Here is a 70753-nt window from a genome sequence, read left to right as displayed (position 1 = left end):
CTTGTACATACCGCTCACGTCTTCCACCCCTACGACCCTTATCCTAGCACAGGACACTGAACCTGTGCTTTGCAGTCCCCTCTTGATTAGCGAGGTGTATGTGTGCCTTCTTTGTGATCTTCTCCATGTACTCACATAGCATCCATCCATAAAGCATACGGTTATCTTTCATTGCTTTCGAAACAGCTGTGTACCGATCAATAAAATATCTGCAAGTCTAATGCATAATACCTTCTACAATTCCAATAAGTGGGACAGACCTTATACCCCGCATGACCCAATTATAGACCTCAGCAAGATTAGTTGTCATTACCCCATACCTTGCCCCACCATTGTCGTACAGCAAAGCCTATTTTTCATTTGGCTCATTACGTATTCACTGCGAAAAGTTCCTAATAGTTGACCCTGACCTCCTTACTATCTGAGGAGTATCTGTTGGGAGAGGTCCAAGAGCTATCAGTTCATCACTTGTGGCTGCTACCTCAGCTATTTGTTTCATAGTTAGTTCGTCTAGTCTTGTCCATAGGGTATTAAACTTTCTTTGCTGGTTCTGACTGCATAATTTTTTGAAAAGCTTTATCAAGTCTTTGTTTTTGAACTGTTTGTAAAAGTTCGCATCCATACGACGCATGCAACACCTGCTCTTCAAGTCAGGCCACTTTACTATAACACACCGTCGAACACTCCCATATTGCATATCCAGCAAAGCTTGCAACAACCCCGCATGTCTATCATGAATCAAATAAACATCTGGTCGGTACAGAACGGTAGCATGCTTCACCCGCTCAAGGAACCAATACCAGATATCCCCGTTCTCACTCTCCACGAAGGCAAATCCCAGTGGCAGGACTTGGTTGTTCCCGTCGACCCTAATTGCAGATAATATCTGTCATTTATACTTCCCAGTGAGGAACGTCCCGTCCAGGCAAATGATGGGTCGACATTGCCTAAATGCTTTGATGGTTGCCGCGAATGCAAAGAAAGTACGCTGCAATACTCGTTTCCCGCTGTACGCCACATCAATCGAGGGCTAATGCTTGATGTCATAATAACTTCCAGGGTTTCTTGCACATATTATGGCTAATTGACGCGGTAGATTGTGATATGAATCTTAATATGTCCCGAACCTCATCTCAATAGCCTTCTATTTCGCCCTCTATGCCTTTGCGTAGTTTATTGTATACTGAAACCTTTGCTCAATAGCACAGATTATTGATCGTATCTCATACTTCAGGTTATCCACAATCTCCCCATACATAACATTGGCAATAAAAGCAGATGACAGGTTCTGGTGGGAGAACTATATTTCCTCAATATGACAATTATGCTCCCTGACTATTGAGCACTGTCAGTAGTCAACCCACTTCCTCCTGAATACGTGCACCCGTTAAGAACATTCAGGCATCAAACACTTCACATCGTACTCTCTTTTACTCGACTTCACAACCTTGAGCTGCCTCCGAAGAGACAACGACCAGAATTTAACTGCATCAATAACAGACTCCTTAGTAAGGTACATAGCATCCTGAGACACCTCGTTCTCATGATACTCCCATGGTGTCCGATCAGCCTCAATAACCACCAGCTTCGAAAATTCCTGATTCCTCCACTCTGCAGGAACAAGAGCATTTCCCTCCTCGTTGAATGAATCCTCATCGGCAACGGTTTCCTCCAGCTCTTGATCCTTCAACTCCATCTATTCAATTATGCTAGGGATGTGCTCCCCCTCATCGGCTACACCCCTCGGTTGCATCTCAGACATATCCCCAACATCTTGCTTGGCCTCGAGATTTACCGAGTCTGATTCATCTACCACTGTCTGACTTATTCTCGCTACTGCTTCCACAGAGTTTATCTCTGTTGGATCCTCCTGGTACGCCTCAGCTAACAAAATCAGAGGGAGCCCACGGTCACATGATATATCTACATACTGCCTCCAAGTAGATGCCGCATTGATCGGGACGAGCTCGCCAAAGTAGCCTTGATTAGCACGGCTTATGACAACTCTCAGCTTAAGATCATGTTGCTGCGGATCCAGTTGAAAATGACGCATCAACCACTTGCACACACCCATAATAGTCCTCTCATTGGCTTTACTAAGACCCTTGATGACATGCCAAAACCCAGAGCGATCTACACCGTTAGGACCATAACTAATTTGATCTTCACCATAATATATCTGAAAATATAATTTATCTGTCATCCCTGGAAACATCCGAAAATATATCCAATGTTAAGACCAGCAATCTATATTTCTGATTATCGAAACTAAAAAAAAATTACCGACACCGATTATCGCCTAACAATAGGTTCTTCAATATTGCCCCTAAACAAACAAACCTACAATTATTACTTACATCATTATTCTGTACAATCTAGATATTCGAAACTATCATACTATAAATACTACTATACATCTAATGGCTATTCTACCATGTCGTAATTAATATTGACAATATACTACAAAATACAACATTTTCTAAACCCTAAACCTTAAGTCGTACCGCTAAACCCTAGATCTAGTGGTATTTTACTTACTAATAAAAACATGAGTATAAAAAATTTACGGGGAAATGCCCTTCAAAATCCGCCGATCAAAAATAGTAGGAGTTCGCCGCGCTGTCTCCCTTTCCTCTCCTCTTCTCTTCTCTTCTCTTCTCTCCCTTTCTCTTTTTTCGGAATAAAATGAGGATTTTACCTCAATTTATTGGCTTATATAGAGGAGGGAGGAGGGGAGGGAGCGGGGCTGGCCTCCTAACCACCCCTGAGAGGACGGCAAGAGACCTAACCGCCCTCTCAAAGGATGATAAGGGTGGCGAGCGCGGGGATTCCCTCCACCCGCCCTCTGAGAGGGCGGTTAGCCCCACCCGCCCTTTCAGAGGGCGGTAAGAGGTAGCCCTGTTACCGTGGCACTCCTTACTGCCCTCTGAAGGGTTGTAGCCCTTTCAGAGTGCGATAGATGCTTATTTTTGCAAATGTTGTCGTGAGGAATCTATTTATTTAAATTTTTGATTAAAAAATATAAAAATAAAAAAACTCATGAATTGAGCTGGGGTTAGAGAAAGGGGATGGACCGGTTGGTTTGCCTAGGTTATATCCAGGGTTTACAAATGTGTTTGACCTCCGAAAGCCAGCCCTCGATTATTATCTAAAAAACTGTAGTAAATGTACAGTAATTTGGTAGAAACCAATTGAATTATATCAAATTTTTTATTTTTTAAATTTTGAATTTGAACTTAATCAAAAGCCGATTGATTTATAAATGCAGCGCGGACCAAATCCATCAGTAACTATGATAACCGAGCGGTTACCAACAATTTTATGAACCTGATTATACCCGGACTACTTATTACTCAACAGTCAATACCCAATTTTGAACATAACAAGGGCCGTCAAAAAACCTGGAGGATCACAAGCTATTTAAGATCAGCTTTGTCAAAAGCTCCATTCGAGATCGGCTCAACTGGAAATCAAGCTGAGCTTGAGCCTGCTGTGATGTGAAGCTCGCGAGATTTGACTGATAATCAAACGTACGTGTACGGCCACCAAAAGCTGAGAGATCGAGGGTGGATAACCTCCCTAAGTCATCTGTCCTTTGCCTCGAAATTATTCATATGAGACATGTTCTTACGCATTTGAGGGATAGACCCTATTTGTGACGTGACATGGCATAATCAACCATAAAACTCATGGATGAGCTAATGAAATTATTTTTTAGGGCAAGCTAATGAAATTATTGATAAGACAATAAGTATAGTAATAAAATTTCACGTGTCACATCGTCAATATGGTGTAGCCCTATTTTTTCTCTTTTCATTTACAGATTACTATCACCCCCCCCCCCCCACCAAGTGAAAACGACATTGACTAATGGATTTTCCCAAATAAATATGCTGTTAAATATATATATATATATATATATATATATATATATATATATATATATATATATATATATATCTGCATGAAACTTATTGCACATCACATAACATCAGTAAAGATACAAGTGAGATTTACTCCTGACCAAAAAATCAATTTATTACCGTGAATTAGAACTAAATCTACTCACTGGTGAAGTATACTGAACATGGTACAGAGGGGTTCTGTAAGCTTCGGGAAAAAGCTACAGAACAGGCCCTCCTCCCATGTCTTTTCCCATATCAAAAAAGGTGAACCAAAATTTTTGAAGGAACCTTCAAGTATGTTGCTAGCTATACCCGTCATGTATAGGACCTGCTCCATTCTCGGTCTAGCCATTTCCGATATCATAATAAGGCAATATACAGAGATCAAACTTTCTTATGCCCCAAGCTTGCCAAGACCAAACAATCAATTCTGGAAAGCAGGCATAAAAGTATCAGCAAAGAAATGGCACATTGCAGATGTCAAAGAATATCCCCATCACTCCTCATCTTCGGAATCTGCATTATAACAAAATATAATAAGTTAATGATTAGAACTCATGCAAATGCCTTGGCCGCTAAAGTCTAGTCCAATGAAAGTTCACATGTCTACGCTATTATGACAGAAGGGGGACTCATAAAGTAAGTTCCAATCCATTTGCCAGAAGGCAAACAGAAATAGAGATGCAGGGCTTGTCATTAATAGACATGGCCCATAAGGGCATCCTCTATTTCTTTTCCCTAAAAAAATGCAAGGGTCTCTTATTTCCAGTAGGAAGTGTCAAAAAAGAAAAATCGTGTATCTCTTTAAGGAAAAGATATCCATGATTGATGGCTGAATGTGAATCAACCACTTAAGTCCACCAAAGAAATTTTTTGTTACCAGATCGAACATCATCTCCAACTTGTCCTTTATTATTCAATTGTCTCTTGATCATCAAACATATGAGTTTCCCCCAGTACACATGGAACACAAGCAATGTGAGAAGCATCGTGTTGAAAATGTAGTACAAAGTTGTTGGGAATTCATCCAGCCTCCTCAAGAACGTGATGGAATGATAGCTGGCATTGCAAGGGCAAAAACAGTAAGTCTGAAACTGAAAGGTAACAGAAACAAAATACATCATGAAGAGAAGTAGAAAACAAACCTAGAGGTTTTGATTATCCAAAATGGGAAGTAAATCAGACGCAATAGGAGCCAGGAGATTGCAAAGAGACCAAAAAACAAGCTAGCCCCTAGTTCCTTTTCTGTGTACTTGCACAATTTGGCAGTCTCAAGAAACACGTCACTTGCATCATGCAATGCGAGAATGATTGTCCCAATTCGGAAAAATCTGCAAGAGAGCATAACAAGTTGTCTTAAAATGGTAAAACAAAAATAAACTATTTCTATGGAACTGCAGAGTCAAAAGAAACGAGGTGGAAGGAATACTGGTAGTGCGTAGTGCCCTATGCCTAATAAAGCACAGTGATTTTCAGATTAATTATTGTGCTAGATGACATAAGCTATGCTGCAAGGGAGAAAGACCAAATTAAGGACTGGTTACTGGAATATTCAGATCACAGTGCCAATACTCACATTTATATCTGATTGTCATTGCACTCACTTTTCTAGCTATGTATAGTTTTAGATGGGGGCATTTGCAAATACCTCCCTGGTTTTTTATTTTTTGCAAGGATGCCACTCGAATGACAGTTTTAATGGCATTTTTACAATTTTCTAGTGGCAAGATTGCAATAACACCAGGAGTAGTGGTTTCTTTGCAATTATCCCTTTTAGATAACCCAACTGTTTACCGATACATTCCAAGGAATCAAACCACCACACAATTTTTCTCACACTAACTAGAAAGATTGGGTCCTCAATAGAAAGTAACTCAAAAGATCTGAACAATAATCAAAGTTCAGTAACAAAGCTCTTGTGTAAGTTGTGGATTAATCGATTACCCTTTTCTTACGCAAAAAGAGGGTAATCGATTACCCTTTTGCCTCATAAATTCACAATGTGACCAATTGACCCTAAATAAGTAACATCAGAGAAGAAGTTGTTGTGAAGTGCAAATACATCTAAGGGCTTGGAAAAAGATTTACCCGGTCAGATATGAAACTCCAATTAGAGTAGATGTTATTACATGATGAGACATCATTACAGCAAAATCTTTTCTACGGGTTTCCCAAGCAACAAGAGCACCAATGCTGTAGATATAAAATCCACACTGGCACATGTAGAAAAGCATCAATGAGGACCTGAGAGAAAAGGCAGAATATATATTAGAGGAAAGGAAAATTACCACTTCACTCCAGAGAACATGTTAAGTGGTCACAAAATAATATGCCAGGGTGTGTATCACATGTGAGAAGTTAAAATAGGAGAATGATAACTCTCAATCTGAGCCATTCAATCAGCATGGAAACAAATACAGGTAGTTGGTGCTTCTATCATTGAATGGCTCAGATCAAAAGTTCGTATCCCCATAAGGCCACACAAGACACACCACTGCATTCCTAGAAAAATAACGGCAAGCAGAGGTAAATTGGATGAGGGTACATTTATGGTTACAGCCTGTAGTGGTGAATTTAGCAGGATTTGACCACCAAGATGTGAAAGCTGTAATAAGAACCATGCTGAAGAAAAGGCAGTAGGACTTGTAGCGCATTTATATGATTGTTAGACAACAGATTTTTGTTGTAGATTGTATGCATGTCCCAGTGTCACCTTTGGCTAAATCATAACATGCACTTTAACCACATTTAGGGTACTCTATACAAATTGCCAACATGCCACAACCAACAAAATGATGTGAAAATTCATCCAGTTTTCATTCCTATTGAATTATCAACAAAAATGTAAATAATGACCGTGTCAAGAGAGTTAGATATGTTAGCTATTGTTCTTGCTTTCAAGTGCCACTATCAATATGTAATAGAGTAAGAACACCCTGCTGGTTGATAAAGCAGTGGCACATCGTAAATAGAATATGGTTGCATGAGAAATACTGATTTGCTTTCGGTACGTTCAACTTCCTCAATGTGTTGATAACAAGCAAGCGATGTTTTTCACAGCTACCAATTTTCGAAAAATAACTATTCTTCCTTCTGCAGAATCAAGCACTTAATCGCCCTGGAAAATTCCGAGAGCTATACTTCTGAGCACATTTGGAGGACAATTTATCCTAATCCTAACGATAGTAATACGCTTTCTCTTCAACTTCAAAGAGACTGGATAAGTTAAATATCAAACAATAACTCTACAATGAAACCTTGATGCTGAAAATAGGGGCAAATACTCGGGCAAGATCAGTAGATTTGAGTAGTTTATTGAGGAACAGTTTGCACTCACGTTATGGGTTGACTCGGCCAGCCATCGAAGTATTGCATCGTATCCAACGGCCATGGTTCCTGCTTTATTATCAAGAGGACCCATGCTTGAACAGAAGCATAGTATGTAAGTTTCCAAATGGACTCTGAGAACTTGACAGTCTTTGCTTGCCTTGCCTCATCATTCATCAATTTAAAAGCTTTGCTATTGAAAAGGTAAACTGCCAATGGCTGAAAAGAAACATTAAACAATGCCAAGTGTAAGATGGATGGTTAAACTGAAGCTATCTGGCATGTCAAAAGTACATTTCATACTGACATTTTGGATAACTTTGGACGGAAACAAAAACCATACACGGAGATAATTCAGAGGTTACATAGGTCCTAGCTACATGATTATCACTTCCCTTACAGAACAAACTTATATCTAAGTAACGCAATTAACGACCGGTGCCCAGTTTGGAGACAGGCGGGCGCATTGTGTCACGCGCGCACGGATGATCTCGCCGGCAGATTAGCGGGACTGATCGGATACGAAGCGGCGCCGAGCAACGGCTGGTACGATCCCGCGCACGCGTCGCAACGGGGAGCATTGGGGAGGGGGGACCGGGGATGCGAGAGATCTCGCGGAACCCGACGCGAATCTGGCGGGGCCGGACGGGCGCTGGTAAACAGTACCTTGTAGACGAGGCGGTCGAGCAGGAAGCGGGCGCAGAAGAAGGCGAAGGAGAAGAGGAGCGTGACGGACGCCGCCTCCATGCCGCGGATAGCCATCGCCGCCGCGGACCGAACCTCCTCCCAGCGGGCGGCACCACGCACCACCACGGCCGCACTGCGACGCCACGCGCGACGGCCGCCAAAGCGAAAGCGCCCGCGCGCACGCGGATAATGTGAAGGGCTGGGACGGGTCGGATTGGTTGGGGGCAGGCGCGGGCGGACCAGACTGCACGCGCTATTTCTACTAGCCGCGCACAGCGGGAGGAGGAGAAGACGGGCACGCACGCGCGAGGCCGAGGAGGGGAGCGGGGAGGAGGACGATGTGCGCGAGCGTGGCTGCTGTGCCTTGCGCCTGTGCTGTGCGCATGGGTGTGGGATGGGATCTCCGCTGTCGTCTCTCGCGAGTCCCCTCTTCCCTTGCGTTTCCTCCTTCACTATTGGATCAGGCTGGACAGAATCGATTTACTCCAGTTTATTTTATGGTTCAAACTGGGCGGGCGCCTCTGATCCGGTAATAATGGGGCTCTTCCTCCCTCAACCCCTATTTAGATAGGATTTTTTTTCAGTTTTTCTCTAAAAATCCAGAAGTTAATTAAACGATGGGCTTCTGGTTCCGATTTACAGTGGTTTTTAGCTAACCGAGTAGCGATTATGGTTAAAATAAATTAAAAACTAAAAAGTATATTTTGATTACTTTTTTAGCTTTTGAATATGCTGAGGAGCTAAAAAATTTATTATAAAAACTAACAACTAAAATTCAACAGCTATCATTACTTTCTTAATTAATAAGAACTCTGAAACCGTATTTAAATAGACCCTTAATTTAATAGGAGGTCGGCTGGCATCACACGTATGCCATTGTTCCATTCCATAGAAAGAGATAATATTATGCCGCGTGTTATAGGTATCTTAAAAGTGATTTTTTTCTAATATGTAATATTACGCCGCGTGTTATAGATATCTTAAAAGTGATTTATTTTTTCTTATATGCTGTTGAAGTTCCGCTTAGAGCACAAGTTCGAGAGGTCTAAAAGTTGATTCGTATTACCTAGACCAACACTAAAATAGAAAAAAGGAATAAAAATATGGCATCCTGTCCGTCCATTGTCTTCTCCATTGCTCCGTGTCTCTTCTCCGTCGACGGAAAACAATAGAGAAAGAAGATGCGTGGCCACCGAGGAGGATGGGCGGAGAGATTGTCCGAGGCAGGCTCTGGGTTGGGATGTAGGGTAGGAGGGGATTGGGTGGAGGAGATATGCGGAAGGGAGGCCGTGGACGGAGGATGGCCTCGTCGACTCCTGGCACGGGAGATCTCTAGCTGCAGAAGCACGCCTAAAGAACTCGACGTCGTCGCCGGCTCGCCGCTGCCGAGAAGGGCAGCGTTCACATCCATGTCCGTGCTCCATCGCTCGTGATTCTGGCGGTGGGGTGCTCGATTCAGGCTTTCCGTGGGAGTGTTTTAATTAAAATTCTACGTGAAAGAGTGATTTGTTTTAGAAGTAATTTTATGGTTGAAAGTAATTTTTTAAAATAAATTATTTAAGTTGAAGTAATTTTGTATGAAAAGTGAATCAAAGTAAACTGTTTTTTACTCTTAGCTTCTGATTTATTTCAAATAATCACTTTTATATATTCACTTAGAAAACTAAAAACTACTATTTGACAGAATTTCTTCGATTACAATTAGAAAACTGCCTAAATTCAAAATTGGAACATAGAAATCTTTTCTCAAGAGTCAGTTGCTCCAACGCGCAGAGCAAACCGAACTCCTCTCTTGGTTCAGCTTGGCACCTATCGCGATTAGAGCCCCTTCCAATTTGTACCCTTCAATTCCACCCCTGTCATCATGTTAGCGCCAATCTGATTAGAGCCGTGAAACCAATTAGATTTCTTCTCCTCTGCCTTAAAAGTTATTGGGTCATAGCGAATGAGATAATACATTTTAGAGTAAATTATATACCATACGGCACAACTTTATCTCTTTGGGCAAAGTATTAGATCAAGTGAAATATTTAACAGAGTAGAATTTTAAGGATGGATATCTACTGCACACGTCTTTAATCCTGTATTGTAGATTTCACAAACATCATGAGTAAATAAGGCATTTATCGATATTCCAAATAATTTATTATGTTCTATATAAAAATCATTCCTATTTTAAGAATGAGATTTTCAGATATCCAGAAATAATACAGCTTAGAAAGATTATACTTGGAGTTTTCAAATATTACATGACTTCTTTGCTCTGACCATATAAGGAGAGAGAGGGAGTACGTCAAGGGAAGACAGATCGCAAGCTAAAGATCAAGAGCCAGATGTAACCCTGTCAAAGCAATCGAATTCCTAGCAAGGAGCCAGATATACAATACAGAGTAAGTCTAGTTAGGTATAAGCAGAGATAACATATTGAGACTCACAACAAAGTTATATCACGTTGAGATTCGTCCGATAAAGGGTTTTAGGATTTAGAGCATGAGAGAACTCGTTAAGATATTTATGACTAAGATCTAGAAACAACTCAATAGTAGCTATCTTTCTCTATGATTAATCGAGATAAAATATAATGTAAGTCTATTATTGTAAGGAAGATCTAAATATGTATAAAATCTCATATCTCGTTCATCGATACGCGCAGTTAAAGAGTAGAAATAACAACTTTAAATAAATATTTACATGGATGGCTTTGGATGTTATTTGTTGTAACATTGAGCGTGCATGCAACTGAAACTTTTGATCAGTTCTCTTCTTGTACAAAATTTCTTATGTAATATCTTGATCAAAATAAAGGCAATAAAGTTCCAAATCACTAGTCATGGGACGCTGCCGTTGTAAAAGTATGTCAAATCATTTTGGTATGTTTGTTTTTTATGCGGTGTTCATACTCTCTTGCAGGGGCGGAGTTAGAGAAAAGTGACATGAGGTGTACTATTTTACTATACGTATGACAATATATATAAATAAGTTGTTTTAGGAGGCATAATTTTTTATTTAAAAGGGTGCACATAGGGTTAAAACGGGCTAGCTTCCAACCCTAATTTTATTTTAGGGGGTTCGTGTGGACCCTCTAGCCATACGTGGCTCCGCCCCTGCTCTCTTGCAAGGTGGTTTCAAATGGGGTGCTTCTTGTTATGGTTCCACTTACTCTCTTTACTCGTATATTATCGGATGATTTAGCAAAATTTCGCCTGTCATGCACCCTACCACTTACATGCGTCTCAACTAACGCAAAATCATGTGCTGAAGACCCGAAAATGTGCTTCCAACATTAACACGGTAAATTTCAGCTCAAACTTACATTGAGATGTATTTCAGACTTGGAAAATTTTCATACTTGCAATTCTAGGGTGAGAGGAGTAACCACACCACAAACTAGGTGCAGGGTTACCATAATCATCTGATGCAAGCAATTAATTAGCTTCATAACACATCCAATCCCTATAACTAACTCCATCCACCTCTACATAAACAATCAACCAAATATTTTACTTTTTAGTAAATACGATTATGTTTGATCTATTTTCGCTCAATCTAATTATACGAGATGTAGGCATAAAAAATTCATCCTAACAATCAATCAAATCCTAAGTGGCAGGTCTGGATCCAGGGTCTTTGCCCTGGTCTTTTTAAATATAGAAGTATTTGTTTTATTTGCATCTTAAAAGTAGTGTTTGTTTCTGTGCAAGAAGTAAGTATGTGGCTTACGTGCTTTAACGTGTTGGTAGTTTCGTCGGTGGGCGAATCACCGGTGTGAAGTTTGACTTTTTAGGCTATTTTTTTTTTCTGTTTCTGATCCTATTTTTTTATCGATAGAAGTCAGAAGTTAGAATAAATAGTGTTCTGAAGAAGTGTTTTTTGAGAAGCTAGAAGTCTGTTTACGAGAAAAATAAACTAAAGTTGAGAAGCTCGCTGAGATATGTTTTTCTGAGAAGCTATGTGCTGAAAAATCAAATATTTGTTATATAAATCAATAACTTATTTTTAAAAGCAGCTTTTCAGACAAGCTAAAAATATAATTTTTTTAAAAAAACTCAAAAACAAAAGTTCAAACAAACAAACTCTTAGTACACTGAGACTTGTCTCTGTAAATAGGTTCCTCTTGATAGTCTCAAGCACATGTGAACCACATTAAGAATGTGACATGTTTATTGTTTGCAGAGCTAAGGTTTTATAAATCTCTTCATTAGTTATGTGTATAGCTTATATATCTAGCATGTGTTTTAAGTATGTGAGAGCTATGTATATATAAGATGTGATGTATGTGAGATGTAGATTCAGATACTACAGTTTATATCTAATATTAAGACTAAAAAAGTAGTATGTAGCAACAAGGTTACCATCTGCATTAAATCGATGTGAGTGAATTGGACGATACATATTTTGATCCGCGAAACAATACTATTAGACTTTAACTATGATATTATTTGTTTGTCGTCATGCATTGGCGGGCACAAGAGACATGAGTGTGTGTATATATACACACAAAATTTGTGTAATTTTTTTATATGTCAACTATATAAACACACGAGTTGATTTACGCGTCATTTTTCACTTTATTCTCCTCATATCTAATAAAAACCTTTAAAACTCAAATAATTTTCCAATTTTTTCAATACACTCTAGTACTCTAGCCTTCCCGTCTTATTTCAGAGTACATATATGGTGCTCATTTTACTAATAAAAATAACTGAAAAAATTAGATGATAATCTCATACTTATTTTTAGAATCTCATCTGAAATCAAACTACTGCATCGCTCCTAACATATTCATTCAGTGATATTGCCATGACGTATCCACATCTACATACCATGAGTGTATGTTTGATGTTATGATGTCCAATGTTTATGTTTTCATTGCAATATAAGGGTACTTAGCTAGTGTCATGTTCTGTAGGTGTGCTTGGTGACTGCAGTCCACAACAGCTCAAGCCCATATCATCACGATCTGACCAGTGTTAACATGACTACAGCTCACGCCCCACTGCCCATACGGCCACACATAGTGGCTCAAGCACCCTCGAGGCATGAGTGATGATCGCGTGGGTGAGTGTGTCGATTCTTGAGAGATTGATACTGTGTGTAACTGCGTGACGACTCGTGCTCCTGAGATGGAGAGCGGCGGCGGCGCGAGCGCGAGCGCGAGTGAGGTGGGGGTCGCGATGGAGGGGTGTGGCGTGAGCACGGGCTTAAGCCTGGAGCACAGTGATGACGGCAACGCGTGCATGAGCTAGGTAGGGCGTGGCGGCGGCGCAAGCATGAGTGTGATGGGACGCGCGTGGCTTCGCACACGATGGGTTTATACACCCAAGTAGAGTTGAGACTTAGGTCGTACCATGCCGACATGGCCCGACTCCATCGTGCCTCGTGTCACGACATACCATGCTCACTAGGTATGATCGACTCATCGTGCCATGTCGTGCCGACACGAGTCAACTCCAGAAAGGACCAAGCACGGCCCTCAACATGCTATATCGTCGTTGTGTCATGCTGGCTTAAGCACGGTCCTGCTCCATGCTGTCTGACAATGCTTACATATTTATCTCTTAACATCTCACACTTATGTCTCTTATGCTCCATATCGCATGACAATGATTATATATTTATGTCTTACCATTTCTCACCAAATAAATAGTATTTTAGTGTCTCATGTTTTGAAATAGAGAGATTAGAGGATAAACACGAAAAAATAATCATGCATATTATGTCGTACTCTTTTTTATCGTACCGGCACTAGCACGACCCAAGCTATTGTGCCGTACCGACACGCGTACTATGCAAATATCTTAGGCACGACACGGTCCTTGTGTTTGTACCGTGCCGACAAGACCTAAAATATTTTATGACATACCGTACTTTGATCGTGCCAAAACATTGTACCGAGGATAAAAAAATGGCACGATCCAAATTCGAGCTCTACACTCAAAATCGAAAATACTGGACCCACCACTACCGCCATGTTACCTTCAAACTACTGCCCTCCTAGAAAGTCTTTCCATCTTGCTGATTGTGATATGAGTAATTCTTTTAGATTTTCTTTCGGCAAGCGAAACATCGCAAAGAAGCGGGATCGATGCTAGAGAGAGGGAGAGAAACCCAAGCAAGTAAATCCCAGTCAAATGGTCCCATTCCCAAACCTTAAAATAATATAGCCCTTGTGCAAAAACAACACTTAAGCATGTTCGACGCGATTGCCGCTCATGCAAGTCTCGAGCATGCGTGAACCAAGTTATAGGTGTGACGTGAGGAACAATGGTACATCACACATGCGTTTAGCATTTCAGCTAAGAATGCGTAGACTCACGACTCGTGTCACTTGTTTCCTCTGAACTCTGATGAGTCGATCAACACTTAACTCGTGACACGTTCGTCGCACTCGAATTAAGCAGCTTGTTTTATGCTCTGATCCACCGCTTTGAGATCTTTGGAAACTGCTTGTTTTTTAAACAACTACTGCTCCAACAAATTAACCAAAACAAGCTCGCTAATCTAACTTAACTAGGTGAGTCCTTGTACGTTAAAAAAACAAATATTAAATATGTTAATATTAAATATAAACTCAAGACATATAGATGTGAATACACTAAGAGCGTTACTGAATGAATATGTCGAAAGCGGTGCCGTAGTTTAAATTCAGATGAGATCCAAAAAAGAGAAGGAGATTATCCGCTAATTTCTTCTCTAATTTTTTTATTTATTTTTATTAGTAAATAGATTTCATATCCGTAGCTAGTAACGAAGCGATGAGACTAGAGGACGAGAATAAATGGTAAAAATAAATAAATTATTTAAATTTTAAGAATTTTATTAGATAGGAGAAGAATAGAGAAAAGAATTGACACGAAAAATTACTCGTGTTTTATAGAAAAGAGATTTTAGAACACAAAGTTTGTGTCAAAGCCACCAATATTCCCACATCACTACCCAATTATCTTTGTGACTAAGATTGAAACTAAAGATGTTTAAATAGGTCATGTAATGTGGGTCAGCCCGATGCACGACACTGTTAGCACAGCACGGCACCATATCTAACGAGTCGGGCTGGCACGGCACGACAAATTGGGCCGTGCCTAGACCGGAGCGGCGGCACAACGGGCTGACACGCACGAACCGTTTAACTGTTCATATTTTTTAGTATTTTATATAATTTATTTAGACCTAATACCATATAGGATATATAGTGTAATGTTAGTGTGTTTGACTCTAAGTAGAAGGTCGGGTGTTTAATTCCGAGTGAAAGTAAGTTTTTGTGATTTTTTTTTTAATTCTCCGCGGGTTGATGGGCTGGCGAGCTAAAAAAAAGTCATCGGACCTACCGTGCCGTGGACCGACACGGTATAACCCAGTCTTAAATGGGCCGTACCTAGACTGGAGTTGCAGCACGTGGACCAACACGGCAGGATCCATTTAGCTAACAGACCTAAATGAGACATAAGGTCCATACCGGACCGAGCCACCCATTTAACTATCACTAGTTAAAAAAAAAATGTCCCGAGAAATTTTCATTACCAAACTGTTGCGCTGTACACTGGACGTGGACGGAGGACACGCACTAGAACTCGCAAGGATCAAGGTCGCGTCAGAAACGCACGCGACAGCCTCGTCGCAGGCCGGCACGAACCGAACAAGAGCAGCGTACGGGCCGGGCGGCGAGAGCGCATCCGAGCCACGCGCATGCAGACCGCACCTCCTCACGCGGCCCGCGCCCGACCGCCCGCCGCCCGGCGGCATTCAATTCCCACGCCGATTGGGAACGTGGTGTGTACAAGCAAATTTTATAGTACGAAAGATCTTACTAAGATTTTAATTTAATTATATATTTTCTGATTTAAAGATTCAACTAAAAAGGAGAGAAAAAAGTCATAGGTTATCACGTAGAAGTAGATCCTTTGATAGGATCCGGTTATATAGAATTTGGTTGTGTGATCCGTTCGGCGGTCGCCGCGCTGCGGTAGAGAACGTGGACTTTTCACGGGGTGGGGCTCTGGTGCGTGCGCGCGCCTAGCACTCTGAAATCTCAAGTCTGACCGCGGCGTCGCCACAGAAACGAGCAAACGCGACGGCGAGCGAGGGACACGAACCAGACGCGGGAGACCGAGTGAAAGCGCGGGGTTTTGCCCGCCACCCACCACCACTCCCACCCGGCGTCGGTGCGGCACCGCTGCCAACGCCAAAACGCTGGGGCGCCGCCGGGGTAAGAGACGAGGAGGCGATAACCGAGAGCTTCTGCTGCTTGCTGGAGCTACCCCGTCCTCGGTCGACCAGGTTCTTACCTGCCTCTTGCCTGCTTGGGGATCAGTATGGCATATCGATTTCAGCTATTTCCATTCGTTTCTGAAGAATCTTAGTGATTTTGCCCTCTATTTCGCCCCTTTCTGAGTTCCTGCAGCTTGTTGCGATCGAGTAGAGTAAGTTTATCTAGGTTAATTACGCAATCGACAGTTCGACGCGCTAAGCTGGCTACTCACTGCGCAGTTCCGAGCACGAATTAGAACTGGCTCAGCACAAACGTTTGTAGGAGGCCACGGAATTCGGGACATGGGGAGCTCCGTCAGTTGCTTGTGGGGCGGCTCCAGGTCGAGGCGAGATCAGAATGGTCAATTCGCGGTTTCCTCTCCCCGTTCAGGTACATTTCATTTGGTTCCGTACTTCCTTTCCGTGAGCTTACTATCGTTGTCTCTGAACTGAAGAACAGTTGTGTTGTTTTACATGAAAAGAGTGCACAAAATTATCACAAATTATGGTCTTTAGTCACACGTTGATGCAGGGTTACATGAAAAGAGTGAACAAATTTTTTACAAATTGTGGTCTTTGGCCAAACGTTGATGCAGGGTATAGTGCAAGTTTGATGCAACCATTTCTAGAGTCTGCTACAAGATTCGATCGATTGTTCAGTGCTCCAAAGAGATGCAGTGATTAGAAATTTTAGGATACCTTTATAGACTTACCTTTGGCAAATCATCTTCTGCTGTTATTTATTTGGCATTAGGAGGAACATCTAAATATTTGTCAATTTTTCATCAGTAGGGAAGTGTTATTTGCTCAATTTTGGTTTCATACAAAAGCATAGGCCCAACACACCCAAATATGCACAATATATGATTTATGAGTATTATGATGACCCCAGTAATATATCAGAATATCAGTTCTTATGCATTTCTTTCTTGTAAGCCGTGCATTGCTGTCCGCAAGTGATGTTTCATTGAGCTGTAATTCATAGCCAATAGCACTAGAGGCGCCATTATCATACTGAGCCTAAACATACTTTAGTAGCCATTTCCTGCATTAGGGATCCTATCGTCCTGACAGAAACTATACCATGACTTGGATATTAGGGAATATGATAACAAAAATAAATATTTTTAGACCTCTTGCACGAAGATAAACATTTTTTATCTCTATTTCATAAACTAACATACAGGGGTGTTTGTTATAATTATCATTCATGTGTGAGGATTTTGGTTATAACTGTAAAATCATCAACCGAAGTGACTATTTTTTTTTGTGAATTTGGCTGTAGGACACTATAAAAAAATTCTTGTCTGCAGGACACTCGTTTTTTGTCTGTAGGATACTAGATAGTGTCGTGCAGATAAGAAAAAAATTAACACTGTCCTACAGACAGGGCACATTTTATTAGTGCCTTGTAGAAAATCCCCCCCCCCCCTCCCCTGGAAAATTGGTCTGGCGGACACTATTTTTTCGTGAATTGGGCTCTAGGACACTATTAAACTTTTTCTTGTCTACAGGACACTCATTTTCTGTCTATAGGACACTAGATAGTGTCGTGCAGACAAGAAAAAAAAATAACAGTGTCCTACAGACAAGGCACATTTATTAGTGTTGTGTAGACAAATTGCCCTATCCTATTTCAGTGCACTTCTGTGCTGACATTTCTTTTCTTGTCTATGTTCTTTTGCTTAACAACAATTGATGATGTAACTCTGGTAAAAGTGCAGGTCGTGTATTATCAAGAGCTGGAAATAATGTACAAGTCTTCTCCCTAAACGAGTTGAAGTCTGCCACACGAAACTTTCACATGATGAACTGCATTGGCCGTGGGGGTTTTGGAACAGTGTATAAGGTGAGACCCGGGACTTGTTTATGCGTTTTTGCTTCTTGCTTTATGGCCTTTCTGTTACCAGTGTCTGTTACTTCTACTTTAAAGACCTCTTCCGAAAGAACTTAACAAATATTGTGGTCAATCAACCTGCAAATATGGAATGACTAACAAAGGTTCTACCTCGCTTAGGGAAATCTGAAAGATGGCACTCAAATTGCAATAAAAAAGCTTTCAGCTGAATCAAAGCAAGGAACTAACGAATTCTTGACAGAGATTAATGTCATATCAAACGTCAGGCACCCGAACCTTGTACAGCTGATTGGTTGCTGCGTAGACGGTAATAACAGACTATTGGTGTATGAATATGCGGAGAATAACAGTTTGGCAAATGCTTTGCTTGGTAAGTTCCCTATTGGAATTTTTCTTTCATAAATCTGCCCGATGTGTTAAGCTTATCTTTGTGAACTGTGACCAGGACCAAAGAATAAATGTATTCCATTGGACTGGCAGAAGAGAGCTGCTATCTGTATTGGAACTGCTTCTGGCCTTGCGTTTCTTCATGAGGAAGCACAACCACGCATTGTCCACCGTGATATCAAGGCTAGCAACATTTTACTTGACAAGAAACTACTGCCTAAAATTGGAGATTTTGGACTGGCCAAGCTTTTTCCTGATACTGTCACTCACATAAGCACGCGTGTTGCAGGAACAATGTTAGTGTCTCTCTCAATCTTTTGCTGTATTTACATGCTTTTACAGTGAAGTATGTGTATTTCATGTCAATTTTCAGCATTGTGCTATGCTGATTTTAGTTAAGAATTTTTAGCGATGGAAGGTAATGCATATTAGTCAGCTGCCTTTTGTTACTTTTGCAGCCAATTACCAATGCGGCCATTGACTAATTGTAGTTTGCTTAGTCTGTAAAAACATACTTGTATTGACCTTACAATATATATTTTTTCCTGCAGGGGTTATTTAGCGCCAGAGTATGCCTTGTTAGGACAGTTAACCAAGAAAGCTGACATATATAGTTTTGGGGCGCTTCTTCTTGAAGTAATAAGTGGTCAAAGCAGCAGCAAGTCGACTTGGGGGCGTGATATGCATGTCCTCGTGGAATGGGTAGCTCATTTTTCCCTCGTTTCCTATAAAGTGTGAAACTCTGAACCTTGTGGCAGTTGCCATGCTTGCATCTAATCTTGGTGAACTGTAGGATCACACATGCACACAATACAGTAGTACCAACTTTTCCCATGACAGACTCGCATTACATGCTGATGATGGTGTCCCCACTTTATTTAACATATAGAAGTTGCTGTCTTCTGAAAACTGATTGAATTTGTTGCATGGGTTAAACTGCAGGCATGGAAGCTGCGGGAAGAAGGACGGCTTTTGGAAATTGTTGATCCAGACCTGGAAAAGTACCCAGAGGAGCAAATGCTTCGTTTCATCAAGGTGGCACTTCTGTGTACGCAAGCCACATCCCAGCAGAGACCATCCATGAATCTGGTTGTGCATATGCTATCTAACCAAACAGAAATTGATCTGCAAAATGTAGTTCCACCAGGTGTGCTGAAAGAACCTCGCCATCATACTGGTGGTTTTGGGGGTTTGACAGCAGACACATCCTCGAGTCAAAGCACCAAATGCAATCCAGCTGAATCCTACAGTACACAGACCAACGTGAACAGCTATGAGTTGAGCACGATTGAGGTGTCACCAAGGTGATGCGATAGACTATTGGCTTGCAAGCTTGTTTGCCGTCTTCAGAGGGCTCTCGCACTCCCACGAGGTTTGACTGTGCTCGGCGCTGACAAATTATCTTGATATGAAACGCCCTGGTCCATTTTCATCCTGATTTAGGAACCACATAGAATGTGAGGGTGGTTGTTGTGAATTGCTGATGTACAGGAATTGTAGTTAACCTTTTTTTTTTGTTGGTGGAGGAGGAATTGTAGTGCACTTTGACAATTGACATCATATGTTCTTTTCTTTAAAGCCCGTTGTAAGGGATACATTGCAAGAGTACTACAGTCGTGACTGTAGTGTATGCGAGACAAACTGAGTTCGGGATATGAGCAAGAAAGTTGTGGTGAAGAACATCTACGATATATACAAACATACTAATGTTCCATACATGATTATCACATCTTAAAGTATGACCTTAATTTTATTTTCTTTCATCTTGGCTGAACAGCTGCTGTAAAAATGTGGACCATACATGATTGCTTTCTGGAAATCATTCTTATAGTATTGCTTTGAAGGTTATCGACTAGATTATGACTTCATTTTGTGATGTTGTCATTTAACAACTGTGTGGTGCTTCTTCATAAGTTATTGTAGCTTACTGCCTACAGTATTTTTTTTCCCTATAAAGCTTGGGGCACATAATGACGGGAATGACAGGTATTAACTTTTATATTCGACAGGTTTAATTATACATTTGGCAGGGAGCCATAGTATTCAACATTTAGTATGGCTTCCGCACGCATACATTGCAGCTGGGATTGTACGTAAACTAGTCCATTAACCCATGTGCCTGCATGGGCTAGCGATTTAGAAGGCAGATGAATTGTAGAATTTTGTGGTAAAAATGGTTATATGTTAAGATACACCAGGCTTTTTAAATTACATTTCATATGGTTTTCAAGCAAATACAATTTTATTCTTAATCTTTACTATTTAAAAAATGCGTAATGATTCCCGAAGCCTTCACACGGTGTGCCTGTTCCTTAGTCTGCCTCCTCTCCAAAACTCAACTCCAACGTGTGGCCCCATGTTCCGTTCCTTAAGCCTCCATGCTCGCTCGTGCTCGCCTTTCTTCTCCCCCGCTACTCCCATCTGCACCACCACCACCGCATCCTATCCCCTTTCCCTTCCCTCCCACCTCCACCACCGCTATCATGGCGTTGTGCGTGGCGATGCGGCCGTCTCCCGCTTGAGGTCCAGTGCGGCGGAGGCGTTGGCGAGTGGAGGGAAGGGTTTGAACGTGACTGGGGAGTTCTTCCGGCGGCGAGAAGAGTGGCGAAGGCACCCGTTGGTGGGGAACCAGCTGCGCCATGCCACCCTGAGGCTCGCCATCGCCATCATCGCCTTCGGGATCTACCTCGTCAGCGAGGCCACCTACAACCGCCCCTCCGGCAAGCACCACCACTAGATCTCCTGCCAGAATCTGCCTCCGAGGTAACGCCCACCGTTTCCCCCCTGTTTTTCTGAGTTGAAATGGGTTTGTTTGGCAATGTAGGTTTGAATTGGACGATCGATTTGGAGGATTTGGTGGTAGGATTAGTCACGTAGATCTGTCTATTTGGGATTGCGTTGTACTGTTTCTTTTGGATCAGATTATGAATTCGCACACACTGGAACTACATAACCATTTCATTAAACCGAAGTGATCACTAATTAGCCTGTGTAAATGATGTTCCCCAAAGCTTGGGACCAGAATGTGTCACTTACTTGCATATTTTTTTGTATGCAATAATCATCTGTCGAATGGCATTTATGGTCACTCTGATCACCAGTTGTCCACATAACGTGATAGCTATTTTAAGGTTTAAACTTTTCAGGCGATCTTGCGAGACCAGTTTACACCTTTTAGATTTGATACAATGCTAACTAAAATGTCAAACCACTCTTTTTGCTTGGAAACCTCTAAGCATTCTTCTCCAGTATTAGTGATGTGGTTTGCGAACTTTAATTCAGTGGAATTGAAGCCATCAATACTGGAGTAACTTACCTGAATGTGGACTAATCACTACAACATGTATTAAGAGTGATGAATGATTGTCCTTTGTATGCAGGCTAAATTTCAATCTATAACATGAACAATACATCATTGAGGAACTTGTTTTAAGGTTCAGTCTTTAAACTTCCTTACCCAGTATTATAAGTTCATGTCATTTAAATTGCCATTTGCATTAAGATGCATTTATTGAACTCCCAAAATGCCTTGTGAAATGGATGACCATAGGCATGGATTAATAATATATGTATATTGAACTTTTTTGGAAGGTGCATAACAATATTCATGGTATGACCTTAGAGGACATGTGGCCAATATTTTGTTTCTAGAGGTTTAGTTCTGTAGTTGTGAGTTGTGACATGAACCTATGGTCATATCGAGTCAGAGTATAGCTAGCACCCGAATGATCAATTGCCTTCACCTTTATCTGCATTCTGTGATACAATTTTCTAAACCCCATTAAACTGTGTGTGGTTCTTTGCTAGCATGTAAATTGAGAATAATTAGTTGCGGTACTTTCTAAATTACATGTTTTATTAAGATAAGTTTTAGTTGCTAATTAATTTCTAAATTAGTTGCTGATTAATTCGATGGACATAGAAGGCATACTAAATTGACAGACATGGTTGTGCAATATTTTGGGGTGGGTGTAAATATGCTTCAAAGTTTTCTAAATATAGTGTTTGCTATTCTTTTGGCACCAGTTAGATGAGTGGTATTGTGATGTATGGGTGTTACAATTGATAGAAGAACGTAATATAGATAGTTGTTGCTCTAACAAGTGCTTTAGTCTTCCAGTTATATGAATTTTGTTGCTGCAGGATGTAGAGTGATTAGTTAAAAATTATTTATCCAATGCTCATCACATTTGCCTTCCGCAGATTATGGAGGAGAAAAAGAGGATCCATAGAAAATCATTCAACTAAAGTTTTTACCCTTTGATGAAGGCAACTGAAGGTGGATCAATAGTTTCAATGTTGGATTTCTTACGCTGAGAAGGGGAGGAACCTATTTCATAGCCAATTGCCTAATGATAAATAAGAAAATACTGTTTTCCTATCTTATTCACTAAAGCTGTCACTCATAATGTGCATATCTTTTCTTTGGTTCCTTGACGTTTTGGGGGGCATAGTTACATTAGTTGTAAATTAATGTGCCAAATATTGATGCAGACATAATATAGATGTATTCTTATGTGCAAGAAATTTCCTGCATTCAATGAAGCTAAGAAGACATTGCCATTGCACATCAAGATCTTCAATAAGACTCTTCTCTCAGGTGCTTCCACCAAACCCTACTTCATGTGGTAAAAGAGGAGCAAACATTATAATTATAGAATAACTGCTCATATTTTGGCAAGTAGGTTAAAATGATAATAAATTGAAATGTGTTAGATGAGAGCGGAAAAATTGAAGTCTCCGGCTTGATGCGTTTAGGTAGTTAGATGACTTTTATTTTATCAAACATCTGCATTGTTTAAAGCCAAGTGCCATGTTTATAGATTATGGTTGCAAAAATTATTTTAATAGTCTATCCATAGCTTGTCAGTTGAAGTTCCATCAACTTGTCACATGCAATGCACATAAAAACGCTCATAGCATACTGGCTAGGGGCGCCGCTACCACCCCAGACAAGCTCCTCACGTGCCCCCGTCGCATGGCGTTAAATATTATCTCGTGATTTTTTTGGCTCCGTCGCAACACACGAGCATTTAACTAGTATAGGACATACTTATCTTCATGATATATTGATTTTTCATTTTCATTTTATATGGTCTGCTTATTCTTGAATATTAGAAATACCTCAGGTAATAACTATTCAGATAATTGTTTAACAATTGATATATGATATAAAATGGTAAAGTATCAGAGGGACTACTATCTCCGTTCTTTGTTTAATGTTGTTTCTGACATCGACATGATATCTCACGCATTTCTTGACTATTACTTTATCTAATCATTTGTTACTAAATTTTATTAAAAATAGAATTATTTGAAAGTGTTTTTCCATCATTAATCTATTGATAGTATTCTTACATGCGATAAATCTTAATATTTTTTTATATTAGTGATCAAAGTTTCTAAAATTTAATTAAAAATATTTTTAATCATCATCTATTTAAGAACTGAGCGAGTATTTGGCATAACAACTGCAAATTTAAAAATGTTTATGTGATTAAATTATAGTTTCACCAAACATCTTTTATATTTTACTGTATGGAGGGAGTGATACCCCTATAATTTTCCCAAAATTACCGAAATGAATAAAATATTGAAAAGCAGCATAACTGTTCATGTCTCCGTTCTCCATCAAATTCGAGGAAGCTTTATGAAATACTTCCTCCAGACCCAAAGTGATTGGGTTGCGTCCAATTAAACTATCTAGACCATCAACAGATGTTAAATGAAACTTTGGCCATTGATATATCTTTTTTAATCGAGATTTGAAATTCGAATCATGATATAGATATATTATTCTTGTAAAGTAGATTTATAATACTATAATTTTTTATGCTATGTTTAGTAAAGATTGTTAACATTGGTCTTAGAGGATCATATTGGTAGTCAAAATGACACCTTTTGTGACGGGAGGTAGTAACAATATGCATGCGAGAATGTACTAAAGTTTGCATGTTACTTGAATATTTTTCAATGGGCTATGTAGTTGATAAACCAGTTTCTACATAATTAATTCTCAAGATTTCTGTTTTAGTTCGATTTTGTAAGTTAGTGAAGTATTGGCAAGACATTACAGTACACGGTGCAATCGAGTGAGTAATGAGTCCCGGCCTTTCGGATTAGCAATTCTTCTGCCTTTCGGATTGGGGTCGTAAGATATTTCGGTGCAAGAGTCTTCTATCTAATGGACTCATCACATGTACCTGGAGAAGACTCCATACTTTCTAGTCCTTGTTTTATGTGTACGTAAATTGCAAATTTGATCCACGTACATCATGCTTATTACGGAGAGAGAAATAATCGCGATTTGATGTGAGACACCCAGCCTGGGCAGATTGATGTCTTAATATCCTTGTTGGGTTCGTCACGACCACACGCAATATCAACTATAGATCTTTCATGTATAATAAGAGCGTACCAAATCAAGGGTCGGATGATTTACTTTTTTGTGAGATTTTCTTAGAATTCTCTTGTTCCTTAGCATATTTCATATAAGAACCACCGTACGTAAAGCTCTGAAAGAGCCTCCAATTAGTAAATATATGATATGATATGATATAAATACAATGCATATGTTTACGGCATGCATGCTAGTAATATAACGAATGAACAATTCATTTAAAGATATGGAGAAATATAATAGCATATAACTATGCAGTATGCACCATAGAGAACCACAAGAGTGGTTTTAGGAGTCTGTTGGGCCTAGCTTACCTTATCCAATCAGGGAGGAGAGGACTCCATCTAACAATACAATTACATACTTCTAAGAAACAAAAAAGAAAAAGAAAAACATCTAGATGTCTCTCTCCTCCAACGTCGTCGGCCCAATTCCTGGTCGGATCTGCCTCTTCCCCGCCAGCTCAACCCGTCAGTCGGCTCCCCACGTGCCGCCGTCTGGCACGCGCACCGTGCGGCGACTCTCTGTCACCCGTCCACGTGCCCGTGCGTGCATGTCGTCGACGGCCTCCAGTTGACCGCCTGCACGCGCTCCACCGACCACTCTAGTTATGTCTTGTTGTCGTCCTGATCGGATCTAATCGTGATTTCTAAGTCTAATATGGTTTCGTTTCGTTAAAAAAGCAGCACATGCCGCTTTTCCTTGCGCTCTCATTGTCGCTCGTTGCTCCTTGTTTGCGCTCTCATTGTTGCTCACCGCTATTTTCGTGTCCTCGTCGTCGCCCGCCGCTACTCCTTTGTGCTCTCGTCGTTGCCACTTCTTCATGATGTCTTTGAACACCATTTCATTTCGTTAAAAAAGCAGCACCTGCCAACTAGCGAGACTTTGCTTAGCATATGCGCATTCACATGCATGAGCTTCGTCTGTGGGGAGTTCTCTATGGTGACATTCCTTGTCTGCCTTCCTCTGTTCTTTCGATAGAGCCTGTGCAACCTTCCACCAACAAAGCAACTACATAAGCTGCCACCCTTGCATATGATAAGATAGTATCTGCCTAACAGGATTCCTTTGTTGTTCGGGGCACTCTTTGCATTTCTTCTTTTAGTGTTATTTTTGTTGCTTATGTTCTTCAACTCCCAATACAGCTCATATTCGTTGGTCAGCTTATTGAACATGGTTGTGTATTATTTTAGATTATGACTCTTGTTATGTTTAGGATCATCACCTCCTTAGTCAACATCCAATCCTCTTCTGCTCTCAAGGGCGGGGTTCATTTTGAGCATCTATGTGGGCGCCTTCCTGGCTATTCTTATCTTCGCCTTTTTTATTGTGTTTGTTACATTCTTCTCTCCCCTCGTGAATGTACCAAACTATCTGCTCAATCTGTTGAGTGTCTTTCTTGGCTACAGTGCTTAGCATAATTGTTATCGGTGTTGAGACCGTATTGCTCGTCAGATGAGTATTTCTCAGGATGTTACTTTTGATGAGTCTCATCCCTTCTATCCTCATAGCTCCCCTTCCACTTCTTCATCTTCCTTGATCAAACCATTGTTTTTTCTCACTTTTCCTACATCACACATCACTGTTTCGTCTTCTTTTCCCTGGTCACATGTGGCGCCTCCTCCTGTTAAGCCTTCTTCAGTGCCTCCCACGCCCTTGGCTCCCACCTCACCAGACCCTCCTTTGCCATTTGGAATTGTTGTGTCTTTTTCTTTCCATTACACTCATCGTTCACATGTTGTCTCACATCCTGCCGAGTCACTTTCTAATTAGCCATCTTCTTCTAGCAATTCAGTTCCTCCATCTTCTCACTATTCTCTTCATGATCGTCATTCGATTCGACCTTCTAATCGTTTTGGCTTTGTTGGTGCTGTTCTTTCCAAGCCATCTTCTTATCGTGATGATGATGTTCATCAGGAATGGCAACATGCGATGGCAGAGAAAATTGCTGCTCTTGAGCGTACCGCGTGTGGGATCTTGTCTCTCTTCCCTAACATGTTTGTTCTATCACGCGCAAGTGGGTCTATAAGATTAAAACTTGATCTGATAGTTCTTTTGAGCGCTACAAGGCTCGTCTGTGTTGCCCTTGGTTCCCAGCAGGAGTATCATTGTGACTACGAGGAGACTTTTGCACTGGTGGCCCACATGACCACAATTCACACTCTTCTTGTTGATTCCTATGTGCGTCAATGGTCTATCTCACATCTTGATGTCAAGAATGCCTTTCAATGGTGAGTTGCGTGAAAAGGTCTACATGCACCCACCGTCAAGGTATTCTTTTCCTTTGTGAAGGCTTGTCTCAATGAACAATTTCTTATGTCTGATCTTGATCTTCTTCGTTACTTTCTTAGGATTTAGATTTTTTCTACATCTGAGGGTTTCTTTCTGTCCTAAGAGAAGTATATTCAGAATCTTCTTGATCGTGCTTCTCTCACTGATGAGTGTACTGTTGAGACTCCCATGAAGCTTAACCTTCACCTTCACCTTTGGTCCAATGATGGTGAGCCTCTTGCAGATCCTACCTGTTACCGTCATCTTGTTGAGAGTCTTGTTTACCTTGGTGTCACTTGCCATAACATTTCTCACGCAGTGCACATTCTCAGTCAGTTTGTTTCTGCTCCCACTCAGCTCCACTATAGTCATCTTCTATGTGTTTTGCGCTATCTTCGTAGGACTATCTCTCGTCATATCTTCTTTTCACGTTCTAGCTCTTTACAGCTCTGTGCTTATTATAATACTACTTGAGCTAGTGATCCTTCTGATCGTCGATCTCTTTCTGCCTACTTTGTTTTTCTTGGTAATTCTCTCATTGCTTGGAAGGCTAAAAGGCATACTGCAACTTCTTGTAACAATGCAGAAGCTGAGTTGTGAACCATGGTGTTGATGACAATGGAACTCGATTGGTTACAGTGGTTACTTAAGGATTTTTGTGTTTCATCTCATACACCTACTCCTCTTTACTCCAACAATACAAATGTTATCATTATTGCCCGAGATTCAATGAAGCATGAGCTCACCAAACATATTGGTGTTGATACTTCTTACACATGGATGCAAGTACAGGATGAGGTTATTGCCCTTCAGTATGTTCCTTCAAAGCTTCAGTTGGCTGATTTCTTCACAAAGACACAGAGTACAACTCAACACAAATTCTATCTCTCCAAACTTATTGTGGTTGATCCCTCATGAGTTCGAGGGGGTGTTAGATTTATGTCAAGGCCTGTCCAAATTAAATTCAAATTAATCACCAAGACGATCATTTGACAAGATGAGAGCTAGCCCACACATGTCTTTCGATGCGCCACGTGCTAACTCACATCTAATCACAAAGATCAAACAATCGATGATTAAAGCGAATTCAATTCCGGCAGCCCCGGTATGCATGCGTTGGTAACTCACAGGAAAAGCTATTACCCACACATACCTTCAACAACATGAATATCACAACAACAAAGGATTTACAAGATTACAAGCTTTCAAGTTGAGACATGAAACAAGTGACAAGGTTTCAACTAGCGAAACAAAAATACATCGCAGTGGAAAACAACCTAAGAAACAAAATTAGTGGTGTCATTTGCCCACAAGGCAACCGATCGGGGGCTAGAGTAGCTGACACCTATCTCCACCTGAAAAGAAAATAAGCAGCGTGAGTACAAAGATATTCGCAAGACTTAATCCATAGTGGGTACATATAAATAATCCGACTCCAAGGATTATGCCTTTGGTTGTTAGCAAGGAAACGACCACAAGGTTAAGTAAATTCATTATGTGAAAGCAAACTTGATACAACAGTGTGAGTATCTACACTAGAACACATATATCAATCTATCCTGTAGACATCCACTTGAAACATAAATGTAACTGGAACCAAAATAAACATAACTGTAAATGAAACCATCGTATCTCACCATAACCAACATACATTCCCAACATACCATCCATCCTAAACATCCCACATTTGTGACTCTACGACTGATGCAAATGGATATAAGCATGCTCAATAACCAAGAGTGCGGCAATTTGAATTGATTTTACACCCTGCAGGGGTACTCCTGGATCCACATGACTTGAGGACCATTCGGCTTGCGTGACCCGCTAAAGTCCATACAAGGGGTACTCGTGTCAGCCTTTCCCAGTAAGCCCCAACCGTTTGATCATACGCCGATAAGTGCGGGGTCATCCAGAACTATTGTCGGAGCAAACTGGATACCCCAACCGGCCTCTCATTCCCGACATCATTGACTCGCACGCCAAAAAGCCACAGGTACAAAGGTATTTGGCTCACCCGTTCTATATCCGGGTATGTGGCAAGTACGAAAAAATGTTAAAGCCAACTACACCGAAACGAGCAACAAGAGCCCACTAAACATAATAGTTGTAGGCTACTTGCTTGTTTGTAGGCAGAAGTCTTCTTCCATGGATTTTCTAATGATTGTTGCGAACGGTGTTTAAACGATGCAAATGTTCTATGGCATCCGGGCTCATCTCCCGAACTACCAAAAAACTCCTACAGGACAGATGATACCCCTAACACCGTCCACATCTCATCTCATTCTCACAACTTATCCAACCAACATCATCAATCTAATATTGTGATCATTGTGAAAGTGATTAACGTCTATGCTCGTGAATGATGAAACATTTCACCGCTCGGCTTTTACCAGTGACCTGTGCATTGCTAAGCATCACAAGCAACTTTTAAGTTAGACAATATCATATTAAACTCAGGTTACAAGAATACCCATAATCAATAATTCAAGACTGGGAAATAATGCATCAAAATAGGCTCTACCCAAGGAACCCGATATCGACTCACTAATATGCAAACATACATAAAACATAATTTATCAATTGAGACGACATATGATCCAAAATAATAGGTGCAATATGCTTAGATACTTGTCTTGCTGCTTTTCTTCAATTCAGGATCAACGACAAACCTCCTTATGATAACTCGTTACTCTCCGGTTCAATGATTGCTAAAGAAAATAATGCATCGCAATAAGCATGATGAAATGCTACAAAATATGCATTATACTGCATGAAAACATCTTTTCTAGTTAGAACGAGTCATAAGAAAACTAGCAAAATTGGTTTCACCAATTTTGGACTCATAAAGGATTAATGGTGAATTAATGAAGCTTAACCTAATCAATTTATCTCAGAATTTTAATTACTTATTTTATGGCTTGGGGCATTTTTAATAGGTATAGTAAGTTATTATGAAACCAACAAAATTGGTTTCATAATTTTTGAAGCTACAAAGCATTTATTAAGAATTTTACAAATTTTAGCAAACAGTGAACTGTATTGTAACGGTTCTCTTTGAGTTGACCGCGGTCAGACCGCCGGGAGTGGCGGTCAGACCGGGGAAAACATGATCAGACCACCGACATGCATAGGGATTTGGGGTCTGGCGATCAGACCGGCCCGGAGGGCGATCTGACTCTTGGAATGGTGGTTAGGCCGCTAGAAAACGCCAGTCTAAAGATGCAGTTCAGAACACAACAAGATTACTCACTTTTAGTACAAGCCATAAATGTGGATCCATAAGGCCCTAGCTTTTGGCTCCATAAATATCACTCAAATTATTTAAAATAGGTTCTCTTCATCGCATAGAGTGTTTAGATGCCGAAGGCATTTTCAGAACACAACAAATATTACTCATTTTTAGTACAAGCTTATTTGACTTATGCATTCTTATGTTTGTTGAATAATGCCACATTGGGAAATAAACACAAGGGTGCCATGCCTAAAGTGCATATTCCGTAGGCAAACTGAAAATGTATTTTGGACAATAATTTTCATATACTGAGCTAACTTACCCCTGAATGCAAAAGTAGAGAAAAGAAGCTCAATTAGTTTGTCTAGATTAAGTTCACTGGAGGTGATTGCTGAGATTAACCAGAGGAGTAACTATAAATTGCCAAATTACAAAATGGATATATCATGAGAAACATTGCTCACACGACATAAGAAGAGCCTAACCGTGGAGCTGATGTGCATAACATGAGAGTACCGCTCAATGTTCATTAACTTCTCCACCTTTACTGATCGATGTTTGGAGACCTGTCAGGTAGAACCACTCATCAGAAAACTTGCAGTAGCAGGACAAACATATTCCCTTTAAAAAGTTCTGGAGAATAGCCACAGTTGCAGCCTAATAGAGATGTCAACTTTGTGCCTCCACGACTCAATAAAAAGGTAATGATATTGCCTTCATGTCAGAATGCAATGCAGTAGATCTTACAGACTTCTTACAAGACAAATGCATAGTTTAAACCAATGGAATACAAACCTTGCCAACAATTGCTGCTCTTGCATCTCATCTTCCTTCTCTGTCTTCCCCCTGCAAACAGTCCCAGCAAGTGGTCAGTTAATAATCTTCCCCTAAAAAAGATTAAGACAATGTGGCCATTTGATGAATAGCAAAAAAAAGGTACATACCTTCCTGACTCGTGTAAGAATTTCCGGGCTAGATGCAACCAGGACACAACCTCTTGCCTAAAAAGACAATAAATGGGTGTTACTTAGAATTTCAAAGGCAAATCCGTGCACATAACAGTGTTCAAATTTGAGAATCCTTCTGTCCCTACCTGTACATACGCCATGTATGGGCTAGGGTTCACTATTCGTAAAGCTCGATAAACCTCAAATGGATTGGCATATGTTCGCCTCTCGAACCTCTGGCTTAAAACAATCTTAAAGATATCACTAGCCACAATATGCTCCTTCGCCTTCCTAACAGCGTTCTTGTAGTCATCACTCGTCATGGTTGACTTGTTTAAAGGTGCACCAAACTGGCTTGTATGCAGCTTCACAAATCCTGGAGAGAGTGTGGGGCTAGAGTCAAAACCAAATAGATCTAGGGAGTGTGAGCACCAAACTAAAGTAAGCAGCACGATTGAATGAATAGGTGCAGCATAGCTTACACATTAGAATTTGTGCACTTCAGATAGCAACAGGTTCAGCCGGGACCGGACCTGCCATCTTGGTATGCTTCCTCAGTGGATGCATGCTGGTCTAGATTTACCCAATGGATGATATATACTTTCTGAAACAAGCATAGGGCCACAGAATTTGAAATGAATACAATTTTTCTAGAAACTATTGTCCAGCCCTATACTACAACTATCTAGAAAGGCAAATAGGGTAGTGTTATGCTGCAAAAAGGTAGAAATCCGGCACCAAGTTAAATGCAGGTATGGCAAGGATAAGTTATTTTGCCTCATAAGTTGCACATAATAACTTATGTGAGTGATGCAGTTTCTGTCTTGTCAACTATTTCAACCAAATACAAGATGCAGCAATAACAAACTACCACTTCTAAGGTTAAGTAACAGTATAGCTAGCTTTCTAGTTTGTGCTACTATCTATCTTCACCCTGCCCTTGAAAAGATGTGCTTCAGCAGATAGTGATGATTGATGAACTAAATGGCAACTAATGCAAAAGAGCTACAATTGTAAGCCAATATCCACCACTGACAAGGAAAGAGAATCAGAACTTTGTTCAGAAATGGGACTTCAAGAATAAGCACCTTCTTGAGTCTTGACATTGTCAAACACAAGAACATCATCGTAGAGCCCCAAGTGAACGTCAGGAAGGTTCCAATCATCCTGGGGAGCACCAGAGAATGGTAGGTTCTTCTTCTCAACAAATCGAACTATATCATAGGAAAAGAACCCCACCCATCCAACTATAACAAACAAGAGATCAAATGCGATTATTCACATTTCATCATTGGCGACATCAAATCTTCCCCCCTTCTCGACTTTGGTTGCTCACCGCAGAATGAGTCAGGGAGCTGGTCGATCTGCTACGGGTGCCACCCCTCCATCAGGCTCCTGGGGATCTGCATAGGATCAGCGATGACCTGCTCCGTCACCTCGCCCTTCTCTTGGTCCATGAACGTGACCTTGGGCTCCTTGGCCACGATCTCCATCATCGGGTGGGCTCCCACCATGCTATAGCGGCCTTGAAATCCAATCCAGTCAGTTCAACGGAGTTAATGCTGAGGATAAGAAGCGATAAGGGAGCATCAGAGTGGAGAGGGAGACGTACGACGCTTGTGGTGCCCTGGGGCTCCTGCTCAACGGACTCAAAGAGGAAGCTAGGGGCGTCGACGTTGTCCTCGGGGATGAGGCATTATCGGTAGGTGAGCACGGGGTGAGGTGGTCCGACACGATGCACTCCCACATGGGCACCAGGTTTCCCTTCCCGCTCCCCTGCCCCGCCGCCTCGAAGAACAGCCGTCTGTCCTCCTCCTCCGCCTTCGCCGCCACGGCACTCCTGCTAATCACCGTGCTCGCTTGAGGCATCCCCGCGTAGCACCTCACGCCGCCGGCGCCGCTCCTGCTCCTAATCCTCCTCCCTCCCGCTGCCATCACCGCTGCCACCGGGGCGAAGCGGGGGCTAGGGCGGGCGGCGAGGCGGGAGGGCGAGAACGCGGAGGTGACGGCTAGGGATTCCATTGCGCTGGCTTCCTCTCCCCACTGTGCAGTGTGCAATCGGTCCGCTTTCGCGCTCGGGGTTGGAGAAAGCGAATGGGGCGAGTGCGCTTATATAAGAACTTGCAATTTGGTTCGAAAATTCAAATGGAGCGAGAGGACGACGGGGAAAGGTTGTCATGTGAAACTTGTGTTGAAATGAGGCTCGGTCGCCAGGGCTGGACAAAAAGCTCGTGAGAAAGTTCAGTTTGTGTCTGATTTAGTTCGGCCCGTTTAGATAATAAGTAGAGTCGTGTTAAAGTTTTAGCTCATTTAGATAATAATATAAGAGATAGTCCATATAATATTGTGCAGCTCAGATCTAGTAGCACATTTGTATAACCAAATATATACCTCACTCTTAGGAACTCTAATGCAACATCTCATTTCTTTTTTCCTGTAGCCAGTGACTCGGTGAGCAGTGAATTGGCAACACCATCCTCCGTCCACAGCAGTCCCTAGTCCCCCGTCAGCCGTCCACGACATCCGTGCCATTGGCTACCTAGATCCTCATCCACCTCAGCTACTCATCGTCATCGCGGATATCTGTTCACGTCACTGATAGTCCTACGACAACCAAACAAGCTGGCTCGCGAGCATAACGAGTTGAGCTGAGCTAGCTTTTTTTCTCGTTTCGTTAACAAGTCGAGCCGAGCCAACTCGTTATCTAAACGAGCCATAACAAGCCGAGCTGGCTCGTTATCCAGCCCTAGTCCCCCTCCCGCCCCCAACAACTTTCGAGCGGGTCTATTCAAACCAGCACGGGTACAGCAAGATAAGTGAAATTTCCATGTGCATATGTATATATAATTTAAGTAAAAAGAATCAAGAGACTGATAAGTATTAGTTAAACAGAATAGACAACTAAGATAAGCTATATATGTACTTAGCCATATGGTTTTGCACAAGCGCATGCGATGTTGCCTTCACCGCTGAAATAGTCCACATGTGTACTAGTCGGATAGAGATCCTCTACAGTACTGTACTATCACTGACACGTAGGACCGAACCCACATGTCAGTGACTGTTACTGTACCGTACAGTACTGCAGAGGAACCGCGTCCGTACTAGTCGCGGGATGATGAAGGCACAGGGACGCATGCCAAGATGTCAAACCGAATGGTCTTTCTTTTCTATCGCCCTACGTGTGCTGGTTAGTTGGCCCACGCCCGTGGCACCAAGGCGCCCGTGAGCGTAGCACCACGGCGCCCATGAGCGTTGTAGGTAGGCCATAATTTTCATCGAATCGTGCTAGGTTTGCTGCTCTTTTCCCCGTGAAGCCATCTCCAATCGAATCCTTCATAGTTTTCGTTTTAGAATTTTCGTTCTATTCAACGCTTCAACGATTTCGTTTCGTAGTTTTAGTCACGAAGTAATTTTCACAACTATTCTTTTCATCCTGAGATTCTTTTTTCTTATTTTCACGAACTTCTTTGAAATAAATTATTGAAGATAGAGTGAATATCAGTAAGAAAATTATTGAAGATAGAGTGAGAATATAGGTAACGTGAATGAAAAGAGGGATTAGAAAGAATTAGGAATATTGTTGTGATGGACTGAGAGAAATGAGATTGCGACAGACAGGGATGGGCGCGTTCTGCAGGCTGGATCAAGGCTAAGGACGAGCGCAGAGATGGTTAAATGAGTGGTTTGGTCCGGTACGATATGGATTTACTGAGGTACGATTTGTTTAGGCTCGTTAGCTAAATAGGTTGTGTCGTGTTGGTTTACGTGTCGCGACTCTAGTTTAAGCACAGCCCATTTAATATTGGGTCGTGCCGTGCCGGTCCACGGTACGGTAGGTCCGATGATTTTTTCCCGTCAGCTCGTAGAAAATTAAAATTAGAAAAAATCACAAAAACTTGCTTTCATTCGGAATCTAACACCTGACTTTCTACTTAGTAGTCAAACACACTATCATTACACCACATATCCTATATGATATTAGATCTAAATAAATTATATAAATATTAAAAAATATAAACAGTTAAACAGACTGTACCGTGCCGACCCGTCATGTCACAGCTTCGATCCAAACACGATCTAAATCATCGTATCGTACCGGTCCAACTCGTTAGCTATCTTACCGTGTCATATCTAAATCAGATCAAAATGATCATACCTCATGTCGACCTATTTGATTTGATCCACTTGGCCATCTTTAAATGAGCGTGTCGCGTCGCTCGTTTCCAACAATAAAGAGCATTAAGGAACGTGCTGCCCCGTCCGTACTCCGATGTCTTCGAGGCAGTGGTTAGCGCAACGTTTTCTGTTGGCCTGGACTCATCACAACGATCTTCACCGAGCGCCTGGATTACGACTCGCTCCACTCGTCTCGGCCCAGGACACGCCTCTCTCAACGACCGTGACCGAGTCTCCTGCCATGCATGCTTTGCATGCCTGTATTTTCTCTAGAGTTCATACAAACTTCCATGGTGTCAGAGCCATTGGCCCTCTAGACCACTCCCTGCGATCCAAGCTGCCATGAGCGACACCACTTCGGCCAACGACATCACGTCGATCCCGGCAGCCGTCGCCCCGACGCTTCCGGCCATGGGGACGCCCTCCTCTCCTGCATTGGCATTGTCTGGCATTCCCGCCACCGGCGGCCCGGTGCTCCCTGCGATGGCGATGCCCTCCTCTCATACACTGGCAACGTCGAGCACCACTGTCGCAGCACTCTCCTCCGCCGCGCAGGCCTTGAGCGCCGTCAACATCAAGGCTCTCGTTCCGTACACCCTCGACCTGCAGGCCAACAACTACAAGAAGTGGAGTGTGCTGTTCACCATCGTTCTCGGCAAGCATGGCCTCCACCATCATGTGGACCTCGGCGAAGGCGAAGAGCACGACCTCGACAATGAAGAATGGACCCTCGCGGACTTTACTGTCCTGATGTGGATCTACTCGACCATATCTGAGGAACTCTTGTATACGGTGATGGCGCCAGAAAGCACCGCCTACGGTGCTTGGTTGCGCCTCGAACAACTTTTTCTGGAGAACAAGCGTGCTCGTGCCATCCACCTCGAGGCGGACTTCAGATCCTTGGTGCAAGGTGACCTTTCGGTCACTGCATACTGCCACCGCCTTAAGGAGCTGTCCGACGCCTTGGCTGACGTCGACCAGCCCGTAACGAACGAGACACTCGTGCTGCAGATGATACGCGGCCTCAACCCCAAGTTCTCCACCATAGGTACAATCTTACCCACGCAGCAACCGTTTCCTACCTTCATCCAGGCAAGATCTCTACTACTCTTGGAGGAAACGGCTCAGGCCAACGCCGCCCGCAACGCTGCTGCTTCAACACTCGTGGCCGCCGCCCGCCGGTGAGCGTGGCGACCGCGGGGGCAGCGGCAACAACGACCGCGGTGAACGCTCCGGGGAGTGCAACTCCAACTCCAACTTCCCTTTTATTCTTCCACTACTACACTATAAAAAAAAGTCAATCATGGCTGGTAGGGATGATCATAGATTATCATGGATAGATTATCATTATCGATTCTAGTTTTAAATAAGTAGTGATACTACTTATACTATCAATTTAACAGCCACGTAAAAATACTCTGCTGCAAACTTTTCAGCATAGGTATCTGTCTAACTTAAGACAGAGACATCGTATTGAAATGTTTGAGGTAGAATATTTTAGATAGCGAAATATCCGTTTTACATTTTTCGGTATCCGAGTGACAATAATATATCTAAATGAATGACGAAAACATAATCATCTTGAAGAAAATGTATTCTCTACCACTCATTTAGATATATTTATTACCATAATCTAGCTTAACCAATAGTAATATCTAAATCTACCTTTGCAGTAACATTCACAATGACAATAGTAAGCCTAAACGAATGGTAAAAATATAATCATATTCAACACATTTGTGTTTTTTATAATTTCTCTAGATCTACCTATTGCCACAATCTTTAACGCTCACACAATCTACCTATTCACTTTGGAGATGGGGAGAGAAGATGAGGAAACGAGGATATGAGGAGACGGGGAGGTGAGCTCGTTTAGATGGGGAGATGACAGCGTCAGCGATAGGCTCAGAGGCGGTGAGAGCTCATGGGGGAAATGAGGGTAGCCGCGAGTTAGTTCAAGAGGCAGTGAGGTGGCTACATGCTTGAAGACGGCGAGGTGGCTATGTGGAAGCTGGACACATAGGATAGAGGCGGTTGCTGTGGTGACGGTAACCATCATACCACTTCGACCGCTACTACCCCTCGGGAATGGCTTCAGGAGATTAGAAGCGAAGTGAGATGGGGACGGCTAAGAGAGATGTGCTATATTTATAGAAAAATTATCACTGCCAGTTTAGAATACGAACCGACAATGATAATAATTAGCATCGCCGATTCGTATTTGTCAATTATTGCTCAATCAGTTTGGAATATGAACCGGCAGGGATAAACATTATCACTGTCGATTTGAAATACGAACCGACAATAATAAAAATTACCACTACCGATTATTAAAGACACGTCTTTTTATGAACCAGCAACGATAATTATTATCATTATCGGTTTTTGCTAGCTCGATTTTTATGTACATATTGACCTTACAAATCAACGGTGATATATTATCACCGTCGGTTATTACTGAACTGACAGTGAAAGAGGGACATGAATGATTCTTTCTGTAAGTAGTGCTATCATCTTTAGACCTTGCCTATCGTGAGTTTTATAGGTTATAAATATTATCTTGTTGTTGATGATGATCTCACTCACTTTATTTGGACATTTTCTTTGCGAAACAATTCCGTTGTGTCATCCATTCTACAACGATTCTATCGTTTTGTGCTAAACCACTTTCACCTGTCTATACAGTGTGTGCAATGTGCTAATGGCCGGGAGTTTGACAATTTCACTCTGCGCAATTTCTTTTCTGCACATGGGATTACTTTCCGCTTTTCTTGCTCTTACACGTCTCAGCAAAATAGAAAGACAGAACACACTATCAATGACATCTTTCGCACTCTTCTATTTGATGCACCCCTGTCTTCTTTGTATTGGGCAGAGGCACTACATAGTGCTACCTATCTTCTTAATCATAGGCCATCTAAAGCCATTAATCTCTTTACACCATACTATGCTTTGTATGGTCAGCACCCCTCTTATGCTTATCTGAGTATTGGGATGCTTGTGCTATCCAAATTTGTCTTTCACTGCGCCACAAAAAATCACAAATCACACCATTGTATATGTGAAAATACGTGAATTCGCATGCACGTGCATATGTGCATGTATAATCAGAGAGTGCACGTGCATGTATAACCAGAGCCCACTCTCTCAAGACTCAAGGAAGGAAGAGAGCTCCACTATTTATATTTGTGTATATCACCTTATACAGTTGTACTAGCAGGTTGTATTAAACCACAGGCACCTTTTGTTTTGGAATTTATAAATGGGCGTCATACTTATAGGCCACATTCCAACATCATCTAGTAATCTTGTAGCTTTTCCTGATGTCGATTGGGCCAGATGTCTGGACACATGCGAATTGACTTCTGTGTACTTTGTCTTTCTTGTTGAGGAGAAATGCAAACCCTCTAAAGTCACTTGTATTTTGACTTTCTCTCAAGAAGTTATTTGGTTGTAAAAAACCTCTTAAAAATTTGGCTTTGTTGCAAAAACTCCTCAAAAATTCAAAAAAAAAATAATAAAAAATTATTAAAAATTCTAAAAAAACTAGAGACAATTCTAAGAACTTCTATGAATTTTTTTCAAAATAATATCCTTTGCATCATATTTTATGGAGAGGAAGTTTGGAAAAAAAAAACGTGCAGCTCATTTATTAACTCATGTTATTTTAACTTTTTCATGTCTACCATTATTTTTCCTACACATATAATTTTTTAAGTAAACTAATAAAAGTGGTTTCACTAATTTTGAGGGTGTTATGGATTAGTTATGAATTAATCTATCTGCAACACATTTACTCAATCCCGCACGTTACAATAAATATTTCAAGATTTCATGTATTTTTAGAAGATAGAGGATCATGTAATAAGACTAAAAAATTGGTTTCATGATTTTTGGATTAGTAAACAATTAACTATGCATTTAACTCGAATTAATAAATGAGGTGCACATTTTTCTTTTTTTTTAACTTCCTCTCCATGAAATATGATGCAAAGGATATTATTTTTGAAAAAAAAAATCACTGAAGGTCTTAGAATAGTCTCTAGTTTTTTTAGAATTTTTTTGTGATTTTTTAAATTTTTTTTGAATTTTTGGGGGTGTTTTTGCAACAAAACAACTTCTAGGGAGGAAAGTCAAAATTCAAGTGACTTTTAGGGTTACATTTTTCCTAATTTTTTTATTTATATGTTTTATTTTTTGCAAAATTATATTATCATTTTAATAAATTGCAAGAATAAATTATCATCATCTGTCAATCGGGTGAGATCAAAATCTCGCCCGATAATCCAAATAGAGCATTAGAAAAATCTAAGGTTGGAAACATTTTTATAAATTAGTATATCACATGAGAAGAATATTAGTGATTTTTTCTAATTTTTAAGAATTTATTTGAGCATTAAAATTTGATAGAAGTTATAAAAGTAGGTTTTTTTAGAATTTTAATTAATTATTGGCTTTGACTTTTGGAATCAAACCAATTAAAATGGGTTTCTAGTGAGCTCTAATTTGCTCATAAAAATGTTTAGAATTTTTGAACCACTCATGTACTCTCAGATAAAATCGAGAGTTAAATAAAAAAAATACACACATAAAAAACAATACATTGTCGCCGCCCATTCAGTGGGCAAGACGTGCCCTGACTGTATTTTTCATATTTTTTAAAATCTTTTGACTGGCGAAACCCATAAGATCTCATCCGATAATCGGGCGAGGACTTGATTTCGTCCGATGAACGTGTGACGATAGTCTATTCTTGTAATTGGTTGAAACAGATGTGTAATTTTGTAAATATTAAAATATATATATATAAATAAAAAAATCCGGTAACAAGCCACTGGTGGCCCAATACAAATTCCTAAAACATGGGCTCAGACCTGAATGGAAACAATCAGCTGTAACCAGTCCGTGGTCCAAACGGTCTGCCGTCTTAACGGGAGATATAATGCTCCAGCGTTGAGGCTTGGCCCCAACACAAGCCTGGATGCAACCTTTTGATTAAAAAAAAGGGCACATCTTCCTTGCACCCCGAGTGTTTTCATGAGTGCCAGCACCCGAATTTTGTTGCCCTTGGATCAAGATACAACACCCCCCCCCCCCCCCTCTTTTCCTCAACCTCCCCAACCACCCCTCAACCCCGCTACCATCCTGTTAGGGTATCGTCGACGTGTGATGAGATTGTATCTGGCTACAACAACCTCTCAGCGTCGCCTTGTTTGACACCCCTATTCTGACCTTGCCCATCGGCTGCTTAGCTAGTGACGCCTCCCTCGCCCACCAACCACCACCACCACCGGACCGTCTGCTATCGTGGTATTCCCTTAAAACTCGTTCCAACGAACCGCCACACTGAACCCTAACCTCAAGCCCAAGTCATAACCTCGGAGGAGAAACTCATCGTCACCGGAGGAGGAAGGGATCGGCCGAAGTACAAAATTCAAAGCAAATCGGGAGGTCCAAAATTCGGGTGTTAGAGAGCTTGAAACACGGGAGTTAATTTATTATAGCAATTAAAAAACACAGTCCTGCATGCTAACCTTTTGAAAAACAGCTCGTCAGCAAACTACTAACATGCTTTTCTCACTCGACCAAGAGAGCAAGATCTTGCTGCTTGAATGCTGTTTCTCTTGCACTATTCTGATGACAAGGCACGGTACGTGCAGGAGATGCAAATCCAAAGACAGAAACAAATATTTTTATATTTATTTTAACTTTTTTATTCTAATATTATAATATTAACCTTGTTGAACTATATTTTTTAAAAAAACTAATCTTTTTTTGTCGCGCTAGTCATCGTGGTGTGAAATATATCATTGTGACACTCACGGTGGCGTGGCTAAAAGGTTAGTTACTAGAAATATAATTTAGAAAGAGTTAGTATTAAAATCTTAGAATAAAAAGGGTCAAAATAAAAAATGTCCATAAATAACAAATGAGAAGTGAGGATAATTAGATGAAAGACCATGTAGTAGAACAGTTGACAAGGACCAACAGCAGTAACAGCTACAAAAACATGCCAGCCACACTACATAAGTTATAGCTACGGTGCGTCGCATGGTAGGCTCAGCTCAATCTCATCACGTCACTTGGGTAGCCTATCAAGTGCCCGATGCCTCGATCCGATCCAGCGAAGTAGGCAATGGCCATTGGCCAGTGCCCCTGCCGACTGCTGATTGCACGATCCAACCAGAAATCCAGAGCTCTGGGAGGGACAGCCGCGCGAGCCACGACCGTACCCACGCCGCGCCGAGTAACCGCCGACCGGTGACCACAGCCACCACCAAACGGAGGAGGGGGCAAGAAAGGGTGAAAGGCTATAAACTGGTACGGGCGTACGGCGTGCTGGCTGGCCGCCTCGTGGCTACTGACCAGCGGCTGTACAGCTGTAGAGGATGACAAAGCACGGGAGCACAGCTCTGGGGTGGAACACAAGCATCTCGACGTCGTCGCCGCCGCCGCCGCTGACGCCTCCAACGCGCACGGGGACCATGGAATCGTAGGCCACCTTGTCGTCCGCGACGCCGCGGCCGACGCGCCCCGCCAAGACGCGGCACACCAGCATGGCGCGGCGCACCTGGAGGAACGCGAACTCGCGCTCCACGTCCTCGGGCAGCGACGAGTGCGCGGCCCACGCGGAGGCGTAGGTGGCGATGCCGTCCACGTTGGCCTGCTTCCCCGCGAACCCGTGCCGCAGGGTGCTGCAGACGCAGCAGTAGGGGCTCCCGCACACTCCGCCGGCGCCGCCCAGGGAGCAGAGCATGGTGGAGCAGTGGAAGCGCAGGCGCTCGTTGCCGTCCGCGATGCACCGCTCCTCGACGACGGCGCCGGCGCCGGCGCCACCCTCGCATCGCCGTGCGGCGCGGGCGCGGACGAGGTCGCGATACTCCTCGAAGCGGGCCAGCGCGCGGGGGCTGTGGTGGATCCTGAGAATGCGCCGGACCACAGGGGGTTCGCCGGCGCTAGAAGCGGCGGGCTTCCACCCGGCGAGGAAGATCATGCGGATGATGTTCATGCTGGAGTCCAAGTGGGAGAGCTCGGAGAGGGAGTGCTTCATCACCTGGTGGAGCTCCAACTGCTGCTGTCTGCTCAGCACCTCGCCGCACACCTTGCAGGGGAACACGTCGCCGCGGGCGGCGAACGACCTGGACGACTGCCTGCTCACCTGCAGCAGCTTCTGCGGCCAGGACGGCACGGGAGTGGTACTATTACTGAGGGAGCGCGTCGAGAGCGGCGACATGCACGGCGACGACGAGCAAGGCGACGACGGCGTGGACAGCACCACCGACGCCAAAGGCTGAGGCGCCAGTGACTGGGCGAGAGGCGAAGGCACGGTGGTGGTCACGGCCTCTTCCTCCTCCCTGACCGCAACGGTGCTAGCCTTGGCCCCCGAGGAGGAGAAGATGCGGTGGAGGTAGAACCGGAGGCTGGTGGCGAGGGACGACACGTGCCTGCGCCTGGCTCTGATCCGCTCATCGGCAACAGCAGAGGTTGACGCCGCCGGGGAGAAAGCTAGCGGCGATATCTTCCTCCTCTTGTTGCTCCCGCCGCCGACCTTCCCATCGGCATCCACGTCCGCAGCGTCGTCCTCCTCCCGCGGCCGCTCGGCAGGACCAGGGGAGAAGCAGCAGCCGGCGTGGCCAATGTGGAGGAAGAGGAGGAAGAAGAGAGACACGAAGCAGCGCAGCAGCGAGCAGCAGCTGCCACCACCCGCCATCCCCGATCTTTTCCAGAAGCTATCTTTACGTACTCAACTCAGATCATGACGGTGCAACGCAATGCAGCGAGGGTGGAAAGAGAGGGGGGTGGTCGAGAAAGGGAGGAATACTCTGATTGATGGGTGGAGGAAGCAAGCCCAAGCCGGGAAGTGATCGAAGGACGGAGGTGGAAACGGGAGGAGAAAAGGCCGGGTGCCTAAAGAGGAGATGGTAACGTTTGGAGGGAGCCATCATCATTGTTAATACGCCTTAACCGGCCCTTCCCTGTCCCTCCACATCACTAAGTTTGGTTGTCCATATTTATCCTAACATACTTGGATGGATATATATAATCTTGAAGGAAAATATATTTAATTATTTGTATTTACTGTTCAAATTTGCCTAAGTGAATGCAAATATATGCTTTCAGCTTAACCTAGGAGTGATCCAAATATTCGAGTTTCACTTCGCAATCTGACTCGATGAATGCATGAACCTATATCTGCAGATGAGCTTATTTTTTCATGTCACAAAATCATTTGCATACGAGCAAATCAATCATAATCTCAACTCTTATATTAACTTATGTGACCTAAGATTCGATAAAAAAATAAAAACTAAACTAAACTTGTCCAAACATATATAACTAACCAACACTTTTTTCGATAAATATAACTCCATCAAGAAAATACAAAACCATCCAAAAACCAAAGACACCCATCATCTCTCACCTCAGGGCTCCATTATTCACCTACAGGGGCCAGGGGCCTGGGGCCACGATAAAAATAGCGGAGATTACCCTGCCCAACGCACTCGTCGTTATTCTGTCAGGGAGCAAGCATGCGGATGCGGTCATGCCGCGCTGTCCCTGACAGCTAAACCCCAAAAAAATTAGACGAGGCAACGGACGGTAAGGGGGCAGACAACAGGCGAGACAAGATACGGCTGTTCCTGTCGCGCTCCGGAAAAGGCAAGACATGCAGCGGTAGTCTCAGAGCAGAGCAGAGATCCCTTCGCTGGCTCCGCCTGATCCGTGCTCTTCATCACGCTGCCACAGCAAAACGAGCTAGATTTTTGGCGTAAAATACGCTGCCACAGCAAAACGAGCTAGATTCTGTGGGTATAATGGCGGTTCTGTGTGCCTGGTAAACGCGGCTAAATCGATGGGAAGGAATAAATAGATGATTTGCCATTTAAATGTGGGACTACTTGGATAGAATGATGCGAAATCACTTGTTAACAGTGGCAAGGTAAACGCGGCTAAACCGATTTGAAGGAATAAAGATTTGCCATTTAAATGTGGGACTATTTGGATAGAATAATGCGCAATCACTTCTTAACAGTGGCAACAAAAATCGAGCCGTCAAGAAAATCAATTGGTTCGATGTGAAGGCACATCGGCGGCACTGCGTAATCATCTGTATCAGCGTACGTGTACTCGAGCATATGGGATCCGAGACGTTGCAAACCAACTGTTACATCCCAAATCTGAGTCATACACAAGAAACGAATGATGCTGGTGTGCCCGGCGCACAAAGACAAGAGACCAGGGTTCTTTGAGATTCGCTGTTATCGCTTTGTCACGCTGGATTATGTACCATTTCCTTTTCTAAATGAAATGTTCTCATGGTTTTATATGTTTTCAGTCCTTTTCTAAATGAAATGTTCTCATGGTTTTATATGTTTTCAGCGAATGCTTTATGGTACGACTCGCCCTGTTCTGGAACAAAAGGGAATAATCAAGCCCATGCACAAAACACTCCATGGAGACACTAGATACTGCGATTCCCAGACCTCATCATGAAACAACGAAAGTAGCAAGCCAACCAAGGATTACAGGTCTGTTTGACAAAGCTTCGCTTTTGAAAATTCTTGGAGCTTGGTGTTGGGTATTCGTAGCTAACAAATTTGTAAGCTAAAGCTAAAAGTACATCTAAGATATTTAGATAAGTTATTTTGATTCTATTTTAATCTAAAAATAAGGCTTAAATCATTTTATTTTAGTCAACAAACTCTAAATCTAATATGGAGCTTAAGAGTTAAAACTCTACCAAACCAAACCTACATCATCACACAAAGTGACAGGAACCTAATATGAAAAACACAGTTAACTCCAGCTCGTAGCATAGCACCTAGACGATAAAGATGTAACTTACGCACCATCTTTCAAGGACTCACTTGTAACACCAGAATTTTACCTGTTTCCTTCATGGGTCAAACTGTACCTGTGAAGTTCATGCAAAAATCTTGCATCCCAAACAGGACGACACGCTAACACATACGGTGGCCTGTAAGATCATATCGCAACTCTCCGTAAAACTAAACTATATGTCCAATGGTTCTTTCCATCTCAAAAAAAAAATGTCCAATTAGGAGTTGTATACACAAATTAGGAGTTGTATATCACAAATAAGTTCCGCATCTGAGCGACAACACTTGTGAGCCCCAATGGATCACATATTCTTTTTATAATGTGGCTACAGAAAATTTTTTTGAAGCGCCACATATGGGCATGACCAATTGACCATGCAAGATTAGTCAAAGATTCACAGCATCATATTCTGATGCTGATACAAAAAAAAGAAAGAAACCAATAAGATATTTTGCAGCGTCTCCTTTTTCTGCTTCGGAAGGTCTAAAGCTCAAAGAAGAAAATTGGGCGCTTACAAAATTGTTCACGCAGCGAAACCATACTAGTGCATAAAGGCTAGGTGCTCCTTGGTGTCTCTTTCTTTGCATCATATCTGATAAGTTCTCTTGACACCAGCACTCTACCAATTTAACTGTACTAGTGTTCCAAAAGACCTATAATGTTATGTGCTGTAATACTGTTTTCATGGCAACTTAATGAAGCTTTAAAAATGGACAAAAGCTGCGTTTTGGAATTAATGGTCCAGAGTTGTGATGGAGTATTTCGTAAAAGCCAGTCCTAGTTCAACAATTCATTTGAACTAATACATTAAGGTCAAAATATAAGATCCCAAATTTGCACACATATGAATCTCAGCAGGCCAATATCAAAACTTAAAAACATGATAGGTGCTCAAGCAAACCACAAAAATAGGAGACCAAACATTGGTTGAATTTAAACTTTCAGAGGACCAAAAATAGGACACACAAGATAAGGTTGAGGCCGAGTTTAAAGAGGAAGCCGACAATTTTGATTTTCAGTTGGTGTATTTCTTTCATGATGATTAGTACGGTCCAACCTAAAAAAGGTTTAAGTTCTCCGAAAACAAGGTTGACCCAGATGATGAGCAGGGAAGATTCAAGAGTTACCAACCCACTCATGGTAACTTTACTGAAAGCCGTTGCCATAGCATCTTGCTTTCAAGAAAATGACAGCAGTTTCTTCAAGCTATATTACCAACTGGAATAAAAATGAGTATGTTTTGTAAGAGATAAATCGTCTAGCAGGAGTTATATCTCTGTCCCATGACTTCCCAAATGTTCTAGTTTTATGAAGAATAACCAATTCAAAGCAGATTCTATAGGATGGCGATTCGACCCGTGACGTTGTACTGTGCCGAATGTTGGCCAACTAAAAGGTGATATGTCCAACAATTAAGTGTAGTAAAGATGTATATATTACGATGGATTTATGGTCATACAAGAAAGGATTGGATCCAAAATAATGATATACGTGATAGGGTAAGGGTAACGCCAATTGAAGAAAGATAAATATAGGTTTCAACATTACATAATATAGTTGCAGTTGTCCAGCATAGAGATAAAAAAATCTTATGCAATGAAATCTAGTCACGACTCATTAAAATGCTACAAAACTGAAACAATGGGATTTGGGAGGATGGTAACAGATATATCTGGCACTAATCAGATAGGACCTAAATCTTTAATAGTTATGCATCATCAAATTAAACAGTAAACACTCTGCTAGTATTTATGAACAGAATATATTGTATGATCATAATACAGACCTCCACAACATGGTAGCCACAAAGTCCAGCTGCAACATGAGCAAGTGTTGCCTTTCCAAGCCCAGGTGTACCACAAAGTAGCAACACCTGCAACATCAGGAGGGTATTCGGTTGCAGTAGTGAACCAGCATGATAAATCAGCAATATCGTCATACACGTCAACATACAACACAGTAGTGCTAATCCACCTTTTGTTCTGGTGTATTACCAACTGATGACGTTTTGCTGAAGGAGCTACTTGAACCTTCTGAGTTGCTACTACTTGCATTCAGGGGCATATCATCTTGACTCATAACATGGCCTCCCTTACCCTTGGAGAAGAAATTTTTGTTACATTTTTTTTGAAAGGCAGAAGAGTGCCGACGTAAGGCTGATAAAACATCATCACTTGTAGAACGAATATGGGACCCAAAAACACAGGAGTCCCATTGTTTTAGCCATAGAAGTACCTGAACAAGGCACATCCATACATGTCAGTTAAGAAAGTTCAAGTATAACATGGAATGATCGACTATGAAGTGGCAAGATGAAATGTGGAATAGCTATTTGCCTCCTTGTTTGTGTGCTCATCACTTAACAGCTCTGTGAAAGAATTTGGTTCGCGCTTCTCTACCCAAAGTTGTTCTGTGACTAGTGGAGTCACTGAACCAACCTCGCAATCTAGTGAGTCTGAGCTTTCCTGCAAGGCCTTCATTGACATTGTTGAAAATTGGGTTAGTTAGGTACTTTAACTAACTTATAATCACCATGCAGGATTAACAAATATAAAATACTTAGTCAATCCCAAAGCTAGTAGTCAGTACATGCTGTCGACATGGTTAGACACATGCAGTAACTTGTGAGACTCCCAATGGGCAGTGCATTACTGAGACTTAAAAATGAGCAATATCTTCTACATCACTCCATAGAACAAAAAACACGGAATTGTTATGTGCCAAACAAGCTCATAGTTAAAATTATATAATGTCGTGGTAGAACAATTATGAAGTGTCATCTATTGACTGTTCCTAACGATGTGCATTTACATATGTACCTTTGATAAAGCCTCCTCCTCGGCACGCCTTGTTAGTGAATGAAAGGATTCTGAGAGCAGGCCTAAAGAAGGACAAAGAAAAGGGAATGATAAAAAGGGCCGTGAACAAACTAATTAATCGCATCCTGATTCTCGAGAGAAATAATTAAGCACGAGATAAATTACTTAGTAACTAACCCTCGTGGTTGGGGTTTGGGTTGGAGAAGTAAGTACTTTGCGTTGGACCCCTAATTCCTCCACCGACCAACTCCTCCATAGCAAGCTTCGCGTAAACTCTCCCCATTGGGCACAGTGACGGGCACACAGTCCCCCTGGATCTCCGACGCGAACTGCGAGATTGTCTTCTCGGCGACCACGACTTCAGGGGCGGGAGGCGGCGAGTACCGCAGCCAGTCCTCATCCCCCGAATCCTCCCGCTCCACGTTCCTCCGCTTGCTCCTCTCCTCCTCCTCCTCCTGCTCCGGCAGAGGTGGAGGCCGCTTCAAACCGCCTTCCGACACTTCATCTTCGCACGCATTTGGCCAATTCCGTCAGCAATCGTGACAATCGAGGGGCTATGTTGTGATCTACAGCGAGGGAGGGTAATACAAACCTGCGGGGTTTTCGGGCGACGCGGTGGTCTCCTGCGGCTGCGGGGAATCGCGCGGCTGGTCCGAGTTGCCGGGGGCCGGGAGGGGGCCCTCGTCGGGTCGTCGAAGTAGGGGTCCTCCTCTTCTTCCGGGAGGAGGCCGTGGCTCTCCATCCACTCGAGCTCCTCCGGATCTGGCATCTCCATGTCCATGTCCGCTTCCATGGCCGTCGCGGCGTTGCCGATGCAGCGGTAGCCAAGCGGCGGCGGAAAATGGAGAGACGGTGGCGGGAAGCGGTGGCCTAGCGGGGAAATGAACCAGAGTGTTGCCGCCTTCCGCTTATTGGTTTTTCAGATAGGATCCGCCTAGTGGTTTTGTGGGCCATTGGTAAGGACGATACGGATCAGCCCAGCATAAACTTTTAGCCCACGATACAATCACCCTGGGCCCCAAAAGGGTAAAACTCTTGGGCCCATTGCTCATCAATTCAGTACTATAAAATCTAAGCCCGTGGACTTAGAGTACGTTTGGTATAGCTCTAGATTTAGAAATTTTTGGAGCCGTGTATTATGGATATATCGAAAATGTTTGGATAAGCTATTTTATTTTTTATTTTAGTATAAATATAGAGATTTAAATCAGCTTACCTTAGCATACAAACTCAAAATCTAATATAGAGATAGGAATTAAAACCTGTTAAACAGGGCCTTAGACAAATCTATTGAATTATTCTGTTCTAGGCCTGTATAATTCTTGCTTATTGCTTCCGATTTCCTCTAAAACTACTGTTCGGTACACTGTCAAGAGTATTTAAGATCACCCCGCACACTGAGATTGAGCATCAACTTGTGAACATTTTGGCATGCTATGGGTCGATTGATCTATTACAAGCAAAAAATGTCGTGCAGATGCGCACCCTGCCTACAAAAAGGAATTGGATACCATCTCTGCAAAAGAAAAAGGGGAAAAAAGAATTGGATATCAGGCATCACAGCAAAGAGGCAACACTGCGCTTATCAACTAGCTCAATCGAAACCGTTTTCTCAACCCGTGTGTCCTGAAAAATGTAGCACGAAAGCTATTGTAGCCCAGTAGACCTGCACCTTTCAAAAGTCTGGATCAAAATGTTACATCATGTAAAACGAATTTCCTTCACAACCCAGAATACCTCCGTGAAAGGATTTTCGTTCCCTTAAACGTTTCAACGATTTTCCTTCACGAATATATTTTCGAGGTCATTCTTTATAGTACGAGATTCTCTCTCATTTCTCTTTGCAAATCCCTTCAAAAGTAAGCTGTTAGAGATGAGAAAAAATAAAAGTAATGAAAGCGTGTAAATAAATCAGAAAGAGAACAAAATAAAAGGAAAATAGTTAGGGATTGTCTTAAGTTGTTATGGTGATGAGCAAATGTGATTAATTCATTTATAATTTAACATTTTTCCTCACGTAGAGACTGTCTCGAGCCTTTGACGTGGAAAGATAAGTCAATTACAATTTTTTTGATGCAATTGGTTCGGAGAAATGGCCTAATTCTCATCAGAATCAACCCGAGGCCAAATAAAGACCGCACGAGAATCATTATGGGAGAAACGTTTCGAAAACTCTGGCCGTTGTCATTCGAACCTCCCCTTGACTTCACATTTTATTACGTTGAAATGCCACTTGACCAACAAGATAAGCCCATTGCGAATTGGTTTGCTTGCCTCAGGGCAACTCCAGCGGAGCTCGTATCTGCTCCCCCAGCCGCATCCACGTCGGATGCGGGTCGGCTTGAGGGAGGAAGCATTCTCCAGCAGAGCCCGTATCATCCGCAACAGGGTTAAGGAGAGGGCCTGGGCGACGGCAATATTGCGGAGGGATGCGGCGGGCGCGTGCGAAGGTGAGGCGGGCGCGTGCGAAGGTGAGGCGGGCAGCCTCGGTGGCCGGCGGAAGCGAGAACAATCCGGCGACCGGGCGGAAGATGCATCATCCCCGGCGACTGAGGATTGGGTCACAGTAGCAGGTCCCTGGTCGTCGCCAAGCCTCTAATAAGTCCTACGTTGAGATATCGTCAGTTATCCAGGGGGGTTGGGCTCCCTGATGTGCCGCTAGTCATCGCCGTTGGGAGGATGGGGGAGATAGAGAGGGACAGAGGGAGAGGTCAGGGGAGGAGCGATTCATGTGGCTTGTTGTCGGTTAGTGAATCGGGGTGCTTGTTTGCCTTCTCCGGCTTGCCGAGCTCCCCTGGTGGTCGTTGTTGTGGTTGTGCAAAGGATAGCTTCAATGCATGGTGAAGAAGGAGATGGTCTCGTGCTGCCATAGTCGATGCAAGTGATGGCGTCCTGCGAGTTTGACAAATTGTAGGGTGAAACTAGAGGGGAGCTTTCGCAAGGTCATTTCCGGCGTAGATGAAAGGCTCGGATCTATAGCTTGAACTCATGTTCCAGTTTGAATCTTGCTAATTGTGAATACCTAGGTTCCTGCTGGTTGATTGTTGTATGCATAGTGATGTGCATGTTGTCATGGAAACATGCAATTGAGAAGTATTTAGATCAAACCTGGTACCTTGTGTTGACAAATTGAGGAAATTTGATCTCTTTGGTGTTTGAACGACTAGTTTGTTTGTAGGTTGTGCAATTGGAGTTGTCAAAGTTGGTAGCTCATACCTGGTAGTTCTTTGCAGTGGTTGAAATGTACAGACTATAGGTTATGTTTAGAAATTGAGGAAATTTGGTTTGTTTCATTGGTTGAACGATACAAACTATAGGATATGTGATCTGGAGAATTAAAGTACTATTAGCTTATTTGCAATTGGAGTTCTGGAAGTATTTAGATCATACTTGCTAGCTTGTGTTGACAAATTGAGGAAATTTGATCTCTCGATGTCCAAAGTTCACATTGTCTGCTAGTTATTTGGTCATGCTTGCTGTTGAGATTGTCTGTACATGTTGCCATATTGGTAAACTCCATTTGCCTCTGATTTTGGAAACTATGGTCGTTCATGCATGCCCTGGTTCTAGATGGACGCCACAGAGCTTTTCGCTCTTATGTTGATACTCCAGGACCATGTGCAGGAGGCAGCTCAAGCGTTGAAGAAGGTTGCCAACGACAATTTGAGTATGGACAGCTGCCCTGTGGCCATGGATTTGAACGGAGCACTTCTGGAGGTGGACAACATAGCGCAGGACTTGTAGCAGCTTGTCTTTCAGGTAGAAGATGCTTTGATCAGCGGTAGCATACCCAACCATTCTGGTAACGCTGACAACTTGAGCATAGCAGTCGATGAGGAAGCGTCGGGATCAAAGGACATTGATGGAGATGACGTCCTTCCCGCTGACTAGAGCTCCGAAACCATTTTGTGTCCTGATTCGGATGACGACATATCCATTGAATCGAATCGTTCATGGAGGCTGTAGTCGGGTAGGTTTAATAGTTGTAGTTGTTTGTGAATTAGCGAGACGACTAAGCCGTACCCTATATTTGTGTAATCTGTCAACTGGTTTTTCAATAATATTTGATAAGACATGTGGTGGAAGGCCTTTTATTTAACTGGAAGGAAACATGTTGAAGTTGTTCAATACATTGTGTATGTCAGTGCTTATTTGCTAGTGTGCAGGGACTCTGTCGGAGGATTAACTCCTGTCGCAGGAATCCCGAGAGACCCCTTTTTAAAGATTCGGCCGGGGGATGATCCTGAATAAGTTCGTCGGAGAAATAAATGGAAGTGGAAGTAAATGCAACGGTCGGTGGTGGGGGATGATCGACCTAGTGCAAAGGGAAGTAAATGCACTGGAGTTTAGACAGGTTCGGGCCGCACGGGGGCGTAATACCCTACTCCTGTATGGATGCAATAACTTACCCTGAGGGGGATCCCTCAGGGATATATCTGGTTACAAGAATATATTGTCTAACTAGGAGCTTGAGGCTCCTTGTTCTAGCTCTGCTCAGGCTTGCTTGCAATGTTTTCGTCTGAGTGTGGCACGGTCGACTGCTTGGGCTTGTCTTTTTTCCAATTGTTCTCTCCTCCAATGTTTCAATGTCTTCTTCTCTCTGTATGCCGATCCTTTTATGCACTCGCCGGCCGCGACATACCCCGAACGGGAAGGAAGGGGCACAAGTTCCAAGACGCCACGACTGAGAAAGGCGTCATCATTTTCTCTGGGCGAAGTGACAGGGGTGGTGGAAAAACGTGACGCGCGTCCGGTCACTCGTCACTGTGGACGCTCTAGCGACGGGCGCCGTTGAGAGGGCCTACCGGGCAGCCACAAAGGCACCCGGCGTGCCCGCCCTGTCTTGTTCCTCTGCCACGGCAGGGCGGCAGGCGAAACACCTTGATCCTGGCAACGTTATCCCGAGATACACCGGATGATACGGGACGGGACCCGTGCAATTAATGGCCCCACGCCTCTCTGCCAAAGCATGGCAGGGACTGACACTGCGGCGGGAGCAGTTGGGGATGTCAGGCCGTGCACGCCCATTAAATACGGCCTCGGACCTCTGACTGGTTGATACCTCATCGGCGGGCCCCTCGGGGGCCCTTCTGGGCCATCGGGGCACCGAGTGCTCGGGGGTACTGTTCACCTCCCCGAGCACTCTCGCACGAACCTTCGGGGAACCGAGTGCTCGGGGGATGCCACGTGCAACCCCGAGCACTCTCTCCCGAGCACTTTTACACTGACCCTCGGGGAACCGGGCGCTCAGGGGCTGCCGCACGCAGCCCCCCGAGCGCTCTCTCCCGGAACTTAGCTCTTCTGATCGTCGGGGGACTAGGGTGCTCAGGGGCGACCGGGCACCTCCCCGAGCACTTTCTTCCCGGTACTTGGACTCTGCGGGTCATCGGGGAACTGGGGTGCTCAGGGACCAGAGGCTGTGGCCCCGAGCACCTTCTCCCGGGACTTAGATTTTCCTCATCCCGCAGGAGGGACCTCGTGGGATGGTGACACGTGGCGGACGGCTGGCCTGGCCTCGGGACTCAGGGACCCCCAGTTCCTGATACACCGACAGACTCTGTGAAGTATGCAGACTTCCTTCGTGGTGACGACGATGCAAGCCCCTAGGACGACATTGTGCCGAACACCCAAGAAGGCATAATTGGCACACAGCCTCCTGTGGCTCAAGTCCAGTCTCAAGAAGCACCGGCATAGATGGCAACTGGGGGTGGCCATGGGCAAAGCTACTCCATGAAGGAAGATCTACTGCTTGTGGCTTCATGGCTGAACATGAGCATGGATCCCGTGGTGGGGTCGAACTAGAGTTTAGGAGCATTCTGGTAGAGGATCGAGTCGTACTTCCACGAGAACAAAGGCTTCCCTTCTACCCACAATAAGAAGTCGCTGCAGGGGCGGTGGACCTTCATCAACGGTATGGTGCAAAAGTTCCGCGGTCACTACGCTCGGGCCATGCGTTCTAGGGGGAGCGGGACCATCGAGGGCGAGATGGTATGATATTTTTTGGGTTGTGATTAATTGCAGATCTTGCTTTGTGATATTGTTATGACATTCGTGCCTAACTTATGGCAGATCGTGGAGGCATGCAAGATGTTCCAGGCCGTGGAGCACAAAGAGTTCATGTTGCTTCCATGTTGGCGGGAGTTGAGGCATCATCCGAAGTGGCAGTCAGAGTCCTCACGGAAGAAGCAGAAGACGTCCGGCGCTGCCAGCCCTGCCAGCCTCGCATCCACACAGAACGTGCAGTCATCGCCCAGAGTACAAGAAGCGAATGCCCCTGCGTCCAATGCCAGTCCCCGACAAAAATGGCCTCCTAGGAGGACTCGGTCCAAGGAGGTTGCCCATGGTTCAACGTCGTCCAACTCAGCTTCGGCCCCCATGTAGGAGATATTTGACCGACAGTTCTCCTTGAAAGAAAGGATCGAGAAGGATAGGGCGGAGAGGTTCACTGAGATGATGAATATCGAGCGCCAACAGCTACGGCTGGAGGAGGAGCGAATGCAACTGGAGAAGGTAAAGGAGGAGATGGTCATAATAAACATGGATCTTTCACAAATGGATGACGAGCAGAAAGAATACTACAAAAGCCTCCGGTAGAGTATTATTGTAGCAAGGCACGCCTCTTCTGGTCCTTCCTCTTGATGTATGATTGCATTATGAATTTGGTTCACAATTTGGATGCTATATTATGTGTTGATGTACGTTGGTTTGACAGTTTGGTATGGTAAGCTCCCACAGGGACTTTTTTTTTCCAGCGAACCGATCTCGGCTAATTCATATTATCTCCATTCGTTGACAACATTACATGAAATGCACATACAATGCAGCAACCTTACAATCCAGAACACACTCCACAAAACACGCAAGGCTAATGTTAACATAGAACTAGAGGAGATCGCTAGCAGTCACCCCCGTGTATCTGCCAAAGATGTTCAACTAGATCGTCCCGGAGGTGCTGATGGCTATGCTTGCTTCGAATAGCATTGTACCGTTGGCTCAATGCCATCAAGGGAGGGGTTAAGTCGTGCGATGGCTGCACGTCCTCACCAGCACCCTCGTACACGTACTTGACTTCGTCATCTTGTCGCTCGTCTTCGATTATCATGTTGTGCATGATAATGCAGGCGATCATGATGGAGCAAAGGGTATTCTCATCCCATAACCTCGTTGTCCCCCTGACTATGGGAAATCGGGACTGCAGGACTCCGAATGCGCGCTCCACATCCTTACGTGCAGCCGCCTGCTGCAACACAAAGTGTTGCCGCTTCCTACCAACAGGCGATAGAATGGGCTTCACAAACGTGGCCCATTACGGATATATGTCGTCCGCAAGGTAGTAGCCCATGGTGTAATGGTGTCCATTAATGCTGTAGTGAACCTTTGGGGCCTCGCCTGCGGCAAGGTCGTCGAGGAGATGTGACCGATGTAGAACGTTAATGTCATTGAGCGAACCTGGCATGCTGAAAAAGGTATGCCAGATCCACAGGTCCTGCGATGCAACCGCCTCAAGAATGATCGTTGGAGCATTGACATGGCAGGTAAAAGAACCTAACCACGCCGTCGGACAGTTCTTCCACCTCCAATGCATGCAATCAATGCTTCCCAGCATCCCTGGAAACCCTCTGCGCGCGTTGATAGCAAGCAAACGAGCAGTGTCCTCAACATTCGGAGAATGGGGGTACTCATCGCCAAACACTTCGACGACAGCACAGACAAAACGTCTCATGTTCTCAATGATGGTGCTCTCCCCTAGACGGAGGCACTCATCTAGAGAATCGGCTGGCGTATCATATGCTAGCATACGAAACGCCGCAATCACTTTTTGCAGTGCGGACAGCCCTAGCTCGCTTGCAGCGTTCCTCCTCTGTTGAAACCACGGGTCCTTCTCCTCAACCGCTCCCACGATCTTGAGGAAAAGTTTACGTTTCATCCGGAACCTGCAACAACATACATCATTACGCACAGCCCACATACATCACCACATGACACTTAGTAATGTGGAGAGTTGCAGTTTGTAGCAATACTGACGACGAAAAATGTAGTCGGGGTACACGGGAGGATCGACAACGTAGTCGTTGTACAACCTAATATAGCCCTCCAGCCAATAACGGTGGATGCGCTTCCGACCAGGCACTAAACCACCCCAAGGTCGCCTCTCCGATTCCTCCGACTCGGCTTGCCAGGCTCTCATAGTCTCTATGAACATATCATCTTCCTCATCTGAAGAGTCGTTGCAGGAGAAACACAGCTCTCTCAAGTATTCCTTCCAGACTACACGAGGATCCATTTGGGTGGCTTGCATATGTTACACTACACCTGCCTCTTATATATAGTGCCATTCTCAGCCTTGTGAGGGAAGCCACTGCACTTCCTTCCCCGGGACGCCATTAGTCGGGAGGCTTCCTCTGCAAGTCGAGTCACCTTTCTCTACAAGCTCGATAAAATATCATGCCAACAAATTTTGTCCTGTTGCACTACATGATTGGCAAAATTGGTAATGCAACAGTCCCTACGAAAAACCATATATTTATTTCTGAATTAACAAAATTAATTAACGTCCAAGCAAATATTTACGGAACCATTCTATCGCCGTTGCAGCACGAACATTTAAAAAACAATGCTGCTTTGGCGGTTATGCCGGTTGGAGAAAAAACCGTTTAATACAAGAGAGAGAAAATAGTGGATGAAATATAAGATTCCTGATAGAGATGGAAGGAATGAGGGGTGCTGTAATAGTGATAGTGTATATTGTAATAGTATTTTAGAGTATGAAATTTTAGAGTAGCGCTGTTGGAGATGGCCTCACACCATGCTGTCTCGCGCATCCCCTATGCTGTCGTCGTCCGCCCACACCCACGTCACCGCCGCCAGCGTTGTCACCGCCCGTGCCTGCCGGAGCCCACGTCTACACTGAGCCCGTGCCGCCGCCCGCCCAGGCCCGTCCACCCGAGCATGTGCTGTCGCCGCCCGTCTCCAGCTCTCCCTCAAACGGATTCCCCTCTGTGAACCTGGGCGAGTCGTTTGTCACCTGCGAGCACCGTATAGTATATCGTATGCTACTGTACAACCATGTCTCTGGTCAAGTTGACCTGGGTCAACAGGCCCCGCCCACTTTCATCTCCATGGCTAGGTTTCCTCTGGTGTAAAAATGTTTAGAGTGTTTAATATTCGGTTTAATCCAAAAAAATAGCAAAATAGGATTATTGTTACAACTTACACCATGAAATATTCACTAAAAACACACAAAAACAACAACAAAACAACATATGGACAAAGTGATCAATTGCACAAACATCCTCTTTTTCAAGAAATAGAATACAGACAGCAAGCCAAATGATTTTCAAAGGTATTTCTGATTCACCAGAGAAATATTTTTTTAGCATCTACAACCAAAATGTTTCGGATAGAATCTAGATCCAAACCAAACATACCATTTATTTAATTGCGTCGGACAAAACTCGAACTCGACACGTCTGATTTTAATAGTATATTGAGCTACTATGCACGTACCAGTTGCACTAAAAACCTAAGCTAATGAAAAAATAAATAATTTATTTATACTTTAATACTACACCTTAGGTTGCATCTGCATTAAAAAAACTCTAAAGTGTGATCAGCCAGTAGAGTATGGCTGGCGGCTGCAACTGCGCATCGAGCTTGTGATGATGTCGAACCAGGGGCGGAGATAATTGATATATACATTTATGTTATCTACTATATAGGTTTTAAGTGTTATGTATATTTTTGGAACACGTTTTGGATATTAAATGTTATCAAGTATAATTTACTATATGTGGTTATTATGAATGCATGTAATAAAACGTTTTTTCTTACCAAGCTTTATCAATTTTAAAGCCCATGTCCTTAATAGTCATGATTAAGTAACATCATTCTACTCTTCAGAGCTTTAGTTAGTTTCTGTTATATATGTTTTTTAGCAACTTTTATGGTAGACCAAAAATAACTAGAAAAAACATTATCGAGATGTTAAATGAATAAATATCATCATCCATTACAGAAAAAAATCATACATTTGTTATTGTAAGTGAATTTACATATAAATAAGAAAAAAATATGTTTTAGCCGATTAGGGAACATGATTCATCGTAACACATATATTATGTTTTAAAAAAAATAGAAATATATTAACTAATATTAAAAAAGTGTGTTTTTTACAAAATATCAATTTAATAACTCCCTCCGATCTTGGCTCCACCCCTGTATCGGACTGTCTCCTAGATTGTTGTTTATTCACCCTGCTTATTTTATACTCTATATGTTTTATGCGTTCAGCCCAGCTCCCTGTTTAGTAGCCCTCATGATCCATAGCGGAAGTTGCAACTGCTGCAGCAGTGTCGCGTCATGCACAAAGCAACTCGCTTACTCGAACCTGCTAGCTGGATTTTGCAGTTCAACTCGTGGACCTTTATTATTTATCAGATCATAGTTTTATAGAAAAAGGTGGTTGGATGTACTATTAATATTCTCTTTTAGATATTATTTTAGTCTTCGGTACACAGAATAAAATTGTAATAATTTTTTTATATATATCATATTTATTCCTCTTAATTTATTTAACATTCAATCAATGGCATATAAACTACTAAATTCACCACACTTATTGACATATAAGTACTCTAATAAAATATCACCTTAAAAACCTAAAACAACATCTATTTAAAACAAAAACAAATACTTAAAACAATATTTATTTAAGAGCAGATGTAGTATTTGCCAATACTTCGACCTTCGAGGACAAAATGATACGGTGTACTAGTAGTTGAATGGCACCCGAACCTGATGGACATGTTCAGGCCCAGATGTTCATACACATTTTTAAATGAAATTGTTTCCTAATGTTAAATACTCTGTCCATTCAAAAATATAAGACATATTTTATTTTTAAAAAGTCAATATATATATATAAGTTAATTATATACATATTTAGTATAAAAATTATTTTAATATATTTTTCAAAGTATTTATAATATGATATTAAATTTATAGCTATTGACAATATATTATAAGATAAATTAGCGTCCAAAGTTTATTTTTAATGATTTTTTCTCAAAACAAAATATACCTTATATTCTTACTCTGGAGGGAATCAATCTGACCACTAGTGGAAAACAAGCACAAAAGCATATGTGACGCGGCTAAGCAATCGTTGGAATTGAATCGTCTTGCACACCATTCTTGAAAAATCAGGGCTAAAAATTACTCTCGTTCTCGCATTTCTGTCGGTCCTTTATTCCTACGGAACAAAATCCATGTAGGGAATTCCAAGCGAATTGTTTCCTTCACTTACGACGATGATTGTGACACTGGCATCTTCCTTTGTTCATTGTTTTATTCTTGTCTTTTTTGTGCGAACTCTGAAACCGGAGCGTCGCCCTCGGCTCTCACTCCTCCCCACCAATAAATACCACGTGCGGGGATTGCGACGGCCATAGCCATGTGCTGGGGTGGAGCTATTAGAGATAAGGTAGTGCACCCGTATAAGGTAAATTAAAATTTAAGTAGTAATTATTTTATTTTGATCATATATATCATAGTAAATTGAGTTTGATGACCAATATTACTTTAAATTATATATTTAGCATTATCATTATTTAAATTCTAGCTCCGCTCTGGTGACGTGGTGAGATTGCATCGGATAATTTGATGTGACTGACACTAGTGGCCGAGCAGTGCTACTAACCCAACGGTCCAGCGGATAGATCTCATACTGTAAAAGGAGTAGTAGAAGACGAATTCATGGCCACCCATCCATGTGATGCATGCGAGGATGCATCGTTAGAGCAGTGAAATGTAAAAATCATCACTGATTCGCTGTTGTGTACGAAGGATTTTTTTTTTAAGAAATCGGTAGGAGCTCTGCCAATTTTACGTTGATAAAGTAAGAGAAAATACAAAGTCTTTAAAGGATAAAAATAAAAGAGGAAAAAGAACCTAATTAGCCATGCGAAAGAAAAGATGTCAAACTCTTGGCTCCCGTCTGGCACCATGCCCGAGTCTCCTCCTAGATTTTTGTTGTATTATCTTGTTGCTGAAAGATTATCTCATTCTGTTCATTTCATAACTCTCAAATTGTAAGTATGATGAGATATCTATTGAACTTAGGAGGCACTTCTTGTAGAAACCCTATTGCAATCTGTCATTTCTTTATTATGTCAAAGATATCATATGCCGTTATGCTGTTAGCTCTCTTAGTACACCAAGTAGACATGATCTTCCATACGCGTCTAGAGAACTGTAGTGTGTAAAAATATGGATCACTGATCTATCTACAGTCTGCAAAGTGAACAAGTCTTCTGGTTCGGCCATCCCCTTGTTATAAGCCTGTCCGCGGTCTAAATTCGATTCTAGAATACAAGCAATGAGAAAAAACTTGCACTTCGGTGACGTCTATACACCCCAAATCAGACACTCCATATTTAGAGGTTGTCGAGCCTCAGAACTGTGCTTAGTAGGCTTAGACGACAGTATATTCTCTATGGAAGGTAAGATTCTAGTGATAGCATTAGAGATTGATTGACTGTGAGAACATGATAGCTACTGGTGGTAACATGATCAATTTATAGAGTGCCGTGTCGCCTACCTTAGACACCTCACATTTTTAATCCCCACGGGATCAGTGACCTGCCCCGTTCCTAACTCTTTTAAGAATTTTACTGAACATATACGTATTAGTATATTCATGTCCACTCCATGTAAACTTTGGGAGAAATACAATTATATATGTTTATGAGCTTATATGATTTATTTCAACCGTTCATATCTCATATATAATATTTATTTATCTTTGGTTCTTTCTTATCTACCTATTTAATATGAATTTTAATATAAATAAATGGTTATGGACAAGAATACGTGAAAATTTCTTATCATCTCAGCTTAATCAGAATTGCGTTAACAGCATGTGGCCGGAGAGCGGTGGCGTACCGTCAAGACTTGAGAGGATGGACATGATGGTTCGCACAAGTAATTTTTGGACTCATGAATTCTCAAAAGAGAAAGGAAAGGTATCAGTGATGCATAGTTTTACACTCAATGAATCAAAGATTGAGCAATTTCCTACTCAACTGAAGAAACTATAACTTGCAAGGCAAGCAGGCATTCCGCATTAGGTACTCATACCTTTTTTTTTCTTTGGCAAGAAGGGGTGGTATTCATATTAAATTAGAAGCACATTATATCCCCTTTTACATCTAGGCCCTTAAGAAGAAAAAAAAATACAAAGAAGTAAAACCAGGGTCTCCTCATAATCTTCTTCCTCCGCCATTGACATCGACCATTGCCACCCCGCACGAGCATGATGCAGACCATCAACGTTGGAGCTCAACCCTCCAACCGACTTAGATGACGGGTCCAAACCTTAGAAACGCCATAACAGCCAATGTCCCAAACTGTAGCCGGAACGCATTTGATCCATCGAACAAACATTGGTGGCCACATCACCGGAATGGCTGAGAAAATTCCACTAGCGCCACCCACCCTCGACCACATGAAGGATGAAGACCTAGATCAACACTCTGCCATTGTCAGTTCTAACCCAGGAATGCAGCACCACAAGAGCACATCCAAACAAACAAAAGGGTATCAAAGATATTCTCCCATTCTCAACACACATACTAAAACCATACCTAGTAAGCACCTGCTATGGCTGTCGCCGGAACTTACACATAGACCAGCGAACTCATTGAAGGCCAGCAGGGAGAACAAAAGCCGATAAGGGGTCGCCTCCTTTGACACCTCTCGGAGCCCTAACCAAAACTTTAAATCTATAACCATATAGCTTTCTAGCTACCTAACTAGCCACGTCAGATATCGATCCACCTGTTCCTCTCTCTTCGACAGCGGAAAGTTCGCCAGAGGAGGGGAATCGACCGAATCGATGCCAAGATCCAATAATTGTTGCACGGTCTCTTTTTGCTACTGTAGTAGGGAACCAGATGACAAAGGCTACCGTTGCTTTGCTTGCTCCTTGCCCCCGATCAGGACGAAGAATTTGATGCTCCTCTAGGAGGAAAAAGAACTCAGGCTTAGCACACTATTTAAATCGGCATGTTGCTGTCACTGACCTGATGAACTCTTATTTGGTACTCACACTTTGTCAATCCGGAATAACCAAGTCCTGTTTTCTTTGGCTGCTGCGTTGCGGCTCACAAAGTCGTAAGCTCATGCTAGCTTGGTTACTCCTTTTCAGTTTTCTGGCTTAGGCAAACGAATTTAGCCTTCAGCTTTCATGCTCCGAGAAGGCGACAGGTTCCTGGGCCCCAGCTAGCGAACTTTTCAGTTTTTGTTTTCCGATAAAAAAAAACAGTTATGCAGTTATCTTTGGGTGGCACGCCCGGCCTTCCATGGCACTGGCACGAGCGAGGAAACGGCAAGCTGCCTGTCACTGACATTCCGGCCTTGAAATCGCGTCCCATCCACCAGCTCCACGGTTCATACTACCAGTCATTACACGGGAGGACGGGACACAAGAATAGAAAAACACAACATGCACCTAGGCCCACCTGAGACCTGACCCAGCGCATGTGTGCCATCGGAGGCAAAGAGCGTTGGGTTCTGCCTGCGGGGCAGAGCTAGGCTGGACTCTGCTACGGGCGGGCATCGGCAGTTGAGGCTGACTGGCTGAGCGCCGAGCCCCCCGTCCCCATCCGTCCGTCCGTCCGTCCCCGTGTCTGGCTGGCCGCTGCCAAGCGAGATTCCCCCGTCGGCCTCCGCTGACGAGCGAGGGCGGGTAAAAATCGGGCTCGCGCACAGGCGAGTCCAAGGCCGAGCGGGCGGGGGACGGATGATGGTGGCCTCCCACCCGCGGCAGGGAAAAGCATATCCCTCTTGGCCTTTGCCTTTGCCTTGACAATTATTCTCTCCTCGTCGACGCCGTGTCCCGCTTGATTTCGATCGCACGCACGCACGCACGCACCGCAACAGCAGCAGAGAATCGATTCGATTCCCCCGTCCGTCCGCTGCTGGCTCGATCCGTTCGGCCATTCGTCGTGTTTTTCTACACCGCCACCCTTTTTTTCCCCTCCCCACACGGCTACTGCCAGAGTGCCAGTCCACCACCACGTCCCCGCCGCCGCCGCCGCCGCCGTCCTTCCCCACGCGCACCCCGTCGCGTCCCGGTGCTGTTGGGCGCGCGCGAGCGTTCCTGTGACGCTGCTTCCGCGCGCCGCCACCTCCCCGCGTGGATTCCAAGTCAAGGCGGCAGGCGGGGTCGCGGTCGGAGGGAGCGAACGCGGGAGGAGGAAGGATACGGCGCGCCTTGGGAGTAGTAGAAGCGAAGGAGAGGCGGGGTTTAATTCGGGCGGTGGACTGAGTCGGAGGATCGGCGGTGCGGGCCAGAGGAGGATGGCGCAAGCAGATGAGGTGGCGGCGCCGCTGCTGCAGGGCGAGGAGGCGGACGCCGAGTGGAACTCCAGGCCGCGCCGCATTGCCCTCTTCGTCGAGCCGTCGCCCTTCGCGTCAGCCTCCTCCTCCTCTTCTTAAACATTGTACCTACTAGTCGGATTCATTAGAGTAGATCGGATCGAGATGCTTTGCATGCGCGTATGCAGCTAGGTCACTAAGATGCATGATTGGTCAAACCTGCTGTTTCCCTGATCCAAGCACCGATAACTGCAAAGTCAATGGCTTCCTTTTCTGCAGTTACATCTCCGGGTACAAGAACCGGTTCCAGAACTTCATCAAGCATCTACGAGAGATGGGCGATGAGGTGTCCATCCTTATTACAGTTCAACTGATGCTTCTTCATGGATTGGTCATATATCCTTCTTGCACCCTGGAAATTGACGTCTGCACCTTTGGTTCAGGTGTTGGTGGTGACCACACACAAGGGAGCTCCTGAGGAGTTCCATGGAGCAAAGGTCATTGGCTCTTGGAGGTAATCCTTAATCCAGCAGAGGCTATCTTTACCTTCCGCTTTAGCGATCAGTCCACTCGAGGAATGCCGAACAAGTATAAGAAGTACTTTCCTGAAAGCGTGAAACGGTCTTACTGCAAGATATGGTATTATTTCCTAATTGGAGCAAACAAGAGACAATGCGAGCAAAGTATCTTTTTGTCGACTGTCATGCAAATTTGGGACATGTCAATATCTCTCAGTGAAATTGATTATTGATGTCACCATACTTGTTTCGTAATGTTTTATTCTGTTTAAGTGTCTAATCTTGGAATGCCATTAGAATTCAACTTGTGGAATTTTTTTTCCTTCTGCCATTTTGATTGACTAAATCCCTCCTTTTCAGCTTTCCATGTCCATTATACCAAAATGTTCCACTCTCCCTGGCATTGAGCCCCAGAATATTTTCTGAGGTAACTAAGTTCAAGCCGGACATAGTCCATGCTACTTCACCTGGAATTATGGTAATCATCGACCAATGGGTATTTATTGTCCTTTCTTCAGGCGGTTCTTGGTTCATATTACCATCTTTTGTGATTTAAGGTTTTTGGTGCCCTTGCTATCGCGAAGATGATATCAGTACCAATGGTGATGTCTTATCACACACATCTTCCAGCGTAAGTCCCTCTTGTTGTAATAATTTTCTTTTGGTGCAACATGAGTCTTTTTGCATGTATTACCTGGTTAGACGCAGATATTCCAAATGTCTAAAGCAGGGATCACCTTTGGATATTAGGTCATTCTTTTTCTGTGTAGCCTCTGATTTGTTTATGTAGAATGTGACCGTCATTGGGGGATCCAGAACGCTTCCATGTTGGGTCCAATACTTTAAAATTCTTGAAGTTCTATGTACCTGCATATAAACATCAATAGTATTGGGGCTATTTTGCATAAAACTGTGGCCAGTTGACCCACAATTTTACCGACTGTCATAGTCTTGTGAATTTTCTGATGAGAGATCATTTACTTATGGTATATATACATATCGCATTAGAGAATGTTCTGCATGCAAATTTCATTTCAGGGAGAAATAATTACTGAACATTCTTAACTTTATGCCTGCTATGGAGAATTATCCGCAAAGCAATGCAACAAAGTGTATCATGAAATTTACTCAAACATAGATGTGGTCAGGCATTATGAACACGTGGTTATACCATGATACGAACCTGGTTTTGTGCCAATCATGTGGGGTCACAGGAACTCAGGTGAAATGCTTCAGAGCCTATTTGGTACAGTACATGTGAACATAGCTCCAAGACAGGTCTGTTAAAACAATACAGAAGGACGCCCCCCCCCCCCCCCCAGATATATGTATGCACAAGAAAACCAGTGGACAATTGTTCTGCCTCTGATATGCTAGAGCAATGAATATGTGTTGATTTGCCTATTAGACTTCAGTTGGGCTGCAACATTTAAATTTTACTACTTGGCGTCAGTTGGGTCATGGCTGTTAATTCTTTTGCGTTGTTGAGTTGATTTCCTGTTATGTCTTTCAGGTACATACCGAGGTACAATTTAAATTGGTTACTTGAGCCCACATGGAGTCTTATAAGTAAGTGATGATATTGTCACTCCTATTTCGTTCTCACCAAAAGAAGAATGGTCTAATACAAATGATCTTTCTCATTAGTGTGTGCTGACTCTCTTTTTGTTTCAAAGGATGCCTCCACCGATGTGCAGATCTTACTCTAGTTCCTTCAGTAGCTATTGCCGAAGACTTTGAAACTGCTAAAGTAGTATCAGGTAAAACAGTGACAATGTTTCTGTATTTCTGATCCCTCCATCAATAATCCTAAACATAATCTCCCTTGCCACTTCAGCAAACAGAATACGGCTTTGGAACAAGGGTGTTGATTCTGAAAGCTTCCATCCTAAATATCGGAGGCATGAAATGCGCATCAAATTGAGGTATCACCTCTTGCTTCAATTTTCAATGACAGAAGTGTTAAAAAAACATTGCATGGACTAACACTTTCCTTTCCTCTCCCGTTAGTGGTGGTGAACCAGAAAAACCATTGATAATACACGTGGGCCGTTTTGGACGTGAAAAAAATTTGGATTTTCTAAAAAGGTGAGCTTTTCCTATGCATATGGTGTCTCATCTTTTGTCAGTATGAACTCGAATTCATAGCACCCTTGTGGTATAGACTCGTCCATGATATTAGCTATAATTCTTGTAGGAACGATCATGTTCTTTTTTATTGCTGCTAAAACTTAAAAGTGACGGTGTTAGGATAAACATGTACCGGGAGGATAGCCCGGCGGCATCGACTGCTAGAGGAGGGATTAGAACATAGATTGGGGAGACTTAGAATGTTGGGAGAGACTAGATTATAACTTATCTCTAATTCTTAACTGATTTAAACTACTAACTTATCTTTAAATGCTATCTAATCTTTCCAAATAACAAACTAGAAGACAAAGGTGACCGAACGTGCGATACTTTTCCCGTGGATACTGTTCACGTGTATGAACAGCAATTCCTCCTCGTGAACAGTAATTCCAGCACATAACAGATGGACAATCTTATTTTCGTTAGTAATAATATCATGTTTGTTAGCTGTCCCTAACTCAGCATAGTTTACAATGGTTTTAACCTTTTAACTTTAGGCATACTAGACATATCACATTTGTGGTCTTGCTTTTTAACCAAGTAAGCATTTCAAATTGGCCATACCTTTTATATGCTACTTATCTGTAGGTTATTTTATTATTTGGTGCATGAATGTTCTTTTGCCATGTTATTAGGACTCTGTCTTACTTCGCTAAAATACAGGGTTATGGAGAGGCTCCCAGGAGCAAGAATTGCTTTTGTTGGAGATGGACCATACAGGTGTGTTATTCTTGAATTGTTACTGTTTGTTGTTTTTCAATATGATGCAGACCTGATGAGATATGTATGTTCGCCACTTCTCTTTTATCTGGTATCAAAATGACATAATTTATCTCCGGCACATGCCTGATACTGACGTTCTTCCATTAACTGTTTATACCAAGTTACAAGTGGACAAGCACCTTTTGGATGATTCCTTTCTTTTTTTTTCTTTGAGTTAATTGCATACATGGGTTGGCCTGAGAATTTGCCTGTCTAATAGGTCAGAAACACAAGATACCTATAGACCAAGCAAGTGGGCTAATGCAGATATACAGTCACCACACACAGTAATAGCACCAAATGAGAACATTGTCCAAATGAGAATTTGCAATGAGCAATGGAAAACCAACTCTAGATGTTTAATCGTCTGTTTGGCCCTTTTGTTGTTTTATCTTGAAATTTGTAAATGTTTACATTGTCTGTTTCACCTGTGCATGCAGGGCTGAGCTGGAAAAAATGTTCACAGGCATGCCTGCAGTTTTCACTGGAATGCTCCAAGGTGAGGAGCTCTCACAAGCGTACGCCAGTGGAGACATATTTGCAATGCCTTCAGAGTCTGAGACCCTTGGGCAAGTAGTGCTGGAGTCCATGGCTTCTGGAGTCCCAGTTGTCGCTGCTCGTGCTGGAGGGATACCTGATATTATACCCAAGGACAAGGAGGGCAAGACTAGCTTCTTGTTTACACCAGGAGATCTCGGTGAGTGTGTGAGGAAGATTGAACAGCTCCTTTTGTCAAAAGATCACAGAGAAGCCATTGGAAAGGCTGCCAGGGAAGAGATGGAGAAGTGTGACTGGAGAGCAGCCTCGAAGATAATACGCAATGAGCACTACAGTACTGCAATGTGGTACTGGCGGAAGAAGATGGGCAGAACTAACTAAGTTTCATCAATCCACTCAGGAATTCCGTTGCTGCCCTCTCCAACTAGTTCCTGTTAATAACCAAAGAATTTGTACATTGTACCCAACAGCTTGCGAGTTTGTGTGGCTAGCTGCATTCATATGTCCACGGTTTTGGATATGATTGACCGACCGCTTGTGTGCAATTCTCTTTGAGATTGTCCACTGCAGAGAGAAGTTATGGGAAAACACCACACACGGAAGGCAAGCCGCAGGGTGGTTATATATCCTGCGGTTATATATATTGATCATAGGGGATTACATCTTAAATACACAAGAAACAGGATCGGTTAGGATCTCTACAGCTAGCATATTATACCTAGACTAACCATAAATAGTTAGGTAGTTAAGGAAACAATCCTAGAGTACCAAAGCAATGCGTTAACATCCCCTACAGTCGCAATTGGAGGCTCCCGGATGCTGAGATTGGTCGAAACTCAAGAAAGAGCTTGGTCGGCAGCCCCTTCGTCTGATGTTGGTGAACTGAAGACTAGATGGTACATGAAGAATACGGACATGTCCGAGGGACACCTTCTTTCGCATAAAGTGAATATCAATCTCGATGTGCTTCTTGCGCTTGTGTTGGACGGGTTGACAGACATGTAGACCGTGCTGATATTGTCGCAATAGACAATAGTTGCCGACCGAAGAGATGTGCAATTCTTGAAAAAGCTAGCGAATCCAACAACACTTAGCAACAGCGTTGGCAGTAGTGTGATATCCACATCAGAGTATGCAGTGAGAGCCGAAGTCGAAGAAGCATGGAGATGCAGACCATGACCAAGAGTCCCTTTGATATACCTCAGAATGAGCTTAACAAGAGCAAGATGAGGCTTGCCAGGATCATGCATGTGTAAACAGGCTTGCTGAACTGCATAGCTGATGTCATGTCTCGTGAGGGTGAGATAATAGAGGGCGCCCATGATGCTTCGGTATTCGGCAGGATCAGCGATAGGATCCCCTATTGCAGCCGACAATTTAGACTAAGTAACCACTAGAGTGCCTATAGAGTGACAATCACCCATACCAACTCACTGGAGAAGATCAATAGCATACTGACGCTGAGACAGGAACAACCCCGAGGTGGATCGTGTCACTGAAATACCAAGAAAATGGTGAAGATCACAAATGTCCGTCATAGCAAATTCACTGTGCAAACAGCGAGTTAGCCGTGTCAGAAGAGCATCAGAAGAGGCGGTGATAATGATATCGTCCACATATAACAGTAGGTAGGCAATCTCAGTCCCAGAATGAAAAACAAAGAGGGACGTGTCAGAAATGGCAGCAACGAAGCCTAGTGAGGCAATGTGGGTGGAAAATCGCTGGTAGCAGGCCTGGGGGCCTGCTGGAGGCCGTACAGAGACTTGAGCAAACAACAGAAGTGTTGAGGCTGATTGGTGTCAACAAAACCAGATGGCTGCTCATAGTAGACGGTCTCATCAAGGGTGTCATGAAGGAAAGCATTCTTGACGTCCAATTAATGAATAGACCGGCCTCAGGAGACAACAACACTAAGAATAATTCGTATAGTAGCATGCTTGACAACGGGGCTGAAAGTCTCATCATAGTCAATGCCCAGTTGCTTAGAAAAATCACGGACGACCCGACGAGCTTTGTAGCGTACTAGGGAGCCATCAGAGTTGAACTTGTGTCTGAACACCCATTTGTTGGAGATGATACTAGCACCGAGTGGCTGCGGAATGAGAGTCCACATACCATTATCGAGAAGCGCCTAAAACTCAGTAGACATAGCTTGTCTCTAGTTGGCATCCTGCAACGTAGAGCTATAAGACTTGGGCACGGGCGAAAGAGTGACATGGTGCGCGGAGAAGCAGTAGCGCTAGACAGGGGCAACGATGCCATCTTTGGCACGCGTCCTCATGGCATGAGGGCCGCGGCCAGGCTGAGGAGCAGGGACAACTTGTTCGATGTTGGGCGGTGTAACAAGACCGTCAGGTGCCAGGGCTGCTGTGGAGGTAGCCGACCTTGATGGAGAAGAAGCAGAGGCAGGTGCAGCATGGAAGCCAGTGCTGAATGTACGAGATGTCGCCTAGAGGGGGTGAATAGGCGTTTCCTAAAATTTAAAAACTTCACAGCGGATTAAAATATCCGGATAGTCCGGGTAAGTCCGGAGACTCCGTGTTATACAGACCCGGATGCTCCGAGTGAACCCGGATACTTCGGCCTGATCAAGAAATCGAAAAACTAAGAACTTTTAAGCAAACCAAATTTAGTCTATGAGTTACCACATATTCTAATAGATGTCTAAAGATCTATTGATAAACAACCTGCAACAAAACACTCACAAGAAAGTAGATCAGGGCAAATCGTCCAAAATCAACTAGAACAAAAAAAGTGTGCACAAAGTAAAGGAGACAAGAATTTGTGTCCCGAAGTTTGGCCACTCCACAAAGAAGTACCTACGTATCCGTTGAGGAGCTCACAAAGAGCCGAATCTCTTTCAACCCTTTCCTCACCCAAGCAACCACCAAGATCAAGCTGGGATTGCTTACTCAAATCGTTAGGGTAATACAAACTTCCCGGGGCACTCCACAAGCTTGGGTGCTCTCTGGGTGACGCCTAATCGTCTAGGAGCTCAAGGCTCCAAGAGTAAAGAACGTGGATCGATGGCTTGATGATGAACTCAAGTGGTCAAGATTGGATTTAAGCTCACTAGCTCTTTAATCTCACTCTCCCAACCCTACTCTCCAAATCTTTAAAGATTTAAGACTTTAGAGGAGTTAGGAGGGCTATTGAATGGCTATAAATGAGTTTGTCCACGAGTCGCTCAGCAGCAAATGAAGGAGGGGGTATTTATACCCACCCTCTCAAAATTAGCTGTTACTGTGCTTTTTGAACGGACCCGGAGTATCCGGGTCAACCCAGAGACTCTGGATTGGCACGCAACGCACAGTCACAAGCCTGTCAGGAACCCAACCCGGAGGTTCCGGATGAACACAGAACCC

General features: G+C 43.1%; 7 protein-coding genes and 2 pseudogenes across 7 annotated transcripts; 4 read left to right on the top strand and 5 right to left on the bottom strand.

Annotated features, from left to right (window-relative positions):
• Positions 1 to 3951: 3951 nt before the first annotated feature.
• Positions 3952 to 8399, bottom strand: LOC133916467 (ASC1-like protein 3). The gene is made up of 6 exons (XM_062360142.1): positions 7899 to 8399; positions 7243 to 7451; positions 5994 to 6149; positions 5051 to 5236; positions 4786 to 4964; positions 3952 to 4421 (listed from the first exon to the last, which is right to left on the bottom strand). Exons 1-6 carry the CDS (start codon positions 7992 to 7994, stop codon positions 4402 to 4404), a joined length of 846 nt encoding a protein of 281 aa, XP_062216126.1. The 5' UTR covers positions 7995 to 8399; the 3' UTR covers positions 3952 to 4401.
• Positions 8400 to 15947: 7548 nt separating this feature from the next.
• LOC133916466 (putative serine/threonine-protein kinase) lies at positions 15948 to 20129 on the top strand. Its single transcript, XM_062360141.1, has 7 exons — positions 15948 to 16196; positions 16407 to 16557; positions 17891 to 18015; positions 18184 to 18394; positions 18470 to 18707; positions 18963 to 19113; positions 19354 to 20129. The coding sequence occupies exons 2-7, from the start codon at positions 16470 to 16472 to the stop codon at positions 19717 to 19719; spliced, it is 1179 nt and encodes a 392-aa protein (XP_062216125.1). The 5' UTR covers positions 15948 to 16196; positions 16407 to 16469; the 3' UTR covers positions 19720 to 20129.
• Positions 20130 to 28461: 8332 nt separating this feature from the next.
• On the bottom strand, positions 28462 to 33331 carry LOC133916465 (anthranilate synthase alpha subunit 2, chloroplastic-like; annotated as a pseudogene).
• Positions 33332 to 35782: 2451 nt separating this feature from the next.
• Positions 35783 to 36625, top strand: LOC133914786 (uncharacterized). The gene has a single exon (XM_062357804.1). The coding sequence runs from the start codon at positions 35783 to 35785 to the stop codon at positions 36623 to 36625; it is 843 nt and encodes a 280-aa protein (XP_062213788.1).
• Positions 36626 to 41338: 4713 nt separating this feature from the next.
• LOC133914390 (uncharacterized) lies at positions 41339 to 43237 on the bottom strand. The gene has a single exon (XM_062357503.1). The coding sequence runs from the start codon at positions 43149 to 43151 to the stop codon at positions 41799 to 41801; it is 1353 nt and encodes a 450-aa protein (XP_062213487.1). The 5' UTR covers positions 43152 to 43237; the 3' UTR covers positions 41339 to 41798.
• A 4343-nt stretch (positions 43238 to 47580) lies between these two features.
• Positions 47581 to 50357, bottom strand: LOC133914785 (uncharacterized; annotated as a pseudogene).
• Positions 50358 to 54051: 3694 nt separating this feature from the next.
• Positions 54052 to 54696, top strand: LOC133914784 (glutathione S-transferase T2-like). Its single transcript, XM_062357803.1, has 3 exons — positions 54052 to 54090; positions 54172 to 54357; positions 54484 to 54696. Exons 1-3 carry the CDS (start codon positions 54052 to 54054, stop codon positions 54694 to 54696), a joined length of 438 nt encoding a protein of 145 aa, XP_062213787.1.
• A 712-nt stretch (positions 54697 to 55408) lies between these two features.
• LOC133914783 (uncharacterized) lies at positions 55409 to 56386 on the bottom strand. Its single transcript, XM_062357802.1, has 2 exons — positions 56124 to 56386; positions 55409 to 56036 (listed from the first exon to the last, which is right to left on the bottom strand). Exons 1-2 carry the CDS (start codon positions 56384 to 56386, stop codon positions 55409 to 55411), a joined length of 891 nt encoding a protein of 296 aa, XP_062213786.1.
• A 6502-nt stretch (positions 56387 to 62888) lies between these two features.
• Positions 62889 to 67933, top strand: LOC133916463 (sulfoquinovosyl transferase SQD2-like). Its single transcript, XM_062360140.1, has 11 exons — positions 62889 to 63575; positions 63760 to 63826; positions 63924 to 63994; positions 64359 to 64476; positions 64556 to 64629; positions 65512 to 65567; positions 65675 to 65758; positions 65836 to 65923; positions 66009 to 66086; positions 66792 to 66848; positions 67331 to 67933. The coding sequence occupies exons 1-11, from the start codon at positions 63463 to 63465 to the stop codon at positions 67767 to 67769; spliced, it is 1245 nt and encodes a 414-aa protein (XP_062216124.1). The 5' UTR covers positions 62889 to 63462; the 3' UTR covers positions 67770 to 67933.
• The last annotated feature ends 2820 nt before the right edge of the window (positions 67934 to 70753 follow it).

The sequence above is a fragment of the Phragmites australis genome, chromosome 4 (genome assembly GCF_958298935.1).
Source record: "Phragmites australis chromosome 4, lpPhrAust1.1, whole genome shotgun sequence".
Lineage (NCBI taxonomy): Eukaryota > Viridiplantae > Streptophyta > Magnoliopsida > Poales > Poaceae > Phragmites > Phragmites australis.
This window is presented reverse-complemented; position numbering and strand designations above follow the sequence as displayed.

What these genes read in the sequence shown, in the direction of transcription:
- LOC133916467 (XM_062360142.1), bottom strand. Translation starts at nt 7,994, where the DNA reads ATGGCTATCCGCGGCATGGAGGCGGCGTCCGTCACGCTCCTCTTCTCC. An exon ending in TCGACCGCCTCGTCTACAAG is followed by an intron (nt 7,452 to 7,898) that starts GTACTGTTTACC and finishes GTTTCTTTTCAG; the next exon opens with CCATTGGCAGTTTACCTTTT. An exon ending in TGGCCGAGTCAACCCATAAC is followed by an intron (nt 6,150 to 7,242) that starts GTGAGTGCAAAC and finishes CTTTTCTCTCAG; the next exon opens with GTCCTCATTGATGCTTTTCT.
- LOC133916466 (XM_062360141.1), top strand. Translation starts at nt 16,470, where the DNA reads ATGGGGAGCTCCGTCAGTTGCTTGTGGGGCGGCTCCAGGTCGAGGCGA. An exon ending in GTTTTGGAACAGTGTATAAG is followed by an intron (nt 18,016 to 18,183) that starts GTGAGACCCGGG and finishes TACCTCGCTTAG; the next exon opens with GGAAATCTGAAAGATGGCAC. An exon ending in TGCATGTCCTCGTGGAATGG is followed by an intron (nt 19,114 to 19,353) that starts GTAGCTCATTTT and finishes GTTAAACTGCAG; the next exon opens with GCATGGAAGCTGCGGGAAGA.
- LOC133914786 (XM_062357804.1), top strand. Translation starts at nt 35,783, where the DNA reads ATGAGCGACACCACTTCGGCCAACGACATCACGTCGATCCCGGCAGCC.
- LOC133914390 (XM_062357503.1), bottom strand. Translation starts at nt 43,151, where the DNA reads ATGGCGGGTGGTGGCAGCTGCTGCTCGCTGCTGCGCTGCTTCGTGTCT.
- LOC133914784 (XM_062357803.1), top strand. Translation starts at nt 54,052, where the DNA reads ATGCGTTCTAGGGGGAGCGGGACCATCGAGGGCGAGATG. An exon ending in GGACCATCGAGGGCGAGATG is followed by an intron (nt 54,091 to 54,171) that starts GTATGATATTTT and finishes AACTTATGGCAG; the next exon opens with ATCGTGGAGGCATGCAAGAT. An exon ending in ACGTGCAGTCATCGCCCAGA is followed by an intron (nt 54,358 to 54,483) that starts GTACAAGAAGCG and finishes GCCCCCATGTAG; the next exon opens with GAGATATTTGACCGACAGTT.
- LOC133914783 (XM_062357802.1), bottom strand. Translation starts at nt 56,386, where the DNA reads ATGGATCCTCGTGTAGTCTGGAAGGAATACTTGAGAGAGCTGTGTTTC. An exon ending in GACTACATTTTTCGTCGTCA is followed by an intron (nt 56,037 to 56,123) that starts GTATTGCTACAA and finishes ATGTTGTTGCAG; the next exon opens with GTTCCGGATGAAACGTAAAC.
- LOC133916463 (XM_062360140.1), top strand. Translation starts at nt 63,463, where the DNA reads ATGGCGCAAGCAGATGAGGTGGCGGCGCCGCTGCTGCAGGGCGAGGAG. An exon ending in AAGGTCATTGGCTCTTGGAG is followed by an intron (nt 63,995 to 64,358) that starts GTAATCCTTAAT and finishes CCTCCTTTTCAG; the next exon opens with CTTTCCATGTCCATTATACC. An exon ending in GAAATGCGCATCAAATTGAG is followed by an intron (nt 65,924 to 66,008) that starts GTATCACCTCTT and finishes CTCTCCCGTTAG; the next exon opens with TGGTGGTGAACCAGAAAAAC.